Source organism: Panthera onca, chromosome C1, assembly GCF_046562875.1.
Source record: "Panthera onca isolate mPanOnc1 chromosome C1, mPanOnc1 haplotype 2, whole genome shotgun sequence".
Taxonomy (NCBI): Eukaryota; Metazoa; Chordata; class Mammalia; order Carnivora; family Felidae; genus Panthera; species Panthera onca.
Window position 1 is genome coordinate 190,892,168 of NC_138346.1, and position 60,948 is coordinate 190,953,115.

Below are 60,948 nucleotides of genomic sequence, written 5' to 3' on the forward strand. Positions count from 1 at the left end.
CACTCCGGGCCACTATTCACTATCCACCTGCTCTAATTGCCCCAGGGCCAGGTACCAGACAACTAAGGACAGCCCCAATACCCCAGAGCCCACTGAAATTATTCACACTAGCCAATTCTAGACCCACTTGCCCTGCCTTGCCCATCCCTTCCAATGAAAACTGCAATCAATCAATACTCCTCCCACATTTTCCCCTTACTCCCTCTCCCTCCTGACCCACCCTGGTGCTTCCCCCACATGGCCCTGCATGGTGTGCCTTGTCTTCCTGTTTCTAGGGACCGTGACTAAGCATCCTCCTTCATGACAGTCATTTCTGTGTGTGCACGTCCCACCTCATCTGATTAAACAAACCCCAGATCCCCTTAGGGCAGTCTGTAGTGGCCTCGTTGGCAGACCCCAACAGGGAGCCAGCTAGCAAAGCAGAACGTGGGCCTCAGAGTCCCAGCTCCAGCCTCACAAAGCCCAGGATAGAAGAGGGGTGGGGTTTAAAGCAGAGAGATTACAGCCAAAGCACTGGCCACTGTCCAAGTTAGATAAGATCCTTTTATTAAGGAGTTTCTAGTCCAGAGCAACAAAATTGTTCACAGTGAGATTGTACTAGTAGAAAGCTATGCCTTAGAGACAAGCCTCACCTGAGACCTCCATACAGGGAAACCAGCACAGGAACCTGGGAGCACTGGGCTGTCAGAGGAGGTGTCACTAAATGACATCCAGCAAAACCCATAGAAAAGGAGGGAGGAACTTCTGGATATCCAGGAGTCATGGTGGGTATCCTGGAGCAGAACATTCGGGCAGAGAGAAGAGTGAGGGTGAAGGTCCCGAGACAGGAAGGTGCCCGCCTTCAAAGAATGGCAGAGTCGCCATGATGTTAATTTTATGGGTCAACTTGGCTAGGCCGTGGTGCCCAGTTCTTTGGTCAAACACCTTCTCGCTGTTGCTGTGAAGGCACTTTCTGGATGTGATCGCTGTTTCAGTCGGCGGACTTTGAGTAAAGCAGGTTACCCTCTATGATGTGGGTGGGCCTCATGCAATCAGTAGAGGCCTTAAGAACAAAGACTGAGGTCCTCCTGAGGGAGAAGGCCGTTCTGCCCCCACACCGTAACACAGAAATTCTGCGCGAGTCTCCAGCCTTCGGACTCCAGACTACATCAACTCTTGCCTGAATTTCCATCCTGCTGGCCTGCCCTGTAGATTTCAGACTTCCTGCCCCCATGCGATCCGAGCCAATTCCTTAAAACGAATCTCTCTCTAAATACATAATGTGCATCCTATTGGTTCTGTTTCTCTGAAATAATCAGACTAATGCAGGCCAGGGTAGCACAAGAGGGCGGTGACAGGGAGAGTTCTGTGCGATGGGCCTGGGGTGAGGCGTGGGGTGAGGAGCTGACGATGTGGGGCCGTGTGGCCGTGGGGAGGGCTGTGGGCTTTCGTGGGGGAGGAAGCCACAGAGGGTGCTGAGCAAAAGGGTGGCCTCATCCTTGCATGTTCAAAGCTGCTGGGGCTGCTGTAAGGAGAATGGGCTGTGGGGCAAGGGCAGAGCAGGGGGATGGTGAGGAGGTGAAAGCTTGGGGGACCTAATGGAGAGAGTGGACAGGTGCCTCTTAGAGATTTGGCTGTTGGGCGCCTGCCTCTGGACTTTGGGGGCTTGGGCTAAGAAGCTCAGAGCCTGGAGCCGCCTGGCCCTCGACCACACAGGGAGGCCGGCAGCGCTCCGCCTGGGACTCGGGCCTGTGTGCTCCCCTCAGCACCTCACCGTGGGCTATGTCCTGGAGCCTGCTGTAGCTCCCCACGCTGGTCCCACCCGGGGCAGGCGGGTAATACCCGCACCTCTTCCAGGCTGTTCTCTGCACCGCGTCCTCACACTGCAGATCACCGTTTCCACAGAAAACAGGAAGGAGCCCGGAAAACCCCAAACCTGGTTACCCATTAACCCAGCCCTGAGCGAGGGCCAAGTGGACGGGCCTCGTTTTCTCACCAGAGCTGGTTACAGTTAGTCCAGGGGAGGCACACGGGTTTCATCTTGTGGGCCAGTCTTGATTAGTTAAGTTCTGGGTAGAGTGTCATAACGAGGGGGAAGTGGGCAGTAAGCTATCAGTGATGTTTCCAGTAATCAGTAAAGGGGCAGGGGAAAGGAAAAGCTGTTCTTTAACTTCCTCTAACATGGGCCTAATATTTAACAAGTTTGAGGATCAGCACAAGGGTGGTATATACAGCCGAAGCAGTCGTACAAGTAGCTTGTGTGGAGTCCATCCATTTATTCAGGAAATAATTTCCCCGTGCCTACCATGTACTAGTCACTGAGCTCAGTGTGAGCGATCAAAAAATGGAAGCAAACAGGTTCTTTAACCCTCCTGTCCTATTCAGCTGGCGCCGCCATAACAAAACACCACAGACTGGGTGGCTTCAACAGAATTGTATTTTCTCACAGTTCTGGAGCCTGGAAATCTAAGATTAAAGGCCCAGCCGATTCAGTTCCCAGCGATGGCCCTCTTCCTGGCTTGTAGACAGTCACCTTCTCACTATGTCCTTCCATGGCCTTTTCTCTGTCGGTATGCTTGGTGTGGAGGAAGCGGGGAGAAAGCTGTCAGCACAGACCCCAATGCAGAGCTTGAACTTACAAGGCATGAGATCATGACCTGAGCCGAAGTCAGACGTTTAGCCGACGGAGCCATCCAGATGTCCTGAGAGAGACAGAGATTGAGAGAGAGAGATCTTTCCCTTCTAACGCCATCAATCCTACTAGATTTGCACCCCATCCTTCATTTAATCTTAATTACCTCCTAAAGACTATATATCTCCAAATACATTGGGGGTTAGAGCAACTTATGAATTTTGGTGGGAGGGGACACAATTCAGTCCATAGCACATGCCCTTATGGAGATTATCGCCTCATGAAGGTTGACGATTCAACAGTATAAACATGTAAACAGAAATATAGTTACAAGTCCTACTGAAAAATAAACAGGGTGCTGTGATAGAGCACAGCAAGAGGGAGAACCTAATTCATACAGGGTGATAAGTGCTCTCTGGGGATATGACATGCAGTTTTGGACCTGAAGCATAAGAAATAGCCATTCAATGAGAAGGATGTTCCTGGAAAAGAGACCCACAAGTGCAAAGGCCCTGGGGTAGGAAAGAATTTAGTATGTTTAAGGAATTGAAAGGATGGCTTCTGCTTCTAAAGATCTTTCTGGTTTCTTTGTGGAGAATAAACAATGTGGAAAGAAGGGTGGAGGAGGTAAACCAATTCCAAGGCTTTTCTGTCTTCCAGGCAAAAGATGACGGTGGTTGGAAGTAGAATAGTAAAAGCAGAAACGGTGAGAAGTCGATTGATCCTGGTGTATATCCCTTGAAGTTGGAGTCGGTAGGGTTTGTTGATTGATTAGAGGTTGGGGGTGTGAGAAGGAGGCAAAAAGCATGATTCCTGGGTGACCAGCCTGACCACTAGGTGCAGAGTGGTGCTATGGATTGACATGTGGATGCGTGTGGGCGCCCTGGATCTGGAGGGGTTAATCAAGAGTTTCTAATTGGGCTTGTTTGATTTCAGATGCCTATTAGTATGCCACTGAAGAGCCTGCAGAAGGAGCCGTGGTGAAGCCAGCAAGTTACAGGAAAGGTGTGTTATAGGAGGCAAATGAAGAAAGTGTTTCAAGGAGGAGTTTGTTCAACTGCCTTATTGAGGGGATTAAGAGGGGTAACACCATAGAATTACTGTTGGATTCGGCAAGGGGGAAGACATTTGTACCCTGGACTGCCTTTATATGGGAGGTGAACACTTCTCCATGTTCATGGGAACAAAAGAGATGGATCCAGATATCAGCTCTTTTATAAACTTAGCGATGGAAGACAATGGAGATTGCCCTTTTCCCTAACAAAGCGCCAACAAAACAAACTCATGAGTTGTGACCATTGTCAGAAAGAGGCATATGAGATCATCAAAATTCCTTCAAACACGTGTTAGCCATTTGGAGTTACGAGACCATCCCTTGACACGGTGACCGTGCCAAGGGCTCTTGAAATAGTGGGGATGCCGACCTCAACCACTAGAGATGTTTACAGCTCACCGGATCTCACCAGATGAAAACCTCTGGTTGTCTGTAACTAGTAAATGAACAGAGATGGTTATTAGTCAGGGTAATGAATGTTAGCTGCTGTAACACACAGCTCCTAACTGTAGATGGCTTAATAGGAAGTAATCTCTCATTCATGTCACAGTCCGGTTCAGGGCTTTGAGGGCTTTGCTTTACACAGTCCCTCAGAATCCCGTACTTCTTTCACCTTTGGGTTTACCTTCTTCTAGGTCTTTGAAGTCCTGTGCATTCAGCTGACAGATGGAAAAGAGAAAGGATCATACGAGAAGTTTGTATGGGCCAGGCCTAGAAGAGACAGTATCACTTCCACTCATATTTCATTGGCCAGATCTCAGTCTCATGTCTACACAACAGCCCCAGCTGAGGTCCCCACTGACACCAGGATCAAGCACCTGATGTATGTGTGAAGATGGTTCCAGATGATGTTAGCCCTCAGTGTCAGATTTTCCCAGACATTGGGGAACAGAGAGAAGCCACCCCCCTCAACCTTAAGGTTGAGGTTCCTCAACCTTAAGGAAACCCTACAGTTGCATAAACTCTAATCCCTTGATGAACTCCTTTTTCTATATTATTCATACTGTTTCTGCTTATTTGTTCCAACCCTGACTGATACAAACCATGAACTTCGGCCGAACATGCTTGCCATTCTGAATGGTACAAGTGCCACAGAAGGTGGGCGCCTTTAACTTCTAATAAAATTGGGGTTCTTTTTAATTCAACATTTATATTACTAGTAATTACTAATATCTTTAAAAAAATTTCTCCCCCAGATTCAGAAGACTTTTCTTTCTGATATTTAAAAGAAACATTTACCCTTGGGGCGCCTGGGTGGCTCAGTCAGTTAAGCATCTGACTTCAGCTCAGGTCACGATCTCATGGTTCATGAGTTCGAGCTCCGCATCAGGCTTTCTGTTGTCAGCACAGAGCCCTCTTTGGATCCTCTGTCTCCCTCTCTCTCTGTGCCTCCCCTGCTCGCTCTCTCTCTCTCTCTCTCTCTCTCTCTCAAAAATAAGTAAATAAGCATTAAAAAATATATAAATAAAAGAAACATTTACCCAAACACCACTGTCCCTTTCTTCTGGATGTTCATCTTTAAAATTTTTCTGTGGGGTGCCTTGGTGGCTTAGTCGGTTAAATGCCTGACTCTCGATTTTGGCTTAGGTCATGATCTCAGTTTGTGAGTTCAAGTCCTGCATCAGGCTTTGTGTTGGTAGTGCAGAGCCTACTTAAGATTCTCTCTCTCCTTCCCTCTTTCTGCCCCTCCCCTTCTTGTGCTCTCTCTTTCTCTCTCTCAAAATAAATAAAAATTAAAATAAAAAAAATTTTTTTTCTGTAAGTTCTGGATCTTCTAAGAAAATGTTAAAACCCTGCCCACTTACTAGTTATACAAGTATAATGCACCAACAAGAAAGCCAGCGGAAAGGGTAAACTATTTAGAAGCTCTAACATGTGAGCAATTTGAGGATAAAGATAAACTGATGATTCCTCTAGAGCACAGAGCGCTTCATAAAGAATGAGCAACGCAGCATGTGCTGTCTGCAGAGACGTGGGCGAAGTAGCAGAGAAAGCCACGGGGGTTTCTCAGAAGTGACTATTTTAGGAGGACCATTGACCGATGTTCATGATGCTACCCAATGAACTAACAAATCTGTATTATAACGTATGTTTATAAATAATTTACTATTTAGTGCAGTTACCGTGTACCTTTGGCCAACTAGGGCGTTCAGTTGGCAACATTTCATCAGCTGTCCCAGTTGTAAGGGTGCACACCTGCTCAGCAGCCCTGTGTAGCACAGTGCCTGCCATCGTGGGGGCTGTAGGTGGGGCAGAACTGGGCGATTTACTTAGAAATCTCTCCCCACTTGCAAACTTTCTTCTCAGAATTCAAATGACAAAAGTGTTTTGTTTGTTCTTTTTAAACAAAGGGGAAAAACATTTCCCATTGCAGTCAAAACCTGGGACCTCACCCTTTGTACATCTAATGTATTGCGGGGGGCCTTTCTTTCCCATCCAGTGCTCCTCACCCAAGCACACGCACTCTTCTGCTTTTTGCTTCTCCTCCTTTGGCCTGAGTCTTTCAGAGCCGAAAATGGATAAGATAGACAAGTCAGTAGTCTGCGAACTTCAGTGTACAGAAAATGCCGATTCCCATGAGTCACCCCAGAGTTTCCAATTTTGAGACAGTGTGATATTTTCCGGATCACTTCGAACTCTGCGTTTTTCTGCTCTCCCCCACCCTCCACTGCTATCTCCCCATTTTCCAGATCTGGAGCCAGATTCTCCACCCCATGAGGCTCTGTCTGCAGATAGGGGGTGAATTAGGCCGCAGAGCCCCCCAGGTCATACAACCTGGTCCCAGATGGGGCACCTCTAGTCTCAGCTGGAAACTGGAGCTTTCTCTAAGGCACAGGGAAGCAGCTTCCATTTGTTGAATCCTTGCTATGTGCCTGACACTGAGCGATGTATTTTTTCATGCATTGCCTCATTTAATGCTGACAACAAATCCTATGAGCCCGGGACCATTATTAATCCTACTTCAGAGAGGAGGACACCAAGCATCAGTGAAGGAGAAGTCCCAGCAGGGAGTACAGGGCAGAGTTGGGATTCGAATCAGATTTGTCTTGAGCCCTGCTCTTTCCCTTCCTACATGCTCACCCAAGAGCAGAAGCTAAAACTCAGATCTGGAATTGACCCCAGAATTCAATCTAGCTAGCCATTGTCTGCCAGGAGGAGAGGAATACGTTTAGTGCTTCCCTCTCAGTGGGTTGGCTACCGTTAGGGTTCCCCCCCCCCCGCCCCCACCAAGTACCCTGATACAAAGGCACCTTCCCACACAGCACCCAAGAGGCTCCCAATATCCAGAACGGGGAGTCAAGCTCCCAGTTACCTTCCATGTTATTGGTATGGAAGGCCATGGGAGCAGGTCTGCAGACCCTTGTCCCAAGTTTTACCTGTCATCCCTCTCCATCAGGCTGCTGGCTCTCTAGCCCAGATTCCAGCCCTCCACCACTCCCATTCTCCCACCTCTACTTGCAGCACCCCCCGCCCCCCGCCCCTGCCCCAGTCTCTAGCTAAAAGCCTGAGTAACCCTGAACAATGGAATTCGGGATGTGTAGCCCATCCCCAGCTACAAAACAGTCTGATGGTACTTAGGATAAAATCCAGTGAACTCACTTCTCTCAGCAAACTCATTTCTTTTTCTGCCACAAAGGTCTTCTCTGAGCTCACACTTCCCTGAGCCTCACTCCCTCACCAGAATATTCTTCCTCTTCTTTCCCCTGTCTGTCCACTTCCAATCCTCAACATGGCATCTTCTTGGAGATGCTCCCCCGAACCTGCAATCTGCATTCCATTTGGGACCCGCTTATTTGATCACAGACCCTGTTCATTTGTCTCAGTCACTGTTTTACTTGTTGTGTCTGGTGCTCCTGTCTGACCATAAACTGCATGAAAGGAGTTGCCATGTTGGTCTTTACGATGGTTAATTTCACACGTCAGCTTGACGGGACGATGAGGTGCCCAGACATTATTCTGGGTGTGCCTGTGAGGGTGTTTCTGAGGGAGATTAGCATTTGGATCAGTGGCCTCAGTAAAGCAGACTGCCCTCCCCAATGTGGGTGGGCAGCATCCAATCCATTCAGGCCTACATAGAGCAAAAAGCTGAGGGAGAATTTGCTCTCTCTGCCTGACTATCTCTGAGTTAGGACACTGGTCTCCTGTCTTCGGATGTGGACAAAGACCAGACTGTAGAACATAGGCTCTCCTGAATCCCCAGCTGGCTGACTGCAGATCTTGGGATTTCTCAGCATTCATAGCTGCAGAAGCCATTCCTTCTTCTTATCTATCTATCTATCTATCTACTTATTATCTTCTTTTGGTTCTGTTGAGAACTCAGACTAATAGAGACTCTTTTATATTTCCAGAGCTTAGTACTTAATAGGCATCCAATAAATATGTGATCAATGGATGAATGGTAAAAACTAAAAGAAGACAAAGTAGGACTCACATGACAAAAAAGTCCCAGGCTTGTGAGGGTGGAGAAAGCTGAGCCTCCTCAGCCACCCCCACCACCCCAACTAAGCCCATGGCATGCTTCCCAAAGACTAGAGGCCTGTGTAAGGGGAGGAAGCCTCTTGACTTCCACATCTGTCCCCAGTTTTTCCAGTGTTTCTCCTGATTTCCTTTCCTCTCACCTCAAAGGGGTAAGTGTCCCCATTTCCCTTTTTCAGATCATTCCACCAACCTTTGCCCTCAGAATTGTCCTTCCATCCCTTCTCTTCCTCTTCCTCTGCACCAAGGACCTCCTGATAACATTCCCGTTCTCTGGAATCATCTGAAGTCTGTGACTACTGTCCAGTAGTCTTCTTTTGTGTGCCCCTTGTCATTTTCTGGCTCTATCTCTGGCCCTTTGATTATGTGCTCGGTGAGATGAGAGTAACAATAATAGCTAAAATGTATTAACAGTGTATAGGCCAGATAATGTTCTAAGCACTGAAGAGGCATTGTTCTATTTAATCCTCACGACAACCTCATCAAGCAGCTTCAAGTCTTATCCCAGTTTTACAAATGGGGAAACCAAAGAGGTTACATGACTTGTCCAAGGTCACACAGTGAGATGAATGACATAGATACAATTGCAACAAAGGTCCCGACTTTCCATCTCATCATCTTGTGTGTCCTCCCTACACTTGCTAGGATAAAATACTGCAAGGAAGAGCCTTCCCCCCACTGCCTGGCTCCTCCACCCATCTTCCCTTCAAAGGCCTCCAGAACCTTTGGGGCCTAAGTGAGCGCACAGTGCCCTCTGCTGGCATCTGCCTCTCACTGCACCTCCCGTCTCTGACCTTAAGTGGCCTTTTATTAGTTGAGCCATTTGGCTGAAAGCCATGGAAACCAGCTCTGGCTAACTTAAAAAGGTGTGTGTGTGGGTGGGGGGGAGGGAGGATGAGTGAGGAGAGCATGGGATGAACATTAGAAGGGTCATGGAGTAGCGCATGGATTCCAAGACAGGGTTGAACAACCAAGGCGATTCACAGAAGGGCAAACCTAGAGCGCCCCCCGCAGGAAACCAGAGAACTTTTCTCCCAGAGCACTTCGATCAATGTGCTTCTGCTGTAAAGACACTGAGGTTTCTGTGCCTCTCCATTCAAAATTCCAGATTCCCGGGAGACAACATCTCACTGGTCTAACTTGAGCCAAATGTCTTCCACGAGTACAGACGGAGGCTATGGGGCCTCTATGGTGGGTCTACCTCCTCTAATGGCCAGGCTGGCCCGTGAATGCCTTGATCTGCTCCTGTATTCCCAAAGGCCCTTGGAAGTCTTAAGAGCTGGCCAGGACTGCTGGGGTGTGTGTATGCAGGTTGCCAAAGGACCAGGCATTCCCTGGGCTCAGTGGCTAAGCAAACCAGAGCCAGGGTAAGGAAGGAGCTGTGCCAGGGATTGGCAATGGCAGACAGGAGAAGGAGGTCACTAAGAAGATCAGCACCGGAACAAGGGAGTTGATTCCTCTCACCCTCTCACTCATCCCTACCCCAATCCTGAGCCCATCATCTCAATCGCTTTTGGTTCTTGAATTTCAATTAAAGTTTCCGTTTCACATTTGACTCAAAGCTCTTTCTCAGCCCCACCCCGTGAAGGGCAGACTTAAGGCTCCAGCGGCTGGAGGCAGTTAGGGAGCTCTTAGGCACTCACCCCCTTCCTTGTGATTGCTTCTCTGGTGTGGGCTTTCGGGTGGAGGGAGAAAGGAAAAAATAGGTTCTCATGTGACTGCCCATAGTGAGTTGGAGTAGGCTTCTTCCTGTGGGTCATAACCGCCATTCCCTGCACGAGTAACCACACGTTGGTTGCTGTGCTTTCAGTGTCCAACAGCAACAGCAAGTGACTTCAGACTTCCAGACTGTAGCATCAGCCAAGAGGGTGAGTTCCTGGCTTCCTTCAGGGCAGCAGCAGTGTTGGCTCTGGTGATGGCAGCAGCAGGTGCAGTGAGCATGGGCTCTGGCTGACTTCATTTTCCCTTCTGCCCCTCCAGCCTAGGTGGGGGTAGTGGCCTCCTCCAGTTAGAACTCTCTGGGCACCCTCACTGTCTGCTTCCTCCACTCTCTCTTTCCCTTTCCACTGGCTGGAGATCCCAGGGAATGGTGGAACCGCACGGTAGATGGAGTCCCAGTCCCAAATCCCTGCAAGAGGGAGAGCCACCCATCCACCTGACAGCGACCCTAGACTCTATGTAAACAAGAAATAAACTTCTCTTTGAGTTATTGTATGTTGGGGTGTATTTGTTGCAGCAGCTTAGCCTTTGCTCCAACAAATCCAGCACTTTCACAGCCATGGTTCATATGCTTATGTGAATGACAGGCACTTCAGTAAAGACTATCTTCACTGGACCCTCACACAACAAGTAGTTCATTTTATTAGTCCCACTTACAGACTAGGAAACTGAACTGCAGAGGGGTGAAGTGACTTGTCCAAGGGCTGTCTAACTTGAAAGCCTAAGCACTTGGATAGATATATAGATACTTTACATACAAATACATAATGTGTGTATACAGAGAGATATAGGTATAGGCATCATCTATTCCTGTTAGGTTTGTTTTCTGCTTGCCTCCACTCTCTGCCCTCTGTGTGCTGCTCCAGGAGGCTGCTGTGGGGACTGCATCAGTGGGGCTTTTTTGCCCTCTGGCTTCCAGTTGGGTTTGGCCAACGGGAGACATAAGTAGGAGACTTCTGGGATGTGGGAATAGAAGGAGATCAAGGTTGGGGCGCCTGGGTGGCTCAGTTAGTTGGGCGACCAACTTTGGCTCAGGTCATGATCTTACAGCTCGTGAGATCGAGCCCTGCGTCCGGCTCTGTGCTGACAGCTCAGAGCCTGGAGCCTGCTTCAGATTCTGTGTCTCCCTCTCTCCGTCCCTCTCCTGCTCGCACTCTGTCTCTCCTCTCTCTCTCTCTCTCTCTCTCTCTTTCTCTCTCTCTCTCAAAAATAAACATTAAAAAAAAAAAAGGAGGTCAAGGTTCTTATTCTACCCACCCTCAGTCTCTCCCTATCAGGCTATGTGCTGGCAGTGCTGTGTTTCCTTACCAAAGACCGTAGCTTCCCTTGAAGACTCCCTTCTACAACAACAGCTCTGCTCCCTCTCCTTGCCCCTTGGGGTCTGGAGGTGGTAATGGCTCTCCAAGGGTGCTAGCCCCAGTGTTGGATAATACCTTGTTGATTTCTCTCAACCCTGCCCATATCTGTGCAAATAGTTCCCTCACTGACCTATCTTCAGTCATCTCTTTGAGTGCCATCTGTTTCCTGTCAGTACCCTGATAGTAGAGTTTGGATGTGTTTTTATAATTTGGCAACTTCTGCTGTCCTTGGTAAGAACACCCACCTTTCCCTACTCTGGGTACACACTCTTTGGGAGGAGTTGACCTTATCTAGGGGTGAGCAAGTGACTCAGCCTTGGCCAATCAGTGCACTGTATCCCCTGTTTTCAGTGACTGTTCTGAGCTTAGCATGGATCCCAAACCAGGCCAGTGAAAACCATCCCAGAATGCTGGTTACCTGCACTGGGGGAAGAGAAACTCTCTTTTTTTCTGTGGCACTCCAACCTGAGAGTGTGTTGGCCCAGAGATGTTGGCAGATATCTTGCCTTTATGTGGATCTCAAGAATGAAGTCAACATGGGAGAGCAAAGCCAAGCCCTGGAAAGGGGTCGGATATTAATCACACTGTATAAACCCCTGAATCAAGCCATCCCCAAAGTCCAATCTCCTCCTGGGTTTTCTCTTACTACAGTTACTTTTTGCTGAATCCATTGTGAGTTTGGTTCTGTGTCACTTGCAAGCAAGAGTCGTAACAGAGAGAAATATGCCAAGCTCATACATGTTTTCTGCAGGCAAGTAGAAATCTCCTCTAGATAATGAAAGAAGGAAAGAAAGAAAGAAAGAAAGAAAGAAAGAAAGAAAGAAAGAAGAAAAGAAAAGAAAAAAGAAAAGAAAAGAAAAGAAAGAAAAGAAAAGAAAAGAAATTTTGGGGAGGGATGTAGGTGGTTCATAGAACCAAAGGAAAAGCCGAAGTAGGTCTTGTACATGGGCGTGTACTAGAGTCACTCCCGGGGATTCAGATAGCAGGAATGAGTGGACAGTCATCAGAGCACTTCCCTGGCATAAACCAACGGTAACCATCTAGTGTTCTTGAGTCACTTTACTCAAGATTCAGATTCGCTTGGGCGGGGTTGGGGGTGGGGGTAGCCATTTAACCCTACTGGGGTCTCATGCCCAACCCTGTCCACAGGAAGGCAGGGCACCCGGGTTGATAATTTCACCAAGACTGTGCACAATATGGGCTGTGTAATTCCCCAAAGCAAAATCTGTTCTAAGCACTTTGCATATACTAACTCATTTTAATACTGAGCAGCCCTTTGACATAGGTACTGTTATTATTATCCCTTTTTTACAGATAAGGAAATTGACACACAGAGAGGTTAAGTAATTTGCCCATGGTCACACAGCTGGCGAGTGATAGAGCTGGGATGAAAACCCGGAAAGCCTGGCTCCAGAGTCTGCACATCTAACCCACTATGCTATAGGGCTTCTCCAGAGGAAGGGGAATGAAGGGCAGACAAAAACGCAAGGTCCCCTGCATGGAAATGCTCAAGGGAGGAATCGGGGGCGGGGGCGGGGGGGCAGGAATTTCCACTCTCTCTGTATCATTTGTTTAGCCATCATGTATTAACAGGAAAAGAAAAAAGATAATAGATTTCTATTTTGGAAAAGAAAAAAAAAAAATGTCCCGCTTAGCCAATAAGGGAGAGGAAGGAGCCCAAAGCTGGTGATCTCACTCTCTCCCAGCCACAAAAAAGACTGAAATATCTAAGACCCAGGGGAATTCTAGCTGTCACCAGACTGCAGGAGCCAAGTCTGAGGAAACCCAGGGAGTGAGGAAGGTGTTATCCATCATAAAGGCATCCTTGTTGTTGTCGGTACCCGGTACCCGATGTGAGGAATGCTAGCACTCTGGTGAAGCAAATTGAAGTGTCCACTGCCTGCAGACCTCTGTCCTCATCAAAACCCTACTGAGGCTTCCCTCTGTGTCCGCTCTTGGGGTCTCCCACACATGCACGCTGTCCCATACAGCCTGCCCTCCTCACTCTGCAGGGGCACAGCCTGCTCTTTTCAACAACATGGAACAGGTGTTGCCAAGGCTCCAAGCCTGAGAATAGTAAGGCCACAACAAAGTCCCAGAAGTTAAACCACATCCCCCTGGCTCAGCCTTTAGCTGCAGAAAGTGGAAACCCCAGCTCTCTCTTCCTAGGAACACAGGTCAGTCAGTACTAAGAGTGTGGGTTCTGGAGTCAGACCTAGATTGGAGTCCTCTCTGTCGCTAATGAGCTGTGTTACAATGGGCAAATTGTCTAAGCTCTCTGAGCCTCCATCCACTGCCATGAAATAAAGTATGCTAGGGCTGAAATTCAGTCCCCATGCCTGGTACAGCTGAACTGGTTGTTAAAACATCAAAATACTTCCAAATTGATTGGTAAATAGGTAATCATAGGCCTTGGGCGCCACCCCACCCCACCCGACCCCGCCCATCCCTAGCTTCTCTGCTGACTATTCCCCTTGATCCAATAACTAAAGTGTTAACTCTTGGCAGAACGAAGACCTACTAAGTCTTTGGTCTAGCACTAAGGTCAGCATCCACTTTGATTGGTGATGCTCATGTTTGAATGGATTGTTAGATATTTTTAATGGCAGGGGTCATCCGTGGGATTATGTGAGATGATGCAGATAAAGGACTTGGCAGAGAGTTTAGTACATAGGGAAGCAACTCGGTAACAGCCACCATTATTGCTTTAAACACCAAACCTAAAGGCAGAGACAGGATCAAGATCAGGATCTCAAGTGTTATAAGCAGGGGAAGATGGGTTATGACCGGCAGGTCAGGAACAGTCACAGGGCCCGGGATGATTCATGGGCGAGGCTGCATGAGTGGTCCTGCCTGGTTTAAACAGCCAGAGAAGGACCAGTATATCCTGTTTCACCGACTGCCTTTGCCTTCCTTTCTCCGCTTACCTGGGATTCCTGGATCCCATGCTGATTCCAGGGTGGGGGATGGGGGAGTCAGGTGCAGCCACATTCTGGCCCTCTTGCAGTCCAGGAGAGCTTGGAACCCTATGTCTCGACCACTTCAGAGTTCGAGAAGCTGCTCCCAGGAGGCTGGGCTTTGTTTGCCTTTCTCATGCCTTAGAGAATCAGATAAAGCATATTCCAATCCAAGGTCCCTGCCATTAAGGACTTGAAAGATCTTAAAGAGGCAGTATTTTTTCTGTCTAAGAGTGTATTCTGGAGCCAGCCTGCTTGGGTTCAAATCCCAGATCTGCAGCTTTACTAGCTTTGTGAGCTTGGGCTAGTCACTTAAGGGCTCTGAGCCTCAATTTCCTCATCTGTTACGTGGAGTCATAATAGTACCTGCCTCATAGAGTTCTTGTGAGGAACAAATCAGGTAACACATATAAAGTGTTAGGATATAAAATGTACATCATATTTACATAGTGCCAATGCCTAGCACAAAGTAAGCTCTCATCAGTATATGTTAGTTGTTGTTAAGGAGCTCACAAGTGTAGTGAAACAGTCATGCCCACACAATTCTGTCCAGGGCTGCAAACAGTCTGTCTTCACTCTTCTACTTGAAATTCTTCCCTTGCTCCCCTGGGCCTCTGGCACCAGCTCCCACAACTTCCCGTAGACTGGGAAGCCCAGAGAGAGAATGGTCTTGACTTTGGTAATACGTAGCATAACTGGCAAAGGTAGGGCCCCATTTTAGAGTTTCAGATACCACTTCCAGCAACCCATGCTGCTACTTCCCACTTCCTCATGCTTTGGATTATGGTTATCTGTGAGCAGGGATGAGTTCTTGCCTGTCTCCGTGTCCCCAGGGCAGGTGAAGGTGCTCAGGAAGTGATAGTGTCAGGACTTTCAAACACCTGTCCCTGTGAATCATCAATCAAGGGGCCAGGGATGTGCCAGCTAACTGGAGGCCCAGGTAGTGCTGTCATCCTGTTAGGGCCCCAGAGAGAAGACAGTCCGGAGCCGTAAGAAGGGGACAGCAAAACGGGGGTTCCACAGGAATGGGTCGGGTTCCCACAAAGAGACGTCCATGGGTTCCTTCCGCCGGGAGCCTGGCCCGGGAATTTTGGGGACCAGTCGTTGAAGCCTCGCCTCCATTCTTGGCTGGCCTGTCCTCATCCCCTATAGCCGGCGCACCTCAACTTTTGCTCTTTCGGCAGAAGCCTCACCTCTTCCCCCCCTCCCCCGCTGCTCTTCAGCATCCCCGCTCCCATTCGGCCAATCCCCAGACGCCCCGCCCCACTTCTGACAGATGCCTAGAAGTCCCTCCTCCGCACGTGGCCCAGCGGGAGAGATACCTGTTCCCCTCCCGGCCAGCCCCCTCCCAGTTTGGAATAAAAAGGTTCCTTCCCACCCCCTTGGTGGGGAGCTCTCAGCTGCCAGGGCAGCCAGGGCAGCCTGTCCGGGCTTTGGGGAGACCCCTAAGTGCGGGGAAGAGGTGTTCCCGGGGCCCTGAAACCTTCCAGACTCACTCAGTGTAAACCACCTCGGGTTTGTGTCAACATCCGAGGCCGGAGACTGGGAGACTGGCGGCGGCTGGGGACCGGCTCCGTCTGCGGGACGGGAAGATGGGAGGGTGGAGACTGGAAGGTGCATGGGGTAGGCAGGGGGACCTTCTGGGGGAGATCCCGAGAGGCCTCTTGGGGGTCCGTGAGCAATAAGGAAGGCCTGTCTGGAGAGGATCGGAATTAGGGGCTGTAGGGAGCCCAGGACTAGCGTGGGTCCAGATAGAGGTTGGGCGCTTCGCCATCGGCGCTGCGTTCTCCGCGCCCGCCCACCCTCCTCTCAGTTCCCCGCCGGCAGCGCAGGGCGTGTGTTGAGGGGGCGAAGCGAAGGCGTGGGTGGGCGACCACCCCAGCTCTTCCCTCCACCAGTCAGCTTCTCTGCAGCTCCCCGTCGCCCTCCTCCAATTTCGGGTGGGACTTGGAGGGGGTCGCATCTTGTGACTCATCCCCTCTTCCATCCCCACCCCCGGCTGGGGCCCTGGAAGGGAAGGCTTAGAGACTCGGCTGTGGCTCTCCCGTTTCCACAGCAACCGTGCGGTTGTTTGCGCGAATCCACTTCAATCATCACCTTTGGCCGCAGACTGAGGCCCGGAGTCTGAACCCTAGGGCGGGGTACAGTCGGGGGCACAGCCCTTCCCCCTTCCTCTCGACTCCGAGAAGGTCAGCGCGGGCGGGCGGGGCGCGCTTCGGCAGCCGGGCCTCACTGGCCATCCAGTCCCCACCTGAAACCCCGCCTGCCACTCCGCCCCAGCGGAGCCAATCAACGCCCGATCTGCCCGGGATGAGGCGGGGCTTATGCAAATCGTGTCGCCTCCGAGAGACATAGTGATACAAGAGCTGGGAGGCGGCTCCGGTGCGGACCTCGGAGAGCCTGGCCTCCAGCCCGCCAGCCAGTCTCGGTCCCCGCGGCCCGCCGAGGCTCAGAGCCATCCAGCGACCCGGCGAGCGGCCTCAGGTAACGCGGGCGGGGCCGGGCAGAGGCCCTTGTCCCCTCCCCCTCCACTCTCCATTCCCATTCTCCTCTACCTGTTCCCCTCATTCATCTCCTTGACCCCTGGTTCCTCCATAAGCGGCAGCATCTGGAGGGCTGCCCCCGGGGAAGGGACTCCCACCCTAATCCAGGCCCCATGGGTCTCAGGGAAGGAGGCAGAGCCGCCTTCTTACTCCCAGATCAGGTAAGAGCACCCACTGCTCTGGCCCCCAACACACACAACACACACCCACACCCACACCCACCCACGCTGGGGGTGTGGTGTTGCTGGTGCTCAAGGAGGCAGTAATCACCCTTCCCCTTTGCGTATGTGTAGTTGCCCAGCACCATGGCAACCTCCCACCTCCACAGATAGCCCCCACCCATGCCACCCGGCCCCACCAGCAGCTAGCTCTGCACTTCACATCACAAGGTCCCTGTCCCCAAAGACAGCCCCCACCTCCATGGAGAGCCTACTCCCACCTCACGTTGTCCCCTCAGACTGTCCCCATCTCCCACCCCTCAAGGTGACAGAGCTCACAGCATACCTGGGGGAGGGAAGAACACCGCCCCCCCCCCCCCCCCCGCCCAGTTCTTCTCCTCACACTTCCTCAACAGCACTGCCACCTCCCATGGTCCCAGGGCTAGGCAGAGGTCCCATGTTTGGCCTCTTTCATCCTGGCTGGAGGATGAACCAGGGGCACCACCCCCAGCAGACTACCCATACCTGACTGTCACTGCTGTCAAGGTCCCAGCCTTCTCCTTTCCCCTCACCCTTCACAGGCGCTGAGTCCTGCCTCTCAAACATCTCTAATTTGGATCCTTTCTAGCCTTCTTGCACTCAGTTGCTCTCTCTCTCCTATCTTCCTGCTGCCCCACAAGGATCTGCCAAAGCTCCATATGGACTGTGTCACTCCTTTCCCTAAGGTGGCCTGAATCTGGAGGGCAGAAGAGCTGGGTTAAATCTTCCCTTTGCCCCACCTGCTGTTTGCCTTTGACCAAGTTACTTCCCTTTCTGACCCTTCGTGAAATGGGGAAGGGGGCCGGACAGAGGGTGGACTTGACGAGATGGTTTTGAACGGCCTTCCAACCCTGACACGTTCTGGTTCTGTGGCTAATTATGGGCAGATGGGACCATTTCACTCTTGCCCTGAGCCATTAGGCATTTCAGAGAGGAGGCCTGGGGGGCGTTAGTCCTCACCAAGGGGACATTGCTTCTTACCCAGGCCTCCCCCTCCCACACACTCTCCAAGCCAAGGCCCGGTCTCAGCTGTCCGGAGTCCCCTCCCAGACCACCAGCCCACGTGGCATGGACAGTTCCAAAGTGGAGGTGGTCACTAGGGCCCACGTTTTGTTTGTAATGCCCTGCCCCTCGTTAAGGAGGAGAGGGAGAAGACGTGCCGCTATGGCAGCTGCTTGGTGAGGAGCAAAGGGAGGAGAGGAAGGAGAAAAATCTCCTGACCAGGGAGCTGTTGTCACCATGGCAACCGTCTCAGCACCAGCTCCTTTGAAGCTGGGTGAGGGTGTGGGATTATTGCCTCCCTCAATCCCTCCTACCCTCACTGCCACTTCCCCATTTGAAGCCCACAACTTGGAGCTCTGCCCTCTGGAAGAAGCCTGTGAGCACAGAGGGGCAGCAGCTTTGTGTACTGGGCAGTGCCAGCTCCTTCACAGCTGGAGGGCAACCCTCAAGAGGTAGGCAGGGGAGCCTGCAGATGTTCAGCGGGGCCACAGTCCCAACAGAACATGCCCCCAGGGCCTTTGCCTTGCTACTGGTGGGCTGTAGTTGGCCTTCAGTGAACTCTTCCTTTCCCCGGGTCTGGGTTCCACTGTCTCTGAAGTGGGTGCCATGGCAGGAGAACACAGATAAACAAAAGAGACTGACGCCATTCCAAGGAGGAAGACGAGGTTTCTGCCCCTCTTGTGTAATCCACCAAGGGGCATTCATTGAACTACTCTGTGCCAGACATGGCCTTTGGGTCTCTGCCGGCAGTTCTGCGCAGCCACAGAGGGCAGAGCGGGACTGGTGTGAGGCAGCTACCAGAGGGCAGAACTCGGAATGATGGGAAAAGTGCTTTTCTCACTCTCCGATCTGCCCCAAAGTGGACTTGGTTATATGGCGGAGGGGGATAAACTCTTTGCCATTGAGCAAACAACTTAAGAATATTTTTTGACTTGGGCCAGGGCTTAATACGAAGATCTCTCCCAAATCAGGTTCCATTCTAGAATTCTAGAGCACAAGGTGAGGGTCAGAGAGTTCTGGAGTCCACACGCTTGTGGGGCTCAGTTCCACAGCCCTCAAAGGCTGGGTGCATGCTGCTGACTGTCCACTGTCCAGGCTGGGAAGTAGGCTTCAGCCAGGCCTGAGTGCTGAGGATAGCTGCGTCAGCCCAGAGGGGAAGAAAGGATATTAGGGGAGGGGAAAGCCACTATGCAATAGGGAAATAGGTCCTGTCTGTGTGAAAACTAACTGAAAAGCATGTAGTTGTGAGGGGAGCAGTGGAAAGTAAGGCTAGACAGGTGGGCACCTTGATGCCAGATTCTAGAAGATTCTAGAGTACAAGGGGGCCCATGGGCATATCCACCTCTAGCCTATATCGTATACTTATGGGCAAAACCAGAGGTGAAGCTGCCTCAGAACGGAGAAATCAGAAGAAAGACACTTCCTCTGAGGCAGCTGAGCCCATGGGCATGGCTTCGCATGCAATGCTTCACCTGGATCTCAGCCCCTTTAGCTGTGCCCCTGGCCTTGACGATGGGGGGCAGGGGGAGAGAGGACATGGTGAAGTTTCCAGGAGAGCATCAAAAGAAAGAACAGCAGGGCTTGGTTGCAAGTTGGACCTAGGGAAAAGGAAGAGGGGAAAGTAAAGGTAATTAACATTGCACTTCCACTCTGGGATGGAGGAGGAAAGGAAGGAAGGGCCGATGGAGAGAGAAGATGGCCACAGGTTGAGGGTGTCTGGTTGTAGATGAGGGGAGTCAGAGGAGCTGTTGGGCCACCCCGGGGGGTGGATATTTCCTAGATGTCAGATACAGTGGGCTGGAGCACAGTAAGATGGACCCACTGAGGCCAAGAGGGAGATCAGAGCTAAAGTTTTCCCAGAAGGCAGGCAGGAGTGGGGAAGGTCTGTACTGGACAAGAGTAGTCATAAATTGGAGAGAGTAGTCCAGGCAGGTGGCATGGATTCAGCCTGGGTGTTCATCTGGACCCTTCCACTGACCTGCTGTGTAACTCTGAGCCAGTTGTCTCCTTTCTCTGGGTTCCAGTTTTCACTAAAATAAGGGGATATCTTTTTTTTAAGGTTTATTTATTTATTTTGAGAGAGAGAGAGACACACACAGAGAGAGAGAGAGCTAGTACAAGCAGAGGAGGGGCAGAGAGAAGGAGAGACAGAATCCCAAGCAGGCTTTGTACCCTCAGCACAGAGCCCGAAGTGGGGCTTGAACTCACAAACTGTGAGATCATGACCTGAGCCGAGATCAAGAGTCTGATGCTTAACTGACTGCACCACCCAGGTGCCCCCAAATAAGGCGATATCTTAAAGGGACTGCCAGCTTTGACTGGCAATCCAAGAACGATAGAGGAAATGAAGAGAAATGAAGGAAGAGGCATAATCCTCAGTGGGCCTGGGACCAAACTGGGGCTGGGAACAGGTGTGACCCCAAGAGATAGAGAATTGTGGGAAGGGAGCACAAGGCAGGAAGGAGTCAAGGGACGGAAGGCCAGAGCCACACAGACATCATGACGCACACACGCAGACATGTGTACTCTGACAGATTTGCGGTCTCATACACTGACATGCTCCCGCCCACACCCAGCCCCTCACACAGACGCTCAGGCACATCCCCCAGAAGAACGCGGGAAAGGCTCCACCTCCCCTATTGGACACCTCTCCCTCTGGGTTCTCTAGCTCGCTTGGCTACACCCTGAGCCTGCAGTGTGCTTTGGACTTGGGGAGGGGTCAGCAGGGGATGTTGCCTCCTTCTTCTGCCCATAGGTGTTCCAGAGGCATCCTTGTGCCCAGTGCAGCTGTTTTGGACCCCACGTTCGGGGTTCCTGAGGATGGCATGCCTCCCCCTCCCTGGCTTCTCCTGGGAGCATAGAGGACTCCTCATCCTCTGGGGGTGGTAGGCGGGGGAGGATGTCGCTACCCCCACTCCTGCTTGATCTTTCTCATGGCACACTGGAGGCATGTGCGGCCCAGAGATATCTTGTAACTAACTTGAAGCCACATAGCAAGGGAGGGGGCATGGAACAGACCAGTCTCAGATCTGGTTGTTCAGGGCACCCCTAGCAGTAAGGATTAGAAGCCACAGTGGCATGCAGTGGGCTATGGAAGAGGAATTTCTTCTGCTAGCCTGACAACTTCCTCTTCCAGAGTATCTTCATGACAGGTTACCCTGGGGTCGGAGTCTGGTGCCTTCCCAAAGAGACTCCAGGCAGGTCAAACTCACCTCCAGGGCCAGGTCCTGGAAACAGTTCCTGGAGGGATATTCCTCCCATGGAGGTCAGCCGAGAATGTCTACCTGGCCTTCAGGGCCTGGCAAGGCCTCACTCCTGATACATCTGGGGAGGGCCTGTACCTCCCTCTGCAGAAACTCCTCTGTCACAGGCTGCATGAGGGGCTCCTGTTCCAGTGGGGGAATGGCTCTTCATCCTCCCCAAACCCGCTTCTCAGCAACACCACCTCCACTCATTCAGCCCCAAATCTGAGCCTCTGCCTCAACTTCTGTGTTGCTCTCATCCCCACATTCAGTCACCCGAGTCCTGCCAGCGCCTCCTCCTAACATGGCTTGGTCCATCCATGTCACTCCACGGCCTCTGCTCGGTGTCACCGTCTCTCACCTGAACCATGCAGCAGGCCCCTCTCTTCTCTGTACCTTCCCCCACCCAGGTCATCTTGCACGCTGTAGCCAAAGGAAAAATTCTAAAACACATTCCTACTTTCTCATCCCAGCGCCTAGTTCAGGACCTGACATTTGTAAGCATTCTGTGTTTATGGACTGAATGCTATCTTCCCAGCCCTTGCTTTAAAATCCCTGTGGGTAAAGGCCAAACTCCTTGGCATGGATTGAAGGCCCTTGACAATCAGCCAGCTACCTCTTTGGCCCAATTATGAGCTATTGAGGTTGGCCCGTATCTACTTTATCCCCATCACTGGCATGGGACCTAGCACAGCCAGCCTCAATAAATGCTCAGGGAATGAGTGACTAATGAAAAACAGGATTAGTCAGGGTCATCAATGCTATCAGCTAGGATTTCTATTTGTACAGAGGAGGGGAGGGACAAGCTTCCTGCTGGGGTGGCCCAGAAAACCTTGAGGAAGAACTTGGGAGATGGTGCCGGGGGCGGGACATATGAGGAACCTTCCTCAGGTCCTTGAGCAGAAAAAAGCCTGCAGAGGCGGGTAGGGGCCGAGCGTGGAAAGCTCGAAATAGCAAGGAGAGGGGATTAAGACTCTAGGGGTGTGGGGGGCTATGCCAGGTGTAAACGGGAGAGGGGAGGATGCAGGCTGTGGCATCAGCGCCAGTCAGCCAGAAGGCCAGGAGCCGAGACCTGGGGGTGGTGATCCTGGGTGCCAGGAGGGAAAACCTGCCTCCAGGAGCGGGGAGGGGCCGCTATGGGAGAGAAATGTATGATGAGGGGAAGGGGGTGGGGGAGGCAGGGCGTCCTGTGGAAAAGTGTGTGAAGGATAGAGCCTAGCTGTAGGAAGGCGGGGGAGGCTGTGGAGGGTGGAGGTGAGAGCAGGAGACCCATCCTGCTGTGGAAGGAGGAATCCTGGCTGTGAGAATGTGGGACTTGTTATGGGAGGGGTTGTTGTGGAGAAAGAGAACCCGTCCTATGGGGACCTGGGGACCGCTGGTGAGGCGGCCTTGCCCTGAACCAAACTGAGGGAGCCCCTGTCCTCTAGGCCCTGCCATGGGGAAGACCAACAGCAAACTGGCCCCAGAGGTGCTGGAGGACCTGGTTCAGAACACCGAATTCAGCGAGCAGGAGCTGAAGCAGTGGTACAAGGGCTTCCTGAAGGACTGCCCCAGCGGTATCCTCAACCTGGAGGAATTCCAGCAGCTCTACATCAAGGTGGGCGGGGCCAGGCCATCCCAGGAGGTGGGCTGACGGCCAGGGGCGGGGCCAAGCAACCCCCCCCCCCAGGGGGCGGGCCGGATGGCCGGGGGCAGGGCTAGGCAACCCTAGGAGGCGGGCTGACGGCCAGGGGCGGGGCCAATCAACCCCAGGGGGCGGGCCGGATGGCCGGGGCGGGGCTAGGCAACCCCAGGGGGCGGGCCGGACAGCCGCGGGTGGGCAGAGACATCCAGACTGCGGCTTCACCACAACCCGCGTCCGCGCCTCAGTTCTTTCCCTACGGCGACGCCTCCAAGTTTGCGCAGCACGCATTCCGCACCTTTGACAAGAACGGCGACGGCACCATCGATTTCCGGGAGTTCATCTGTGCCCTTTCCGTCACCTCCCGCGGCAGCTTTGAGCAGAAACTCAACTGGGCCTTTGAGATGTACGACCTGGACGGCGACGGGCGCATCACGCGCCTGGAGATGCTGGAGATCATCGAGGTGCGCTGGGGCAGATCCGGGAGGCCAGGGTGTGCTGGGGTGACGCGCTCCTCGCTTCGGGGCACGTCCTCTCCAGCCATCTCCAGTCACCTTACTGTCGGGCCTCAGGAACATCCCCGCTGCACCCCACCTGCCCCCGCATCCCGCCTCCCAGGACCCAGTGTGGCTAACTGGCATTGGTTGGGCGTGCAGTGTAAGGACTGGCCTTATGCTAAGTGCTTTATCCAATAACCCTATGGAGTAGGTACTGGCAGAAACCCCATTTTACAGATGTGGAAACATAGCAAGTGGTGGTTCATGATTCAAATCTAGGGAATCTGACTTCAGAGCCTATGTTTCTAACTCATTATTTTTTCAACAACTTTGTATTGAGTGCTACCATGTGCCAGGCACTGTTCAAAGTTACTGCTTTTGTGGGGGGGAGGACATTCCTTCTACAGTGAGAATATTTTGAAACAACAAGAAAAAAACCCTGTGCATGTGAAGCAATAAATGTTAGGACATAAGAAAAACAAAGTAAGGGGAGCTAACGCGATGGAGGAGGTGTATATAGGGTGAAATGTGAGAAGCAACCTGAATAAGGTGAGGGAGTTAATCATGTAGATTAATCTGGGGGTGGGGGAGAGTATTCTGTGCAGAGGGAACAGTAAATGCAAAGACTCTGAGGTGAGACTGTGTTTGCAGAGTTCAAGGAGTAGCCAGGAGAGCAGGGTGGTACGAGAGAAGTGAGAGAGGGGAGAGTGGAAGTGGTCAGGTAGGCAGCCAGGATCCTGGTCTCACAGTCTGGGGTAGAGACTTAACTTTATTCTGAGCAAGAGGGAAACCATTTAGAGCTCTCTGTTCTCCGTGTGGAGAATAGACGAAGGGCATGGGAAGGCAGCAGAAGCAGGGAGACCAGTTAGGAGGTTTCCACTGCAGGCCAGTCAGGAGCAGTGCAAGTGGTTGATATGGGACCTAATGCAAAATCTGGGCTGACGAGGTTTGCTGAAGGATTGGACTTGAGGGAGAGTCAAGAACGTCAAGGTTTTTGGTCTGAACAACTAAAAGAATGAATTTGCTCTTTCATGAGAAAGGGAATGCTGGGGGGAGAGCAAGTTGGAGGAGAAGACTTGGGTTTTAGACATCTTTGGTTATGAGATAACCATTAAATATTCAGTCTTAGTGACCATACATCACCTTCCAGTATCCTTGCCATCTCCCAGTGTTCTCTCTGCCCACCCCTGACTTCCTTCATTCACCGCACCGCCCCCCCCCCCCACACCGCCATTGTCTCTGTTCACTGTGGGTGTTCACAGTTCCCCTCTTTCCCCTCCACCCCTGCCAGGCTATCTACAAGATGGTGGGCACTGTGATCATGATGCGTATGAACCAGGATGGGCTCACGCCCCAGCAGCGTGTGGACAAGATCTTCAAGAAGATGGACCAGGATAAGGACGACCAGATTACACTGGAGGAGTTCAAGGAGGCGGCCAAGAGTGACCCATCCATTGTGCTACTGCTTCAGTGCGACATGCAGAAGTAGAGGGTGGTGAGGGGCAGGGCCCCTGGCCAGGAGGGGCGTGGCCACCTCCCAACCCGATGACCTCTCAGGGGGAGGGGTACTCTAGCCTCACTCTCTGGCTCACCCACCCCTCTGCCCAAGCCCTTGCTCCCCTCAGTCAAGATCCTTGAGGGACCACCTCACCCTGGAAAAGAGACAGATCCTCAGGTATTCTGTGGTCTAGCCCCACCCCGCAGTCATGGCCCTGAACACGGGCATAGAGAGTTGGCTTTTGCCCCAAGAGACAGGGTTGAGGACGGGGGGCTGTGGGTCTGCTTTGAAAGTCTATTCTTCCTGGGATTATGCTTTACAGGATGTGGTCCCACAGATCCCAATTAAAGGGCCAAAGTGGACCTGTCCTTTGCTAAGGATGTAAATTCCTTAAAGGTGGTCTCTGCCCTGCCCCCTTGACTCTACCTGGCCCCTCCAGCCCCAGCCTTTGGAACGTTCATTCAATCCTTTCTTCACCTAACGTTTATTGAGCACCTGTTCAATGCCAGGCACCTCTAGGTGCTAAGGTTATGGTATTTTACAGAACACATTCCATGCCCTCTGGAAGCTCATAAAGGAGGGTGAGGCAGTGGTCAGAGTCTCAGATGGAAACGTCACACACAGCTGAGCAGAGGGCATGGAAAGGCTAGTTAGTTCGAAAGGAACTATGAAATCTTTCAGCTCAGCTCCACCCAGAGCTGCAGAGAGATGAAATGAAAAGTGTTTGGAAGTCTAGGAACCATGTGAATGGAAGTTTTAAGAAACACTGATATTTATGTAATACTTATTTTTTTAGAACCCTTTGAAAGAGCTAAAGTCATTTTATTAGTTTAGGATATTAAAACATACTTTATATTACTTAGTTTCTTGTAAAATGATTAAACGAATATAGAAAATGCTAATTTTGCAGGGCGGGGGGGAGGGAGAGCTGAGAAAAAAGAGGGAAAATACCAGCAAACTTACCAAATAACACTTTTTCTTATCAGATCAAGTCCTGAGGTGTCACTGTCAGCAGCTTCTGCTGCTTCCTTTTTAATGACCGTTTTCAATTCAGTGAGCAACTCTCTATTATGCGCTTGCTCTGGTTGGATGCCGACTTCAGAAACAGAAAAGACAGGTTTGCTGAGAGTGAGACTAGTGTATCTTCCACATGTTGGTAGTTCCTTTCCAGATTTGGTCTAGTTTCAAAGAGGGGCTTTTTCTTTCACTGCTACAGAAACAGAAGGACCTAGAAGAAGAGGACCACCTGGCCACTGTTCAGGTTGCCAGACTGCACTTATGGACCAAAATGCCTAAAAAGTGCTGGGGATGTGCTCCATTTGAAAGGCTTTTTCTAACCCCAGATCCTCAGTCTGCCAGGTAATCCATCATCTTCCAGGTGCACTGGCTTTGCTTTCCAATGTCTGCTTTCCGATTTTGGATCCGTGAGCTATACAGCTGCATGCTTTGACTGCCAGAAAATTAATCTTGCTCCTTCAAGCCTTTCACTTTATTTTCTACTGTACTTGTGATCAGAAATTAGCTTTGATATGCAGTGACAGATTTCCTCTTGAGCTGCTGGTGACAACAATCTCGTATACAGGTGCTGTCAGCCCAGGGTAGGAGCAGGGAGTGATTGCCGAGTCAGGAGTACGGGATTGTGTCTCCAGGAAAGAGATGCGGCATGCCTCTTCTGAGTGCTCACCTGTCCTCCCTTCTTTGCAGGTTGCTTGAGGATGCTGACCTTTGGTCCCAAACTCTATTGGACCTTCCTTCTTGCTGCCCTTGGAGGTAGCAAGGCCACTTAGCTGCCACACTCTTTCTGTCTTCTGCCTATGACCAGCCATGTGGTAAGGCTGGAAATTCACATCCTCAGGCAGTAACCAGCAAGTTTTTATCCAATAATGCCTCAAGGAATGTTCCATTGCTCTGAGGAGCTGGTCATTAGGTGTATCTTGTGCTACCACTCAGCACTGAAGATGCATAGATATTCAACAGCCTGGCTTAGCTGAGACTTCCAGTGGAAGACTTTTTACAAACTGGGGTTCCCATCCCCCAAATATTGAATCTAACCTAACTCACGATCGCAAAACTTCATGACTTTCAAAGGCTTGCCATGTACTCCATCTCTTTCTATTCTCCAGCCTAGGAAATAGAAATTTTCATTCTCTTTCTCCAGACTTGGGAAGTGAGACACAGAAAGGGGGGGAATCCCTTGTGCAAGAGCACACGGTCAGGGAGTGGCACAGTGCTAAGGCTCGAACCCATGATCTGAGTCATATGAAGTTGCCTGTAGGGCAGGCTAAGTTAGTTTTGGTCTTGTACATGCTTCCTGCTAAGAAGTTTCTGAGGTGGTGGTCTTCCAAAAATAAGTAGGAGCTTGGTTGAACTCCTGACATTTTTAAGTATCTTGTTGTCTGCTTCTGGGCAGCTCTGTTAACAGGTCAATGCTGTCCTGGGAAGCCCCTGACTCAGATCCCTGGAAGCACCCTGCACTTTCTTTGCACTGTCTTTACTATCCTATTCCTCCCTACGAGAACTGTTTTTGTCTTTCTCCAGTTGGTGGGTAAGTCCTACCCGTGAGAGCATGTTTGATCACTCCAAGCTTCTCAGTGTATCCTGTGAGTGATATTTGCAGTCTGGCCAAACATTGTCAGATAACCCAGTGATGTGAACACATAAAACCAGGCTGGGAACTGGGAACACCATCTTGCTGATAGGAGGAGCCCAGGCAGGCCACGTCTTGCTCCCACATGCTCCTGGATGTCCTACAGGCTGCATGCTCAGGAGTTCCTGTGGTAGAGCACTGACCCTGCCCTGAGAAGAGAGGCAGGCCTCCAATCCCTGTGCCAGTATGAGGGACTTGCCATAAAGCTCAAGGTTAGTGGAGATTGAAGCATGACTTGTAGAGACACAAAAATATATAGACAGTGAAAACAATACATAGAGTATATTCAAACTCTCCTTTTGAAGTTTTGTCTCTTTTTGCAGCAAGTCTGAATTACAAGGTTTCAGAATCTACCTTCTAACTGCATTCTGTCCTCGTTCATCCTTTGGGGCTGATTGATGAGCCCCTTATTTCTTATCTCTAAAAATCATCAGCAAGGTCTACTTCACATGGCCACTCCAGTCCTTTGAGCTATAATCAGGATTATATAACTTACCTTCAAATCAAAAGTTAAGAAAAAGGAAGCCCATAAGCTAAGGCACTGAATCTTTTCCTGACAATTTCTAGAGGTAGAATTTCATCATGCTGCAGAGAGAGAGAGAGAGAGAGAGAGAGAGAGAGAAGGAGGGGAGGGAAGAGAAAGGAAAGAGAAAGAATGAGAGAATAATGTGGTGTTTCTACACAGGGTAGTAAGCTGACACTGTAAATGTTTTTACACAAAAATGTACAAAATCAACACATTTTCCTGAAGATCCACCCTGGGTGAGGTTTTGTTCTGACTTTAGGGATCACTGTGGAAGCAAGAATATATTTCTTACGTATTTTATTTATCATTTTCGGGAAAAAAAGGTCAAATTCTGCAATTGAAAAGTCTCAGAAAAACATGGAATTTTCTTTCTGAAATTTTCAAGGTTTTCTTTTACCTTTGCCAGAATGTGGGGCAGGACCAGGCCTCCCAAGGTGTATGGCCCTTCCTGCTTTGTGGAGGCTGTGGGCATATGGAGACCTGGGGAAATAGGGGTGCTGGGTGGCAGAGGGGGGCATCCCAACTCATTCTCTAGTGTGGCCCCCTGTCCTCTCCACATGTGCTGCTCCCGACTGTGCCCGCAGTGACTGTCCTCACTATTCAACCCTGTGCTGTATGGTGTGTTTTTCCACTGACAGTGAATAAAAGGTGTGACCGTGCTGAGGTCTCTTATTCTTCCCTAAGCTAAGATAGGGTTGGGGTTAGGGACAGGGGAGAAGAGGCCCCGGGGGTGGGGGGGGGGTGGGGAGCTCATCGTTAGGGGTGCCTCAACGACTCCCTTGGGGCCGAGGTCCTTATTCTAGCAACGACTCTGGTTATGTGGAACAGAGACCCACCTGAGTTAGTTCAAAGAAGGGAGGAGCAGATTACAAGGGACCCTGAAGATGAAAAATCAAGAATGGCTGGGCCTCAAAAGAACCGAAACTGGCCACAAGGTCTCTCCCTTCTCCTCTCTGGGCCTCACAGGCTCTCTTCCTCTTGGCAATATTTGTATCTGTGTTCTTTTCCTCGGTTTCTCTTCAGATTTCCTTGGTTTCCCTGCAAAAGTGGCTGCAGCCCCAACACTGTGTCAAGACTCACCAATAGCTGACAATACTCTGCATCTCTTAGTTCCAGTTTTCAAGCAAAAGGGTCTGATTGGCTCAGCTTGGCTTCCAGAGGGAGGCCTTCGTCCATTCATCAATAGCCAGACCAGGTGCTGATATGTGGGCCTGTGAGCAGAGCAGTTTCCCCAGAAGGGAGCTAATGGCAGCCAACAATGGACTTTGTTTCTCCCTCTGTCCAATGGAAAGCATCATAGAGCCCAAATGAGTGGATAGTGGGGAGTGAAGAGAAAAGCCAAGAGACAAGATTATAATTAGGCCATATGGTGCCCTTTTGAGCAAATTAGGAAAAGCCACCCCTTCTGAGTGTGAACAGCCTCCTAAGTATACAGCTGGGCCAGTGGATGGCACCTTTGGCCTAATGAGAAAAGTATACCCCTTCTTCTGAACAAATACAGCCTTGTCATGCCATGGTACACAGCTTGGCAAGTGGAACAAATCCTGGATTTCAGTCTCACCTGCCCTGCTGGTCAAGGATGTTGTGTAGTGTGTAACCTGCTCCACCATCCACAGGAGCTCAGCCCAGGCCCTGAGACCTCCCTGGGATGCAGTTAGTGTTGACGTGTTTTTCTTAGAATTTTCCCTCTCGTCCTCCTTCCCCTGCCCTGTAATGGCCAGAGAGGCACTGTTGGTTGTTGCAGGTAATTGGGGGCAGTGGCAGCTGGAGGTGCCTGCTTTGTCCTGAAACGCTCAATTGCATTAACAAGGATTTTCTCAAGGACGCTTGGAGGGGGCCAGCTTCCTTGGCAGGAAGCAATTAGGACAGAGGAAGGAGGTTGACCTGGCCTCAGGGCAGCCATGAACCCAGAAGGTGACTCAGGAGCCTGAGAACTTGGGGCTGCTATTCCCAGCTGAAGCCTCACTGGGGAGATGGGGAGTTTTATTCCCTGCCTACTTTGGGGTGCACAAGTCCTGGGTTCCCATCTCTTAAAAACTTCCCCCTCTGGCCTTCATCACCTCTGACCCAGGTTGATCTACCTCCTGCTTTCAGGCTTATCCTCTGTGCCATCCAGCTGTCCCTAAGAAACCAGAATGTTTTCCCTAAAGTGCAAGTCTGGACCATGTCAATTCTTCAAAATCTCCCCTCTTTCCTCAGTGTGATAAGCTCCTTAAAAGTCCCTCAAGGCCCGGCATGATCTGCCTGCCACCTGCTGACCTCTGAAGCCTGTTTTTCCCCCACCCCCCTCCTTCCCCCTGCATTTGAGTCACCCCGTATTGTCCTCCATTTTCCTTAAGGCCTCTCTCATGTTTCTGTGCTCGTACACAAACCATTGCCTCTGCCTGGGCCACCCATTCCCTGTCTCAATGATGTCTCTCTCAGTGAAGCCCTCCCAAGCCTCAAACAGTTGACCCCTCATGTGGACACAGTCCATCATAGTTACCAAACAGCTTTCTGTTTGATTCCGGGTCAGCTGAGCCAAGCACATGTTTAAGTTTCCTTTTTTTTTTTTTTTTTAAAGGCAAGGAAATGAAAGTTCAGGGAATGGTAAGGCTGCAACGTGAACTCAGGTCTTCTAACGTCAAGGTTACTGTTTATTGTGCTTTCTGTGTGGGGGGGGCCGGGGGTCAGGAGAAGGGTGAAGGGGGGCTTCATGGAGTAGGTGGCTTCTTGCCCCAGGTCTCGCTAAAGACCAGCCAACAGGACCAGGCATGCTGGGTTAAGGCTGCTCAGGAGAGCAGTTCAAGTGCAGGGATCCTGGATTTACGTGCAAAGGGGTGTGTTCCCAGCTTATTCATCTGCAGAAGAGCTGGACCCTGAGGGGAAGTGCTGGCCAAAGTGCAGGAATGCAGAGAGCCAGGGAATCCCTGCATGAAGCCAGTGGTCAGGGTGTGACAAAGAAGACAGAGACAATGGCCAGAAGCCGAAAAGGGTGGAAAGAAGAATCTAGGATTGAGTTCTAACCCTTCCAAAGAGGGATCTAGGGAAAGTTCTTAAAGAAACTGAAGCCGAAGTCAGACAGAATCCTTAGAGGCCTACTCATGTCGGTATGAGTAAGAGGACTGGATTAGTTGAGGCTTTTGGTTTGGGGGGAACAAAAGCCAATTCAAACACGCTCAGGTGTAAAGGGAGGCTTGTTGGCTCCTGTAACTGGGAATTCCAGCACTGATGGATCCAGAGGCTCCATGTTGCAGCCTCTCTCCCTCTCTGCTTCTGCTTTCTGTCTCTGTGACCTCACTGTCCACTCCAGATGGGCTCCTCTCATGTGCTTTAACCTGCCACGGGGAAAGATGGGTTCCTAGCTCACATTGTCCCAAATTAATAATCCCAGAGAAGAAAAAGCCAAATTCCCAGCAACCCTATATAAGAATGCAGGAGAGTGGCGCAGCTGTGGTCGCATGCCCATTCTTTGTTCAATCACTGTGTCCAGGGAAATAGGGTTTTCCAATTGGTCAGGTCTAGCTCACATGCTTGCTCCTGTGACCGAGGAGGCAGGGAGGTAGGGCCCATTAGTACAACTGACCCTTGAACAATGAGGGGCTTAAAGGCACCGACCACCCTCTACCAACAAGCATTCGACAATACACGTATAAATTTTGACTCCTCCAAAACTTAACTACTAATAGCCTACTGTTGGCTGGAAACCTCAATAACATAAACAGTCAAATAACACATATTTCTTATGTCATATGCGTTACACACGGTATTCTTACAGTAGAGTAAGCTAGAGAAACATGGCTTTAAAAAATCATAAAGAAAACACATTTACAGTACTCTCTCTATATTTATTGAAAAAATCTGCATTTAAGTGAACTCATGTACTTCGTACCCATGTCTTACAAGTGTCAACTGTAGAAGAAGAAGGTGGGAAAGGTTGCTAGTCAGACAAAATCAATAGCTGCCAACTTTTGAGGGGCATTTGTTGATGGGGTGTGGAGCATCTCATGGAGACTGAGAGATGGACAGTATTGTCTGGCCTCATTTGGGGCTTGGGAAACCGTCTGGACCAGTGGCAGCTCCCTATCAGGGTAGCATGGTTTCTCTTTCATGGGGTCCCTGCTGCCCTCTGCACATCTTTCCCCATCTTTATCTGCTGATCGGCTCATTCTGCTTAGAGTTTCTAACCCCATTTAGCTTTATGTGGCACACAGCTGCAGCTGCTAAGGCTCATCTAGGTCTCTGTGTCAAAGCCACACTGCCAAAGGGCAGTGGGACTGGAGTTTGAGGCCATCCATGGAAACAATCTATCAAGTCTGGAGAAGGGCAAGTCTAAAGTACTTACCCCAATCCTAAAAGCTTTGATTATTTCCCCCTTCCTCCCACACAAGGTTTGGTTGGTTCCCCCCAGGACCTGGGAATATCCTTTTATTTTGTGCCCCCTTCCAGCCAGACACCCTCCAGGCTAAACCAGTATGTTCTCCTCCTGCTCCCACACACCTGTGCTGACTTCTAGGCTCACACAGAGATGCCCCTTGTCTGCTTCCTGACCTGTGCCTTGGGATAGGTGGCACAAGTGGCTGCACCCTAGGCTCTGCACCAAGGGGAGACAGTGCCCTGGAACTCCAGACCAATTGTCTTTGGTTCCCAAACTCCTTTTCTACTCTTCCTCCTTTCAGTCACTCCATAGCCTGTGACTAACCACCCCAAGCTCTGCAGGTGGAACCGGTGAACACGCACCCTCTGCTGGCCCTCAAGGGGCCAGCAAGAACCTGGGTTCGGAGTCCCCGGGTGTCTCCCGGGCCTGAGTCCCCCGCCAGGCTGAGGGGACCTGGTCTTACCAGGGAATTTAAAGACCCTTTCGCCTTGGTTGAGAATAGCTGCCCAGCTGGGCCCTCTATTGTGTGCCCGGCTAGGAGCAGAGTCCTGCTCCTGGACAGAGCTGTCCATCCACCACCACCCCCTCTCCCTCGTCAGAATAGACTAGGGTCTGGGAGAAGGGGACGCCAATCGGATCCCCAGGGTCCTGGCACGAGAGGGGAAAGAGGCGGGTTAGCTTTTGGCGGGGTGGACGAGGGGAGGGGGGGGGGTAGGGTGGAATCTAGCTTTTCATTTTGCTCTTTGGGGATCACCATCCTGGGAAAAAAGTTGTGAGGCCTCTCCTTTCTGGGTGCCCCTGAGCACCAGTGAAGAACACGATCCCCGAAATCCGGAATCCGCAGCGGCCCGCAAGCCCAGCTTTAGGGCCCCTCCCCCTGCGAGTCCCAGAGGCCAAACCCTCCCTAGTGCCCCCTCCCCGCCGCCATTCATTCCTGGACTCCGCTGCCACCCAGTACACATCCCGCAAAGAGCAACGCGAGGGCAGCGAGGAGGGCGATTTTAGCCACCCTCCCTCCCGCCCCCCGCGGCCTAGCGCGCGCACACTCCCCGCCGCGGCCCGCCCCCTTCTCACGCCCGGGACGCGCCTCCCTGCTGCAGCCTAGCCCTGCCAGCGCCGCGTCCCCGCCGCCGCCTGCTCCCGCCGGCCGGGTCGCAGCCGGATCATGGAACTCGGGGACCCCCGCGAGCCCCGCGAGCCCCGCGAGCCCAGGCCAGGGGCAGAGACCGCGGCGGCCCGGCGATGGGAGGAAACCAAGACTTTCTACGATAACCTCGCGCCCAAGAAGAAACCCAAATCGGTAACATCAGGGCCTGGGTACGGAGGAGGGCTGGGGAAGGGTCACCGGGGGGAGGGTCGTAAGCCCCCTAGAGAGGGGCCCGTGGCGGCCCTCCAGGAGGGGAGGCGGCTCCTCAGCACCAGAATGCGCCGGGCAGTTGGCGCTGGCTCAGGTTTATTTTGGGAGCTCCGCGCCGGTGTTGATGTTGTTGTTTTAACCGGCGCTCGGGTTCCACGCCAGGACCCCCTCCCCCATGCTGTCATCAGGGCCCAGCTCCTCTGACAGCGGGCGGCCAGGGGCGCGCGGACAGCAGCACTTGTTGGCAAAACGGGTCTGCGGCGCCTACGGAAGCGCCCCGGGCTCGGGTAACCTGACACTGGAAACCCGGCTCCTCGCTGTGCGCTCAGGTCCCTGCGATCTGGGCACCGGGCCCCGGACCCGAGCGCCTGCGTTCGGACTCTGGCTCAAGGCCCTGCGCCCTGGGCTCAGGGTGCTGCGCTGCCCGCGTCCTAAGCTGCACTGGGATCTTCGCTCTGTGTTCAGGGCTCCCGACGTTGGACTCCGCCGCACAGCTCCGGGCTCTGCTCCCATCGCAGTAGTCACCAACATCCCCGTGCCCCCCATGGTGGTCCCAGCCCTCTGATACTCACACAGAGGAGAGAGCTCCTCTCCCCATAAGACAGATTCGCCTTGGCCTTGCTCATCCCTGCTTCCCAGATCTCACAGCTTGGGAAGGGGACTGAACGGAGGTTGGCCCAGAGGCATCCTCTAAACGGCACCAGCCTGACCTTAAAGCATCCTGCTGCTTCCCTCCGGCCTTCCCCAGGAGGCCCACCCTGTCAACAGTCATTCCCTGCAGCACCTCTAGGCCCTCCCTGCTCAGCAGTGGGGATTGAGAGATGAACTGGGTTGAGTCCCTGCCTCAGGAGCTCACAGTGCACTGAGGGAGACCCTGGACATAGTGAGACCTCAGATAAAAGACCCTACAAGGTGCCTGGGATGGGGGAAGAGGGAGCATAGGGGAGCAAGTGACGGCCCACGAAGGGAGGCTTTGTAGAGGTGGTATCTGAGCTCACCTTAAAGCCTGAGTAGACAGCCATTTCCCAGGCAGACAGGAAAACAGGAGGGGCAAAAGACTTGGGGATGTCTTTGAGTGGGAGAATGCAGGATCTTTGGGAGATACATCAGAGCGATGCCAGAGACCCACATGGGGCCTTGAGTGCCATATTAAGGAGCCTGGGTATTCAGTGGGTTAGGGGTTTTAAAACTAGGTTCCATTGGGGCCCCATGTTTCTGGGGGTCTGCTTATATGCAGATCAAATTTATTTTCATTTTCCTTCCAACTTCCTTTTAAACAATTAAAATGTGTAATAAAGCTCAGTTCCCTCAAATGTATTATGTGGACGTCTTAGCACCTTGGATACCACCAACATATTAACTTATGCTACAGGTTCTTTTTTTTTTTTTTCCTTTTTTAGCAAAACTCAGAATAAAGCTCTCCCTGTGAACTGCTTAATAGAAGATTATCTTGAAATTGCTGGCAATTACTATCGCTGAGTATCTTGAGACTTGTAGTTTAAAACAATACAATTTTTTTTTTTTTTTTTTTTTTTTTACCATTTGCAACTGCTTATTGGTGTGACTCAGGACTTTCTCAATACTGTGCAAAAACCAACAAACACAGAAACAAATAACTAGATGATGAAGCGTAAGTCTGCATTGGCAGCCTAACCCCCAGTTTCAAATTTATCACCTGTACAACTGTGCCATTTCCATTGGTTGACATTATAATATATCATGTGCATGTAATACATTTGAATCAAATAGTAAATTAGTAAAATAAATTTATACTCATAAGCTATAGTAATATCTGATTTACATATTGGGGTTCTGCCCAGGAGTTCATTGAAATAAAAGTTTAATCTTCTTTTTAAAAAGTATGACAACGATTAGGGTGCTATTGCAGGATTTTTCAGCAAGGGATTAACTTGGTCCCATTTCATTTTAGCAAGATTGTTCTGGGGCTGTGTGGGAGATGGCTGGGAGAGGGTGAGTCTGGCAGCAGGCAGACCAGTGAGGAGGCTGGTCCCTGCCTGAGGAGGAAGTTTGACTAATGTCATGGCCATGGCCCAGGGGATGGAGACTGGGACGGGGGTCGTGTGTGGAGCTCACCAGTGTATCTCCTCCGTGGAACCAGGGAGCTCAGGTCCAGTTGTCAGTCATGACCCCTGATGCCTCATGGTCCTCTGGGAGGCCAGGACCTGGCGGCCTCCCAGCCCCCCGCTCCTTCCTGTAGCAGCCTCCCCTCCCAAAGGCTATTTTGGGGGCTTTAGGCCTCCTGGGCCCCATTAGAGCTTATTCTCATTCCTGGGGGCTTGAGTGAAATATTTAAGCCCTGAAAGCCCATAGGAGCCCCTCACCTCATGGGGTCAGAGAACTCCTCAGTCCAGACCTAGCTTGTCCCTCTCTCTTCCAGCAGCTCTTCTCCCAGCATGACTTTTTAGAAATAACAGCTTTTGGCTACGTTCCTCTCTTGGGCCCAACAGGCAGAATCTTGTCAGTCTAAATGAGAGCTCCTCTGGCAGGCTGGGCAGGGCCGCCTTTCCTGCATTATCCCCCCTCACCCGCCTCCCAGCGCCCACCCGTGAAAGGCAGAGAGAACTGGCAGGACTGTGGCTCCCTGGAGCCCAGTGTTCTCGGGCTGAATCCCTGGTCTGGGAGAAGGGTTGCTCTGACCCAATTCCCGGTCTGGAATCTGGATTTCCTTCTGCATTCTGGAGGAACTGTTCCCAGGTATGCCTGACAACACGTGAAGGGGTGGCCTTCCTCTGCAACCGGGTCCAGGGGCCTCTCCAAGTGCTTGGCTTCTCCCCAGCTCTGGTCAGCCCTTCACCTGTCCCTTCAGCTCTGCCTAAAGCCTGGAGAGGCCACTCTCTCTGTATCTCTCACAGCAGTTCATGCCCTCTGGGCCCTAAGAAACTATCCCACTTGTACAGTGTCAAAGCAGATGGAGCTGGCAGAAGGGTCCTGCCCTGGGGACCCCCATTCTGAGGAGAGAGAGAGCCCTGCCCATAGGAACCTCCACCTTAGGGCATAGTGTTCCCTCATCATTTCTCTCAAATCTGTAAGGGGAAGTCTGTGTGGGCCAAGGGTCCCAAGGAAGTGGCTGACATGGAAGGGGTTGGGGTCATCTGGGAGCAATCAAGGAGGGGTTTATGGGGGAGGTGCTGCTGTGTGGACAGAGGCCAAGTTAGAGACCAGAGACTTGGGATCTTCCATACCTGGCTCTGCCTTGATTTTGCTGTGTGACCTAGAGTAATACTCTGCCCCTCTCTGAGTCTACTCCCCCATTTATAAAAGAAGAAAGGCAACTGGGATGTTTTTCCTGGGATGGGATGGGGTCTGAATAGCTCAGCCAGAGGGGACCCAGAATGCAGTAGTCTGGCAGGGACTGTGGGACAGCAAGTGAGGAGCGAGACCTTGGCTGGCTGCCTGGTTTGGAGCGGCTGACTTGGGAACCTGCCTGAAGGGGCCGAGAGGGCAGCTGGCTGTCTGTCCTTGAAGGGGTGATGGGCCTGTCCCTGGGGGCAGAAAGCCCAGGGGGTGGAGCAAGCTCAGGCCCTGTCCTGAAGCCCAGCAGGTTTCCTGGGTTTATAAGAGTGGTCTCCCCACTCCCCCTATCCCACCCTCACCATCCCTGGCCAGGCCTCTATCACCGCTTTCCTTTTGGTCTTTTAACTTTACCTTTTTTCCTTGAAAGCTCACAGTTGCCAAGGAGATCGGGAGGTACCCAACCCATGATCAGGGGGTGCTTGGCAACTGGGAGAGGCACTTGGGTTGAGTCCCAGAGAAGAGGCACCTGTCTTGTCACTGCCTTTCCCTGGCCCTGCTGGCCACAGACACCATCTTGGTTGGGGTAAAAGTCAAATGCAAACTGAGGTTTACCACAGGAGCTTGGGGAACTCTTTGGTCTTCTGTTACTACTTTGAGGTTTAGAGCTCCATTAGCCACTAGCCATTCGTAGCCACTGAGATTTACATTGATTAAAACTCAACGCAATTAAAAATCCAGTTCCCCAGTCTCACTAGTCACATTTCAAGTTGCTCCGTAGCCACACGTATCCACACAGACAGCACTGAACGTGTCTATTATCACAGAAAGTTCTACTGGACAATGCTGTTCTAAAGGATGGCACAGATCTTTGCCTTGGGGGTAGATCATAAGCTCCATGGGAGCGAGGATCATGCCTGTATTGTTTCCTGCCATGTCTCCAGCATGGTGCCTGTCACATGGTAATCGCTCAATGTTGTCAACTGATTGGGACCCAGGCTTGACTCCAGAGGGAAGCAATGGGGTTGAGTGCATGGCCCACAGTGCTGGCAGCAGCAGGGCAGAATTTGAGGCCCATTTATGAGTGTTACTCCCACCTTGCACCTGTGTTTCCTCATCTATAAAGTGGGAATCACAGTTCCAGGAATGCTCAGGCCACACAGATGTGCTGGGACTCTGGGTGCGTGTGCACCCACAGGCAAGCACCCACATTCTAATCCTCCCCGTGGATTATAAAGGGTCCAGCTGCTGTCTGTGGTGGCGCCCCTTTCCCCATTCCACTGCAGGTGGTGAGGGAGCTCTGGGGCCCTCTTAGGCCCCGACAGAGGCCTTCTAGCACCTGCCCCCTCTTCTGGGCTCATCTCCACCCACACCTGCCCTGGTCTCTGCTCACCTTTGTGAATGCACTGTGCACGTGTTCACCTCTTATGCCTCCCTTCACCTGACTTCTCCTTCCGGGCTCCATGCAAATACCTCCTCTCCCGTGGCAGCCTACTGTGAACCCCTGTCATCAAAACTCTGCTTTCACCTGTGTTCTATTACTCATTCTAACCCCCTTTTGTGTCTCCGTTTACCTGCTTTTCTTCCTACTAGCCTGTGACTCTGAGGGCAGGAGCCAGGTCACTACCAGGGCCACTCCCAGGCAGAGCCCAGGGTCCTGGCACAAAGGACCAGTTAATGGTTGTAAAATTTGCATCAACCAAAAAAGTATTCTCTGAGCACCCTACCATATGTCAAGCAATCTGAGCAGATCGGGCTACTGCGCTGGAATGTCCAGTTCTCATTAAGTTTGTCGTGGCAAATACTGTTTCTCGTTGAAACAGATTACTTGAGCATTGCAAATTTACTGAGCACCTGCTGTGTGCTAGGCACAGTTTTAAGCACTCTAGATACAGTAAATAAACAAGATAGTCCTGGTTCTTGCTCCCTCAGAATTTAAGCATGGTTCCTGCTTCCTCCCCAGATCTGTCTAGAAATGGAAATCGTTAAATGAAGGCTGCACTAAATTTGATTAAAAAAGGAAATCTATGAGAGGGGTAGCAAGCCCAGGACTAGGAGCAAGGGGTGACTTCCTGCAGGCAACATGCAGTTTGAGATCTGCAGGTTGGGTAGAAATTGGCCACATGGAGGGGTGCCTGGGTGGTTCAGTAGGTTAAGCATTTGACTTTGGCTGAGGTCATGATCGCATGGTTTGTACATCGGGCTCTGTGCTGACAGCTTGGAGCCTGGAGCCTGCTTTGGATTCTGTGTCTCCCTCTCTCTGCCCCTCCCCCTCTCATGTTTTCTCTCTCTCTCTCTCTCTCTCTCTCTCTGTCTCTCTTTCTCAAAAATAAACACTAAAAAAGAAGTTAGCTAGATGGAGTCAAGGAAAGAGCAGATCAGGCAGAGGGGACATCACATGCAAAGGCTCAGAGACAGACAGAAGGGTATGTTCGGACATGAGAAAGGTCAGACTGAACAAAGTGGGATGACAGGAAGGTGACAGTGGAGAGAGATAGGGGTCTGTCTCAAAGGGCTTTCTACTCCATACTCAAGGCTATGGAACAGAACTTAAGAAGAGTGGGTACCACTGAAAGGGGGAGGGTCATCATCAGATGTGAACTTGAGAAACATCCCCTGACAACAATATGGATGACCTGGGGTGGGAGATGGTGATGGGCTCGACTTTGGCAGGGAAGACACAAAGAAGTAGATGGATTCTATACAGTTGACGGGTTTTGGTGATTGATTAATTGATTGATTGATTGGTGGGGGAGGGGGAATTGAGGAACAGGGAGGAGCTGAGGTTGACATCTCAGCTCTGACCTTAGTGTTGAGTCCATGGTGGTGCTGAGAATGAGATGAGGAGGTGGGTGGGGGATCAGGTTTGGAGGTGCAAGGGGTGGTGGGAATTCAGCTTTGGGCACGTTGAGTTTGAGTGTCTGTTGGTCAACTGGGCAGTTAGATGTAGAAGTCTGGAGCTCGGGAGAAAGATCCGGGCTGGAGATAAATTTTCTTACGTAACTGCTACGTTTCTGGGCACCATTTCTTCCTAAGGGGCATATAGCTCTCATTTGGTAATGGAACCCATCAGGAGACCATCTTGGGCATCAATACTCTGGCTACATACACTGTATTCATTTTTCCATTGTGTTCAGATAGCGGACTAGATTGCAGACTGCCCGAGGGCATATCCCTCCCACCAGATCATGCTCCTTGGTGGGGAGCCACCATCTCCCTCAGTTCCTGGCTGGGTCCCGCATGGAGGGGGTCCTGACCCAGGTCTGCCCCTGCCCAAGGCAGAGGCTTCTTAGGGCAGAGACGGGGCCTGGGTCTTCTCCCTGTCCCCAGTGCCCAGGGAAGCTGGCATGTGCGACCTGCCTCAGGGAGTGTGAGTAACAGCCCTCCTCCTGCACCTGCACAGCCCAAGCCTCAGAATGCCGTCACCATTGCTGTGTCCTCCCGAGCCTTGTTCCGCATGGACGAGGAGCAGCGCATCTACACGGAGCAGGGCGTGGAGGAGTATGTGCGCTACCAGCTGGAACATGAGAATGAGCCCTTCAGCCCCGGGCCGGCCTTCCCCTTCGTGAAGGTGCGTGCCATGTAGTGCTTTTGTGGGGATCAAAAAAAGCACTCCTAGGTGTTTGAGTAAGGAAAGCCACCCCCCACCCCCACCCCCGGGCAGATGCCAGCCCACAGGAACTTGGCTTGGCAAGGGGACAGAGCCATTGTGGGAAGAAGCTGCCCCATCCTCTGCGCTAATGCAGCCCCGCTCCAGGTAACTAGCTTGGTGAGTGGAAATGGACTGGATTTCAGCCTCCACTCACCCTTTTAGTGAGGCGCCCCTGTGCAGCCATCAACCAGCACGATGGCTGAGGTTAGGATGAGACAGTCCAAGTCCACTGTTCTCACCCCTGGCCAGTCCCTGACCTCCCCTCTCCCACTCTCCCACCATTAGATCCCAGCTGACCCCCCTCCTCCCCAGCCCTGGCTACCAACTCCAGATATCAGTCCCCGGGGCTCTGAGCAAGAGGGTCCTCTCTCCCATCCAGGCTCTGGAGGCTGTGAACAGGCGGCTGCGGGAGCTGTACCCCGATAGTGAGGACATCTTTGACATTGTCCTCGTGACCAACAACCACGCTCAAGTGGGTGTCCGTCTCATCAACAGTATCAACCACTACGGTGAGCATCAGGGGCTTGGCCATGGGACACCCTTACTAGAGACTTGGGGATAGGGCCACACTTCTGTAGGAGGGAGGTGATACCAACTGGAACCTGAGCCCAGGGGTATGCTGGTAAGCTGGGTCTTTAAGAAAACAAAACAAACAAACAAACAAAAACTCTGATTGCCATCTTAGGGCATAAATATTCCCACCATGGCTGGTTTCAAGTTGTCAACAGTTGAACAATCTAACTGGCTCAAAAAAAAAAAAAAAAATCCCTGAATGCTTAACATTAGGCTCTCGCAAGCTGGTACAAGCCAGCTCCGGTACACCACTGCACAGGCCACCCTGCCTATGCATTGGGCAGGGCACTTGCTGCCTCCGTGCCTCAGTTTCTCTGTCTGCAGTGGGGCTCACAGGTCTCACAAGGCTGCTAGGTGAAGTAGGTGCAGTTGTCAGAGAGAAGGGACTTTGTGTCTTAGTCCAAACTCTTGATTGGAAGTAATAGGTCCTCCAGGGCTAGCTTTATAAGTTTACAAGTTCTTGTTTCAAGCAACCAACAGAACTTCGGTGGCATTTTTAAAATCCTAACTTCAAATCGCTGGGAGCGATGACATTCAAAATATTTAAGTGCCCTAGGACATAAGCACCTAGTAAACAGGAGACACCATCTACAGTACTGGGGCATGGCCTTCAAGGGCCCCTGCTGCACCAGGAATTAGCCCTTCCATTGTGGATTGTCCCTCATGGGGGCTAGGGTAGTGATGGAATAACTCAGTGGGCTCAGACAGGCTCTTAACCAACCACCAAATCTTTTACAGCCTCCGCACACAGGGGCAGGGAGTCACTATCAGCTCAGGCTTGGAGAGGATCTGATTGGCCCAGCTTGGGTCAGGTGTCTGCCCCTATCCAATCAGCTATGGCCAGGAGGGCCAGGCTTGGCTGGGGACCCACCTTTTGTAGTACTGTGACTACCTGGCAAGAAGATATTACCCTGAGCCAAGCAGTCACTCCTGGTTGCCCATCCATGTTACATGAATGAAGGATGGAGGGGCTCAGAGAGGGGAATGGTGACGTAAAATCACTCAGAGAATCCCTCTGCTGCCCCACCACCACTCAGAACCAATATGGCACCCACTGGACACCAAGGGACCACTCTGAGGCCCTGAGGGTTGACTCGGGCATCACCTGGGTATTCTCTACCTCCTCCCCAGACCTGTTCATTGAGCGGTTCTGCATGACAGGTGGGAATAGCCCCATCTGCTACCTCAAGGCCTATCACACCAACCTCTACCTGTCAGCTGATGCGGAAAAAGTGCGGGAAGCCATTGATGAAGGTGAGTCAAACTGGGAAGGGAGAATATGGGGGAGTCTGACAGAGGGGTTTCGGGGGGTGCGGGGCCTGGTCCCAAAGCTCTGAGCAGGTGCTAAAGGTTACCATGGTAAGTGGAAAGGAAGTACCTTCCTTAATTCCTATGACCTGTACTCCCTTCTAAGAACCCTCCGGGTCAGTAGTTCTGATTCCTGTGTGACCATGAGCAGCCTCCGCCCCTCGCAGGGCCAGTGGGGAAGAAGGTCAGTATCTAGAACATCCTGAGCACTGCGGTCTGGGAAATGGCTGGCATTGCAGCAGCTGGCCTGGCCGTGCCGAGGTGAAGTTAGGAGACTCAGCTGCAAGTACTGACGAAGAGAATTTCCCAGAGTCCATGTGTCTCTCTCAAGTGGCAGTTTGGGTGACATCCACAGTCTCGGCCCTCCTGACAGGGTGCATATCCCCCTTGCTCGTGGAAGAAAATGGGCCCAAGGGGAGGAAGGACTGTCCCCCTGCCTGAGACGGCTCCTCAGGCTGAACACTACTGGTGGGTTTCTCTATCAACCAACAATATATCCACTTTCCTCTTCTTTCATGCTGTCTCCTGCCTAGAAGCCTGGCCTCTTTCCCACTGATGCCTCACTCTTTTGAGTTGCTTTGGGCTCCAAGAGGCTTTCTTTAACCAGAAACCGGAAGTGATTTCCCTAGGCAGATGTCACACTCTCTGGTTGGGGCCTTGGCACTGGCCTGCATGTGTGTCTCTATATGTCTGTAATTTGAGCTCAGGCTAGCAAGCAGGGGATGGTCAGGAGGGAGGCCCTGCCCAGAGTCGGGTGGTCCTGGTTCATCTTGGCTCCAGTGTTACAGGTGCTGAGAAGGTGCCTGGCCTGATGCCCAGGACCTGGTCCTACTTAGAGCATCCTCAGGCTGCTGAAGGGAGCCTGGCACTGCTCTCTCTCGCAGAGCTCTGCCCTAGTCCAGCCTCTGTGAGCCTAGATTCCCAAGAGCAGGGCTGAAGCAGCCTTTGGAGAGATGGCAGCTAGAGAAGAGATCCCCAGGCCTCCAGCCTCCTAGAGCTGGCTCTCTGCTGTCCAGTGCTGCTCTGGTCTGGGGCCAGGGCTCCCACAGGCATCCCTGACCCCTGGAGAAGCCCAGGCTTGCAGAGATTCTATGTACACAGTCACATAGCATTGGGACTGCCCTTGATGGTCACCCATGTTGCTTTAAGGAGGCCTGAGTGGGGCATACCTGGTGGTCACTGTGACAGTGGACTGGGGGTGCCTATAGGCTTCAGCCTGGAATCTCAGCTCCAGACAGAGCTCAGACACCCTTAACTCTACCTTGGTCCAGAGAAGGTGAGAGACTTTGCCAGAATCAACAGGAGAGGGTAACTGAGGCCAAGCCCAGGTTGGGGCTCCTTCCCAGCCCCTAGCGAGTCAACATCAGGTGCCTGTAAGGAGCTCCTAGAAGGACAAAAGTGACCTGGGGGGCCCTTCCTTCCGGTCAGGACTGACATTCAGCTGGTATACCAGCATGACCTTACTAGATATTAAAGAACTGAAATTTCTCCCTACTGATTGATAAACAGCTGCTTCCCTGCGTTCGCTGAATGACCCCTATTTCCTGCTGCCCCCACCCCAGACCTTCCCACACAGCAGCAACTAAAAGGAAACCCTGACCTGGGCCAGCACCCTCAAAGTCCTACTCAGAGCAAAAGCCACTGTCCATTTTTATTGGCCAGTTTTTAAATATTCTGAAAAATGAGCCCTCATTAGCCTTGCTCTGACTCCTGGGTGAGGCCAGTGGGACATGAACAGCCTGAGATAGCGGTCTCCTGGCCCCACACAGCTGAGGCAGGTGTCAGGGCACCCTCCTCCCCCCCGCCCCCCCCATTGCCTAGATGAAAGCAGACAACGCTTGCCTCTCTCTGCCCAGGGATTGCAGCCGCCACCATCTTCAGCCCCAGCAGGGACGTGGCTGTATCCCAGAATCAGCTGCGCGTGGCCTTCGATGGGGATGCTGTGCTCTTCTCTGATGAGTCGGAGCGCATCGTCAAGGCCCATGGGCTGGACAGGTTCTTCGAGCATGAGAAGGCCCACGAGAACAAACCTTTGGCTCAGGTGCTCCACACACTCCCCAGAACCCCTGAGAGGGGCAAGGAGGGTCCCCAGAACTTGCCCTTGGCTGGAACTTTGAGCCCAGAACCAAACCCCAAGCTCAGCCCAGAATCCAGCTGGGTCCCCTCAACCAGGCCTCCAGCCCTCATCCCTCTCACCTGACCCCTGGCTCCCCTCAATGAACCCCATCTACCTCAGTGCAATCCCACCCACCCCCCTTTTGAAGCCCCCGTTGTCTAAGTTCCCCTGCCCTCTCTGAAGCTTCCCTCCTCTCTTCAAAGGCCTCACCCTCTCCCCAGAGCTGCTATCTTCTCTCTGGAGCCTTTGTTCCTTCTCTGAGATTCCCTCACCCCTCTGAGTAGTCTCCCAGGTCCTCAAGAAGCTCCCATTTACCTCACTGGAGAAAAGGAAAAGCTGGACCGCTCCTCAGGGGGCAGGAGATCCAGACGAGGGTGGGGTCTGCAGCAGCCTACCTGCTTTGGGCCACACAGGCCCTCCCACCTCCTGCCATCCATCCCTTGGCCACCGGGAGGCTCAGGGGCCCTCCCATGACTTGGAGTCTCCCTGAGACTGTGCCCTGGAGCCTGTGAAAACCCCCTGGGGTTAGAGGTGTTGGGATTCTCAGACCCCCTGGGAGCTCCTATTTGCGCTTTTAACAAAAATCTCGTTACTCAATAATCCCAGAACCTCTTTCTCCAGAGCTCAGCAGGCTTTCTGTAGTTGTGGCCCCCGGATAGTCATCCAACTTGCATTCTTTTGGGATTCCTCTGAAATCCCCGGGAATCCAGGGCAGGACAGTTTTACCACTAAGTGGTAGGCAGAGTCCCAGGAGAACACTGCTTGCCAGTGATCCCTGTTTCACTGGCTGACCCAGCCAGTGAGGGGTCTCCAAGATTAGAAGCCCACAGGCCCTCATCTCCAGCTGCTGTTGCGATTTCCCTCTTCATCAGCATCTGGTTCTTTATTCACACATCCTCATTAAGCTTTGTTGTTCTAGGCACAGTAGAGAGTAAATCCTTTCCCTGACCCTAGAGAGCTGGAACACGACACCCTGAGCCACCTGTGCCCAATGGGTAGGGTCGATATTCAGCAGGTACCCATTGGTCTGTCTGTCCCAGTTATTTGCAGCTGGAGGGTGCCCATGCCATAGTTACTAAGTATTTTTAATATCCTCCCTGCTGATGAGCACAGAAGGCCACACTTACACAGCTGCAGGACAGACACCCATGTACCTGGTGGGCACATGGATGGACATACAGAGTAACAGTTGCTCTGGTATGGTTATTCTGACACAGACATCCCCAATCACAGCAGTGTGGAGACCAGACCAGTATAGGTACCTACAGTCCCCTTGATGCACACAGTGGCCCTAGCAGGCATAGCGGAAGTGGGAGATTTGGGGATCCCGAGAAGCTTTCCTGTCCCAAACAACAAGACGCTCGTGCTTTAGGAAGGAGCCCAGCTGGAGGGGGGAGGGGGCAAATGTTTGGGAGACGGACGAGCTCACAGTGTTCCCTTGCCTTCTTGTAGGGCCCCTTGAAGGGCTTTCTAGAGGCACTGGGTAGGCTGCAGAAGAAGTTCTACTCCAAGGGCCTGCGGCTGGAGTGTCCAATCCGTACCTACTTGGTGACGGCACGCAGCGCGGCCAGTTCTGGGGCCCGGGCTCTCAAGACCCTGCGCAGCTGGGGCCTGGAGACAGACGAAGCCCTGTTCCTTGCGGGAGCGCCCAAGGGCCCCCTTCTTGAGAAGATCCGCCCACACATCTTCTTCGATGACCAGATGTTCCATGTGGCTGGGGCTCAGGAGATGGGCACAGTGGCCGCCCATGTGCCTTACGGCGTGGCACAGACACCCCAGCAGGCTGCACCTGCGAAGCAGGCCCCATCTGCACAGTAGCTGAGCCGCCAGCTCCAGGCACAGCCCCCTGTCATATACTTCACCATGTCGTCCAGTGGACCCTTCTAGTTCCTCACCACTCTGTCCTACACGACTGCTCCCATCCCCACAAGTGAGGGACTGGTGGGGAATTATGCGAACTGAGCCAGAATTCTCACCAGCCCCTCTTTCGGGCAAACACTGTGCCATGATTCCGGCAAGGAGAGGAAGACTGCAGAGTAGCTGGGTTGCAGAGAAAGTTGAGGGAACGAGGGCGGCAGGTCAGAGGAGCCAGGGTGGGGCCTGGTCAGAGGAGCCAGGTAAGAAGGGAAGGGCCCTGAGATGAAAACCAGCTCAGTGGGATGCAAGGAACATGGCTTTGAGAGAGAAGGCATCTGGCTTCTAAGCTCCGTCCTGGCATTAGCTGTCTGACTTCGGGTAAGTCCCTCCCTTTCATGGCCCTCAGTTCCCCCATCTTGTAGGTGGTTTTCAAAGTCTCCTTCAGCTCAAGAAGCTTGGTTTAATAAGATTGCCCCGTGATAGGGCCGCTGCTAGTCCGTATGGTACATTTGTTCAGTTAGAGAAGAGCACTGTCTCTAGAATGAATTTCAAAAAGACGGCCCTTCCTGGGGGTTGGCCCAGACCCACACTGGGGTCCTTGCCTTGCTCGGCAGCATGTAGCCTGTTTTTCAGCCCCCACTGGCTCCTCAGGCCAGAGGCCTTTGTCAGATGGGCAAAATGCACAATTGTCTGCAGCAACCCTACCTCTAATGCCCACACGTTTGGAAACCACTGGACAAGATGACCCATCTGCTCCCTGTGATCCTCTACTCTGAGTCATGCACCAGGGGTCAGCTGCCAGGGGCAGGGTTTGCGGAAGGAGAGAGGAGCCAATTTAACCTGCGCGCAAGCTCTCCTTCCACCAGCAGGGGGCACTGCAAGCTCTCCCGGGGAGGAGTGGTGGTGGCAGCCTGCCCAGTGCTCCCTTTGCTTTTGCTTTCAGCCAAATTTCCTTTTGTTCCTGCCTCCCAACCCCCTCAGCTCAGCCCCCCCTCTTCCCTCAATGATCGCATCCTGCTGTGCTGCCTAGCAGCTCCGCCAGTGGGAGAAGAGGTGGGGTTTTGGGTTCACTGTTGTGGACCCAAATGCAGAGGAAGAAAGCTCAGGGGCTAAAGGGGGAGGTAGTCCTGCCTGCGTGGGAGGGAAGGCCCACCCCGGGTGACGTGGGAAGGTCGGATCTGAGACAGTGACCAGCTAGAGAGCAAGGAGCTGAAGTGTGTGCACTAGCAAGATTCTCCAGCTATGGGACTGCGAGCGGAAGTACTGAGCTCTCTGTCACTGGGATGCTGTGCAAGGGACTCCGGGATGAAGTGACCTCCCCCTGCAGCGCCCCAGTGGATCCTCCACCCTTGCAGGAGCCTCTGCAGCCCCTTTGTCACCACTTCCCGCGGAGAACTCTCACTCCTTGATGAATCAGCCTCCTCCTTTGCAGATGAGCCTGGCTCTCCTTATGAAGGGAGGGTGGGGACACTGAGAACTTGTCCCTCAGGAAGACCCAGAAAGGGTGAGCAGCTGTCTGTGTGAGCGACTGATTGCCTGGCTCCGAGAAGAATCCCACCGTGAGCAAGCACTCCGTGAAGCAAGCCACAGGAACCATCATAGAGACAGGAGCCTGGAGGTGTGTGCGGGAGGGTTGGAACGGCTTATGAGGGCGGGAAAAGGGGGTGAAGGGCCACATGGGGCCTGGCCTTCTGACCTTTGTCATTTTGAGGACTCGGCTCAGAGTCCGAATGGGTAATGGTTCTGGGCAGTGTAGGGCAGGTTAGTAGTTGCAGAAAGATAATCCAGGATGGAGAAAAAAGTGGGAAGACAGAGGTGGTTCTTAAAATGTTGGGGCCAGAAGAGAAGTGCTGGGTCTGATTTTCACTCTGTGTTGGGGGCTGCAGGGAAACCGGGGGGTGGGGGGTAGGTCTAGACCATGCTAAGTGCTTGGGGCAGACCCCGCCAATGACTGCCTTATCACAGGAGGGGCAGGATTCTTCCCGCCAACAGAGGACGCCTCAGGGCAGAGGGTCTGGTTTTTGAGCTCCTCCCTCTGCTCCAAGCCCAGAGATAGTGAGACCTAAGAACAGCCTGCAGGAAAGACAGTGAGAGAGGCAGTTATCTTTGATCTTGACTAGACCACAAAAGGGCCTCTGTCCTCCCCCCATCAGAATCACCCCCTTGGACGAGCCTCTAGGGCTCACAGAGCCAGCCACAGCCATAAGCAGCCTGCAAAGCTGGGCACAGCCGAGGTTCATGGAATAGTATCAGGCTGGATGACCAGGGCAGACATGTATATTAGGTAGCAGATGGCGCCTAATTAAGATAAACCCCAGGGCTTCTGGGAACCAAGAGGTCCTGCTTCCAGAACCTAGTGATAAACAGCCCTGATTCTGCTAAGTCTCTCAGGAAGCAGAAAAATATGATGCTGGAAGCAGAAAGATAAGGTGTAGTAAAAGTCGTGATTTCACTGGAGCCACCAGTAATAGACGTGGATAGCCCTGGGCAGTGAGCGACACTGGGGTCCAATTCTATTATTAAAACCCTAAATGAGCATCTCAGGCCTAGAAAACAGCCTTCAGTGGCTACAAAGGCCAGAATCCTGGAGGCAGGCGAGGCAGCAGCCAGACACACGTTCTGATTGTTTCCAGTGGCGAGGAGAAGCTCCGGGGCAAGGAACATCCTTGATTGTCTCACCAGGCAAATTAAAAAGACAGCTGAGCACCAAAGCCCCCACTGGACTGCAGCACTGGGGCAGAGGGGCCACAGCTCCTGAAATGCTGGACCCCTGTAAGCCAACAGTCCCGCTCCCTGACAAGTCCTGTGGAACACTTCCCAGGAAGTGCTTGCCAACATAAGTCCCAGACCCAGAAGAAACTGCCACTGAACAGAACAACAAGCCCTGTTCTATGCACTGAGGCTGTTAAGATCAATGCAGAACTCCTCCCTCCTTTTCCTGAGTGCCCAATCAGAATGGTGGGGATGCAGCAGAAAATGCCAGAAGAAATCAAAACCAGCAAGAAGTTCAAACCCGCGGTGGATCTGGCATTACAATGATATTCAACTGGTGTAACTGGTGTGCACCAGTACACCAAACTGGTGATAAAGGTATTGAAATACCTCCATAACAGTTAGTAAATAGCACTGGCCTGAGCCCGAGTAAACTTCCATGGCCTCAGCTGCCCTGGCCATCTTCCACTGTGACAATGCCATCTTCCCACAGTTCAACCAGAGGGGCATCCAGGAGGCTGCACCAGCACGATGGTCATCGTCCATTCGACTTAGAGACAGTAACTTGCCCAAAGTCACGCAGCTAGTAAGTGGCCGCACTGGTCCTCAAGCGCATGTCTGTTTATTGGGACCCAGGCTCTTAGCCATTCTGCCATCCAGCCCAGACAGCATAGAGGTGGCCAGAGAAGCTTCATGACAAAGTGGGTACATGTTTGTTGCAGTTTCCTAAATAGCTAAGAGGGATTTAAATTAGAGCCAAACGTTTGTAGAACTCCTGAAGCACCTCCAGACATCCCGCCCGCCGCCCTTCCCTGGAGCCCAGCTTGAAGACCTTTGTATTGGGCTAATGCAGGGTTTGGCAAATTATGGGCCACACCTAGCTCACCACCTATTCTTGTAAAGAAACTTCTATTGGAACACAGCCATGCCCGTTGGTTCACATATATCTATGGCTGCGTTTGCACACAACAGCAGAGTTGACTTCTTTCAACAGAGAACAAGGAGCTGAAAATATTTATCTGACCCTGGGCTAAGGCAAACATCTCCAGTCTGCCCCATACTGGGAGAGACCAGCTCACATCCACCTAAGCAGTGGAGTTAGATGCTGGTTTTACTGCCAGAAAGGGGAGCATGGGGGTGGGGGTTCCATGCCCATCAATGAGCATCATTAGGGTTGCAGAAAATTTCAGGCCCCACCCAGCTAAGTGCCTTGAGGTTGACTGCAACCGACTCTTGGCATTTGAGGATTTTAGATTTCAAGTTTTGACTATTTTCAAGTGACCCATAGCCTGTTGTAATTTGAAGTGTTGATCCACAAATTTGACTTGAACGTGCCCTCCTAAACAGACGGGTGAGGAGCAGGGAGCGGGACCCCTGGCGAGGGCTGAGCCCAGATGGCTGTCCAACACCTGACCAACATGGCTTTGTAAGTTTGTCATTGCCCTCATGGGGCCTCTCGGGAAGTGACAAGTGCTGGTAGATGGATGGGTTTCGCTAAATATTAGTTTTGGATAAAGCAAAGTGCCCAATGTTGACTTCAGCACTCTGATCTGACAGGTCATTTGCAAGCTTTCTGTGGAAGCAAGAACAAGTTCTTCATGAAGAGTTTCAGTGAGGGCTTTAGCTGGCGCAGATGTTACTGATCAAGCAAGAGATAAAACTCCAGCAAAAGTCAGAGCGGCAATTGTCTTGTGCTATGCGGGTGTGAGCGACAAACACACATACCCTCGCGGTGGAATTGTGCATCACGAGAAATCTAGGACCCTGCAGGTTAGGAACTTACCACAGTTGCAGAATCCACTGCAAGAATGACAAGTGTGGAAGTGGTCCCACCTGTAGACATCACTGTTCCATCATGATACTCTTCTCCCATATGCCCAGACTTGGCCTCAGAAGCCTTCTCAACCCAGCCTTCCAGGCGGCCCCTACCAGTGAGTTAGAGTTGGCATGAAAGATGAAACCCTATTTTGACATCCCTGTTGGTGTTGGGCATTGCTTTCCAGAGGGCATTCAAGGCCCTGAATGTTCATTCTCTGATGCCGTGGTACAACTCAGGACGCCGGGGTCTCACCCCACTAGGGCAGAACACAAGGAGGAGGGGGGATGGCATCCTGGGGCTGGTGGCTTCTCTGGATCCCCTGCCTGGGAAACTACTGGGTTTCACCATTTTGAGGCAAAGTACAATACCCTGTCCCGCCAGAAGATGGCACTACAGGCCAGAGTTGGTAGTTTTATTCACGGGTTGATTTTCTCTCCTGTGTTAGTTGGTGCTGTGCTAGATTCCTGCAGGAAAGGACTGAAAATTTCCTGTGTGACAAGCTGATTGCTCTTACCAGCAACCACTGTGATTGTGTGTTTGGACACATTCATCTGAGTGTGTACAACAGGATAAAAACTGCATGTATGTTTATTTATGTGAGCGTGTAATGGGTCAGATATATCTGCTGACAACTGTGTGTGTGTGTGTGTGTGTGTGTGTGTGTGTGTGTGTATGTGTGTGTGTGGACAGTGGACAGGATGGTTATCTCTGTTAACTAAGGATCCTGGGCCCCCCATATTATGGCCAGCCCTGTTTCCTGGGACTGCTTCTGGCCATTCCCATCATCTCATGAGCATTTGCACATGTGCAGCATGGGGGCCACTTATCTTTCTTGCCAGCTTCCAGACTCTGGCCAACAAGATCTTGACTTATAATCCTCTACCTCTCAGTCCTACATCCTGCAGTCTTGGGAAAGAAGTGGTAGAATCTGTGCTAGGACACCCCTTTGGACTGCATTTGCCTCACCATTTCCACTTATTTCTTTTCTCCCCCTAATAGTCCCAGGGTTAACACGTACAGTTGGGCAGATTGTATACTGCACGAATCCAGATGGTGTCATTCACACTATGACATGAGTGGAGCTTTCTTAACACCTGCAAAACCTGCCAACCTCACGCAGCTGTCCTGGTCATCTCATGGTCATGGCCAGAAAAGCTACCTTCTTCCCTGCTCCCCTGGCCCAGCCCGATCTAGGCTGGGATTCCTTTCTCTGCTTGGGTGTTCTAGTCTGGCCCAGAAATGACTAACTCTTGGCCTTGATCGGGAAGTATCTCCCCAAAGCCTTTGGGATTGAATTTATGAAAGTGAAATATGGCTGGCAACTTTTCAGTTATTCATCTTAGGATTAGAGGTCCCTGTAAGACAAATGAAAGTTCTACAGACTGGGGTTACCGCCTCCCATACTCCTGGATTGTGGGTGAAAATGCCTCCGTGGGTCCACTGTTAAGATGGGTCCACCATGGAATTAGGATAAAGGCCTCAAGGCTAAGCTTGTAGCTTCCACCAGGTAGAAAATCATGAGGTCACCACGGACTGGGTGTCTGGGCCTGGTCACAAGGGCCTCCACGGACCAGGCAGGAAACATAAATGAGAGAAGAGAGGCAGAATCTTTAGTGAAAGGGAGCGTGCATATGCTGTTGTCTGACACGGTTTCTGCCACATGGGAATGTGTGCTGGTGTGGCCAGATATCCCCACCCCGTTTTTCAAGAGAAGCTAAAAATCTGGACTTTTAAATGTTGGCAACTCTTTTGAATTTGGAAAGCACTGCACAGGCCAAACAAAACACATCCTGCAGGCTCAAGCCAGCCCTGGAGTCGCCTGTCTGCACCTTCTGGCCCAGGCCCAGTGAACTGGGTTCTTCAGAACCGACTAACTAAGCATGTAAGGGTATTTTACTCAGGCTCCCAGAGTTTAGGATCTTTAAGAGACCTCAGAGATAACCTAGTTCATCCCTGTGTGTTTTAAACTGTGTGCATATCAAGTACTTTATTAGCATGTGTATCTTTAGCTTCTGGTTTCTCCTTAAAAAGCATCTCAGTCCCCTTCCCCCCCCCCCCCCTCAATATAGAACAAGATTTAAAGTGAAGCCTTATACATAGTGTGCTTGTATCTACCTGACTGAAGCCCTATTTATATCTTTATAGGTCTATTTATATCTTTGGCAAACATGGGCTGCCCTGGTCTTCCTTACAACCTAACCTCCTTGGGTTGTTTTTTATGGTAAATCTCCTAAGTGCCTCCTTAAACGGTTGGAGCATGCGCTTCGTTATCTATGTGAGTTCCCTTGTCTGAGGAGGGGGTGAGACAGCTCATACGTTTTCAGCTCGGCCCCTCTATGGTCTGCCATCAGCCCTCCCCGGGCCCCAGCTCTGTCGGGCTCACAGCATTTACCAAGTCACGTGATACAGGGTGCTGTGTGCTTGTCAGCGTGGGTCCCTCTCATTCCTCATGCTTGTCCTATACCTGAATTTTACAACATGAGCTTCTGCCTCATAAAAGCCATTCAAATAAATAGATGACTTTTAAAATAAATTTCTCTTGTCTTCTTTTCCTTCGTCACAATTATATTTACTAACTGGTCCTCTCAAGAAATGCCAGTGGCATTTCATGTAGTGAGCAGGCCTGAGATCAGTTCCATCCAGGTACCAGTGTCTCTCTGTAGACCTTCCCCCACATGAAGGCCACCCTGAGGGGAGATTCTGCAGCCTGAACCCATCAGAAGGCACGCTTTTCCTGATAGTGCTCTTGGCTCAATGGACTCAGTGTTCCCATCTGGAACTACCAAGAGAGGGTGGAATGGGGTGGGAGGAAGAAGAGGAGATAAGAGAGGGTGTGAGATGGAGGAGGAAGGGCATGACTCAGACTCTTGCCTCAGCCTTCACACTTCTTTCCCCCTGCTCCTCAGCCCCCTCCACAGCCCCCCTGACACGGGGCCAATACCTCTCCACCATTCTGTCCACCACCCTCATTTCTGCTGCCACTCGACTTCCCCTCTGCTGAGGTCCTGTCAAGACTCATCTCAAATACAACTTCCTCAACTAGGCTCTCTCAAAACCCAGAATATCATAAGGGATAGATCACTTTCTCCCTTGCATCCTATATAGGCCCATAGTTCTTTCTTCCATATCCCAAAGGAGAATCTCCCGCTTCATTTTGGGGTCCCCCAGCCCTAAGTGGGTGTCAATAAATGTGCCTATAATTGAACAGTCAAATTCAGGGCTGTTAGGACTGGGCCAGCTGTTTGCAGCCAATGTCATTTCGGAACTGGTTGTAAAATATTTTGAATATCCCTCCTAAAAAGATCACCAAAGGATCACCCATCTGGGTAGGAAACCAAAGGCATGGAAGTCTTATGGCACATTAGTTATCTATTGCTTTGTAACAAATTATGCCAATTAACTTAGCAGATTAGAGCAACAAACAATTATTATCTCACGGTCTCTTTGGGGCCGGAATCTAGGATCAGCTTAGCTGGGTGGTTCTTGCTTAGAGTGTCTCAGGAGGTTGTGGTCATGCTGTTGGCTGGGACTGAAGTCACCTGAAGACTTGTCAAGGGCTGGACGATCTGCTTCCAAGGTGGATCACTCACATGGCTGTAGGCAGGTAGTCTTAGTTCCTTGCCATGGGATTGCCCAGGTGTCCTCATGATATAGCTATGGCTTCTTCCAGAGTAATCCAAGAGAGAGCAAGGCAAACTTACTTTAAAAGACTGTCTTTTAAGACCCAGCCTCAGAAGTGACATATCATCACTTCTACCATGTGCTATTGGTCACCCAGACCAACCTGATCCAGTGTGGGAGGGAACTACACAAGGGTGTCAACACCAGGAAGTGGAGATAATCAGGGGCCATCCTGGAGGTTGAGTCCCACGTACCATTATACCCATCAGCCTGGTATAACTGGGGACCTCCAAGTTTACCTTAGCCATTTCGCTGCCTCCAAGCAAGACTAGACCCAACTGTACCTCCTTGATTCTCCAGCCTGAAGTTCTCCACCTTCCCAGCCGGCCAGGGATAAGGAGAAATGCGACTCCTCATCCACTTCCTTCCTCACACCTCCCATCCAGCAGATTCCTTGAGGGGTCCTGAGGTCACCTACTTGGGAATGTCATGGAAATTTTGTGTTCTGAGATGTCTCCGTCTCATTGTGAAGTTTTTATAATGTCCATAAGGCCAGCGGTACCAGAGTTGTTTATCCTGGTTGTCGCTGATGGGCCATGTCTAAGGTGAGGGAAAGGGCAGGGTGCAGAGGGGTGGTGGGAGAGCTGGTGGTCCAACATCTCCACCTGCCCAGGCCTTGAGCAAACAGACTGAACTCTCTGGTGCCCTAACTGAATCCTCCACTTTCTGACAGGATGTTGGGCTGGATTTGGGAGCAAAATCTCTACAACATGGAAGAGGTGTGACTGTGCCTTGGAACAATGGGATGGAGAAATCAGGCACATAATTCTATCTCCTCTGTCGTGCCCTCGCTTTTCAACCTGCAAAGCTGAAAGACCTGAGGGCTGAGACCTGAGAACTAACTGTTCTACTTCTTTGCCTTTCTTTCCTTTTCCTTATTGGTGGTCAGTTTTATTTGCCAGTAAGTCATTAAAAAAATTTTTTTATGAACAAGTAACTCGAGGAATAAATGACAAATGCACATCATAACAGTAAATATAATAGATTTTCTATGCACTTCATATAAATCAATTAATTTGATCTTCACAATAACCTTATGAAGCTATTATCTTGTTTTACAAAGGAGGAAGCTGAGATTCAGACAGGTAAAGTAACTCACCCGGAGTCCATAGTCAGTAACTCACAGAGCTTGATTTAAACTCAAGTTGTCCGTATCTTAAGTGCTACTCTATACTAACTCTCTCCTGTATATTTTTAAGATGAAACACACACCAGAAAATTTGAGCTTTGGGGGTGCCTGGGTGACTCAGTTGGTTAAACGTCTGACTCTTGATTTCGGATCAGGTCATGACCTCGCGGTTTGTGGGACGGAGCCCCACATCGGGCTCTGTACTGACAGCGTGGAGCCTGCTTGGGATTCTCTCTCTCCCTCTCTCTCTGCCCTCCCCTGCTCGTGCTGTTTCTCTCTCTCAAAAATAAATAAACATTTAAAAAATTTTTTGAGCTTTCATTGTTAGCTTGAGCTATGTCCCCTTGAACCTCAGAGGTCGTACAAATGATATTCTGCCACTTGGGTTACTCCAAGGGGAAAGCTTGAGGACTGGTCTTTAATGGGCACCTGTGTAAGAAGAAGAGCCATCTTTACAGAGATAAAAATACTTGTTCCTTTTGCCCGACTGTTTTGGATCTGGGCAGGGGAAGCATGAGTGAAATATTCTCCTCCACATCTTGCAAGGGTGAAGGCCAAGTGTTAGAGAGGAGAAGGAACTTGTCTGAGGACACACACTAGTAGTTGCGGAAAGGACATTTCATGCCAGGCCGTTGCTCTAGATTCAGTGCTATTCCCTTTGAAACACCATGTTTTCACCTGACTTCCTCTGAATCGTCATTCTTTCATTCCTCTGGCAAAGCATCCCCTGGAAGCCCTGCGAAGATCCAAGTGGTTTAAAGCTCACCCCCATGTTAGGACAGTGCAGCCACATCCCAGGAGTGTGAACTTGTCACCTGCTTGCTGGGCTGGGTGACCTTGCAAAGCACGGACCCTCTGCAGCTGCCAGGAGGGTACATCACTCGTTTGTGCCTTCAAGAGAAGCGGCGGCAAGGACTGTCATTAGCGAACAGTCTCCAGCGGCTGTAACTTCGGATCCACTGTGACTTTCAGGAAGTAGACAGCATGGTCTCCCGGGACTGCCCTCAGTCAGTGACTGGGCACAATGGAGAAACTAGAGTCAGGCTATTTCTGCTGGCTGTGGGACTCCCCTAATGGGGAATCTCTACCTCAGGCCTGACCAAGACCTTGTCAGAGCTGTGCTGAAGTGTGAGGCTCTTCCTACCCAGTCCTCCTTCCTGTTCCCTGTCTCTCACAGGTGTCAGGCTCAAAGGGATCTTCCTACTCATCCCTGCTCCCACCCTTTATCCTTACAAGTGGTTTCCCTAATGAGTCTCTTGCACCTCTAATTCACCTTAGGGTATGTCTCCTCGAAGACCTGAACTGACACACCCTCTCTGGGCCCTAGGGCCCACACCCATCTACCCCCAGGATGGCTTGTGCCAGATGGTCTTAAAATTCTCCATCATCACTAACGGTGCAATAGAGTGAGGTTTCCTTGTCAATACCAGGGAGCATGGTGGAATCCAATTCAAACCAATGGGGCCCTGCCTTGACCCCATTATCACTTCCCAGCCCTAACCTCCAGGAGGGAGTTAGGGGTCGGAAAAGGGCCTAAGAGCCTTAGACTAGGGTAGGAGCCCTGAATTCTAATCTACTCTTTACTACCAATTTCTCTTCTCTTCTCTGGGCTTCAATTTTTCCCCATCTCTACAGTGGGATTTTGACTTGGCGGACCTGGGTAGGGGAAGGGAAACAGTGGCTGTTTTCTGGGTTTAAGAAATGCTTTGGCAGCTGGTAAGGACTATGCTACTCCCTCTTCCTGTTAAGACCAGACCAGTGGGGATATGTGGGGAGCTCTCCCTGGTAGCATCTGGGTGAGGGCCACGCATACAGCCATGTCCTGATTATGTTCTGACACCCGCATGTCGTGGGTGCTGTGCCTGGGCTCCTGAGAGTGGCCATCAGCCCCAGAAAGGACAGCTTCCTGAAGGCCATAGTCAGGGGAAGTAAACAGACAGCAGTACAGGAAGATCAGGCTACCACAGAGGGCACCAAAGAAGTACAAAGGGGCAGTAGCAGTGCCCAAGGGAGGCTGGACAGGCTTCTTGGAGACGGACTCAAGTGCTGGGTTCTGAAGGCTGAGTGGGAATTTTCCAGATAAAGAGAAAGGCTTTCAAGATGGACAGAATACAGACTCAGAAGTATGAACCTTTATTATATGTCCTAAAACATATGAAAAATGGCAGGAGTGGGGTAGAGGTCAGGGAAGCGATGAGAGGGTGAGCTGTGCCTAGAGCATGAAGGGCATCCCCCAAGGGTCAAGATTTTATAGCCTTCATATTACATTTAGGAAGGTAGCTGCTAGTCTTGTTTCTGTTTTACAGATGAGGAAACTGAGGCCCCAGAGATGGCAGGGGGCTCTGAGAGGAATGTACTGAGCAGTGTCGGGACCCAGTCAGGCTTGGGAGCAAGAGGTCAAGTCACCCCTTCTTTTTTGGGTGGACTCTCCCGTGTTTCCACTCTTCACAGCCATCTGACTTCAGGGAGCAAAGTGTCCTCAGTCCACCCCCCCTCTCCAGTCCCAGCGTCCTTGTCCTGCTGACATCATGCACACATGGAAGAGAAATTCGCAGAGATTCCAGAGGCCAGAGTGTGGGAACCAGGGCAGATGCCACTGGCGCTGCCCCAGGGCTGAGACTCCTCTGGAGCCTCAGGCGCTGCCCAGGGGGCTCTGGAATGTGTCTGAGGCCTCTGGCTTCCTCCATTGCGGGCCACCCCCCAGGGTCTGGAAAAGCAAGGGAGGCTCTGATCACCCAGGCCGCCATTCTGGTCCTTGGCAGTCTCGGGGAGGGGGAGGCGGGGGGCAGGGGTAGTGCTGCCTACACACAGGGGCAGGGAGGATACAGGCACCAGGACAGCTAAACCAGCCCAGCCAGTCTGCCCTCAGGGACCCCCAAGCTGGGACCACTGGATCCCTGTAGATGGAGCATGGACTCTGCAGCCCAGGGACAGAGAAGGGGTCCAAACCAATACTGTCCACCACCTTCCCTGGAGAAGGAGATCAGGACTCTGTGTGTGTGTGTGTGTGTGTGTGTGTGTGTGTGGTGTAGATGGATGAACAGACACAGACAGATGGTCCCACCCCCACCCCCGCTTGGCCCCAGGGGTAGCTGCGCACTGCCTGTTCCGCACATGTGGCTCTCAGCAGCTGCACATTCCGTCAGCGACCAGCTGTGGCAGCAGCTGTGGAGGTGGGGAGTGAGCACTGATAGGTCCCAGGGGAGCAGGGGAGGAGGCCAAGGGGAGGACAGGAAGGGCCTGGGACGAGCAGGGGTCAGGGAGGGGGTGAGGCAAAGAGGCTCAGATGGTTCTCAGGATGTAACAGCAAGCAGGAAAGTGCTGATGGGGGTGCTTGACATCTGGGCTGGGAGCCCTGTGGAAGTGGTCCTTGGCACAGAGAGCCTGGGGGAGGCCCTGGGCAGGCCCGGCACACCATCCCTCTAGATCTTGGCACATTGGCGGACCAACACGAGTATACGGAAAAAGATGCCGGGCAGTTGGATACATGGGTCCAAAGCTCTGAAAAAAATGTCTGCATTAGAGATATAAATTTGGGAACCAAATTTGGCTTAAAGGAGGTAAAGCCATGAAAGCAGATGAAGGTCCCAGAGAGAAAATGTATGGAGACAAAGGCTTATCCCAAATGCTAACATTTCCAAGTTTTCACCCTAAACACCAGGTATTTTATGCATCTTACCTCATTTTATCCTCACAACAAGCCTAAGGAGTGGGCAGCTGTGTTATCATCCCATTTTACAGATAAGAAAACCAAGGCACAGGAAGGCCTCTAATATCCAGGCTCACCTGCTCCCTCACCGTGAGGCCCTCCAGATGTTTCTGCTCCTCTGTGGGTCTCAGTGTCCCCAGACACAAGTGGAGGGGTGAGGGAAGACTAAGTGACACCCAGGTGCTCCAGCCCTCCCTCCTTGGCATCTCCCCCCAGACCCTGGCTCTGGGTTGTGCCCACTGTGACTCTACTGTTTCCCAAGAGGCCACCTCCTCCACAGAGAAGGTAGAGGACTCCAGGAGTCCCCCAGCTGACCTCCCCATCACTCCCACTCCGCCAATACTTACCAAACACCTACTAAGTGCCAGACATTGCTAGGCACAGGGGAGCTGACCGTGAGCAAACCTGACCTGCGTCCTGCCCTTGTGTCCCAGAGACTGACGAAAATTACTGCACCACTGGGCACCTATGTGGCTCAGTTGGTTAAGCGTCCAACCCTCGGTTTCGGCTCAGGTCATGACCTCACGGTTTGGGAGTTTGAGCCCCACGTGGAACTTGAGATTCGCTCTCTCCCTCTCTCCCTGCCCCTCCCCCCTCAAAGTAAATAAAAAAGCTTAAAAAGAAATTTCCGCACAACTAGTAACTCCCAACCGCTGCCCTGAGCATCTCTGCACCAGCCATCCACCCCCCAGATACCGCTACCACCCAACAGTCAGAGGCTCGGTGCCAGACCCAGCAGAGGTCTCATGCAACCTAACCCTCTGGAGCTCTGGCCACGTCCATTTGGGAATCTGAATACCAGCCCCAAGAGGAGACGGGAGTGACCTAGGGTGGGGGCCGGACATTGGAGAAGTATCACGAGAGCTGATACCTGCCTCTGGAAATCTCCCGGCTTACTCAGCTCTGGGGTAGGGAGGACAGGGTAAGTGGGGAGAGCAGAGGTCCCGCTTCTGCCTCCCTCCCTTTGCACTGAGGCTCCCTGGGGCTCACCCTTCTGCCTATTCCTGACTCCCCTCCCGTCAGCAAGCAAATTCCTCCTGAGGCCCTGCTGGGCTCTCTCACTGACCTGCCTCTTCTTCAAAACTGCTTTTGCAACCCACAGACACTTCCCAATCCACGGATCTGGCCACTGCCTTGACCCACCCATTCATGCCAGGGCCTCTGTGACCTTGTGACTGCACATCTTCCTCTTTGAGTCCCTGGACTGGTGACCCAGAGCTTGTTCTTGGTCTTCTCTGGCCTTGGCCCCTGGCACTCCATTCTTTTCTGATTTTCCTCCTTCTTCCCAGAGTTTCCCTTCCCAGACACCCCACCGTTCCCAGAGTTCCCTGCTGCTCCCCAGGGTTCTATCCCAGGTCTCCTCCCTCTTGCTCTGCACTAGCTGCCCTGGGTATCTCCTGTACCCCCATGGTTTCCAGTCTACCAGTCTCCAGTCTACTCCAGGCCAGGCCTCTTTCCAGGTTCTCCTACCAGTATTC

At 51.8% G+C, this 60,948-nt stretch overlaps 2 protein-coding genes across 3 annotated transcripts; both read left to right on the top strand.

Moving 5' to 3' along the window:
* The first annotated feature begins 16,192 nt into the window (after nt 1-16,192).
* On the top strand, nt 16,193-28,607 carry HPCAL4 (hippocalcin like 4). Its single transcript, XM_060621752.3, has 4 exons — nt 16,193-16,659; nt 22,587-22,756; nt 23,029-23,244; nt 24,569-28,607. Exons 1-4 carry the CDS (start codon nt 16,500-16,502, stop codon nt 24,764-24,766), a joined length of 744 nt encoding a protein of 247 aa, XP_060477735.1. The 5' UTR covers nt 16,193-16,499; the 3' UTR covers nt 24,767-28,607.
* Nucleotides 28,608-33,354: 4,747 nt separating this feature from the next.
* Nucleotides 33,355-53,484, top strand: NT5C1A (5'-nucleotidase, cytosolic IA). 2 transcript variants are annotated; one of them, XR_009607843.3, is made up of 7 exons: nt 33,355-33,605; nt 40,318-40,485; nt 40,946-41,075; nt 42,271-42,393; nt 44,304-44,488; nt 46,016-48,038; nt 50,690-53,484. XR_009607843.3 is itself a non-coding variant. In XM_060625424.3 (6 exons), exons 1-6 carry the CDS (start codon nt 33,471-33,473, stop codon nt 46,379-46,381), a joined length of 1,107 nt encoding a protein of 368 aa, XP_060481407.1. In that variant the 5' UTR covers nt 33,355-33,470; the 3' UTR covers nt 46,382-53,484. The 2 variants fall into 2 exon arrangements, 1 of the variants encoding a protein (XP_060481407.1); XM_060625424.3 differs by having other exon boundaries at nt 46,016-53,484.
* Nucleotides 53,485-60,948: the final 7,464 nt, after the last annotated feature.

Bases quoted from the DNA above. Each gene is read 5' to 3' on its own strand.
- NT5C1A (XM_060625424.3), top strand. From the start codon at position 33,471: ATGGAACTCGGGGACCCCCGCGAGCCCCGCGAGCCCCGCGAGCCCAGG. The intron at 40,486-40,945 runs GTGCGTGCCATG...TCTCCCATCCAG, and splicing joins CGGCCTTCCCCTTCGTGAAG to GCTCTGGAGGCTGTGAACAG. The intron at 41,076-42,270 runs GTGAGCATCAGG...CCTCCTCCCCAG, and splicing joins CAACAGTATCAACCACTACG to ACCTGTTCATTGAGCGGTTC.
- HPCAL4 (XM_060621752.3), top strand. From the start codon at position 16,500: ATGCAAATCGTGTCGCCTCCGAGAGACATAGTGATACAAGAGCTGGGA. The intron at 16,660-22,586 runs GTAACGCGGGCG...CCTGTCCTCTAG, and splicing joins GACCCGGCGAGCGGCCTCAG to GCCCTGCCATGGGGAAGACC. The intron at 22,757-23,028 runs GTGGGCGGGGCC...TCCGCGCCTCAG, and splicing joins TCCAGCAGCTCTACATCAAG to TTCTTTCCCTACGGCGACGC.